Source organism: Camellia sinensis, chromosome 3 (assembly GCF_055761805.1).
Source record: "Camellia sinensis isolate YWXY chromosome 3, ASM5576180v1, whole genome shotgun sequence".
Lineage (NCBI taxonomy): Eukaryota > Viridiplantae > Streptophyta > Magnoliopsida > Ericales > Theaceae > Camellia > Camellia sinensis.
Genome location: NC_138963.1, coordinates 90,656,593 through 90,728,681, shown reverse-complemented (window position 1 = coordinate 90,728,681; position 72,089 = coordinate 90,656,593). Strand labels below are relative to the sequence as shown.

The 72,089-nt window shown below is 35.7% G+C and overlaps 2 protein-coding genes across 8 annotated transcripts; both read left to right on the top strand.

The window, feature by feature from the left end:
- The first annotated feature begins 13,676 nt into the window (after positions 1-13,676).
- LOC114284938 (B3 domain-containing protein Os03g0184500) lies at positions 13,677-18,088 on the top strand. 6 transcript variants are annotated; one of them, XM_082920348.1, is made up of 8 exons: positions 13,677-13,983; positions 14,085-14,174; positions 15,522-15,553; positions 15,689-15,851; positions 15,982-16,188; positions 16,886-16,976; positions 17,101-17,274; positions 17,526-18,088. In XM_082920348.1, the coding sequence occupies exons 1-8, from the start codon at positions 13,852-13,854 to the stop codon at positions 17,630-17,632; spliced, it is 996 nt and encodes a 331-aa protein (XP_082776474.1). In that variant the 5' UTR covers positions 13,677-13,851; the 3' UTR covers positions 17,633-18,088. The 6 variants fall into 6 exon arrangements, with proteins under 6 accessions (XP_082776474.1, XP_082776475.1, XP_082776479.1 ...); XM_082920349.1 differs by having other exon boundaries at positions 13,691-13,983; positions 15,695-15,851; XM_082920353.1 differs by having other exon boundaries at positions 13,709-13,969; positions 15,695-15,851.
- A 37,075-nt stretch (positions 18,089-55,163) lies between these two features.
- LOC114273182 (AP2/B3-like transcriptional factor family protein) lies at positions 55,164-67,078 on the top strand. Of its 2 annotated transcripts, none has more exons than XR_014364297.1 (7): positions 55,164-55,721; positions 55,818-55,919; positions 58,195-58,223; positions 58,317-58,494; positions 58,691-58,897; positions 59,714-60,009; positions 66,652-67,078. XR_014364297.1 is itself a non-coding variant. In XM_028214954.2 (7 exons), the coding sequence occupies exons 1-7, from the start codon at positions 55,587-55,589 to the stop codon at positions 66,660-66,662; spliced, it is 861 nt and encodes a 286-aa protein (XP_028070755.1). In that variant the 5' UTR covers positions 55,164-55,586; the 3' UTR covers positions 66,663-67,078. The 2 variants fall into 2 exon arrangements, 1 of the variants encoding a protein (XP_028070755.1); XM_028214954.2 differs by having other exon boundaries at positions 59,714-59,912.
- Positions 67,079-72,089: the final 5,011 nt, after the last annotated feature.

Below are 72,089 nucleotides of genomic sequence, written 5' to 3'. Positions count from 1 at the left end.
CCACTCTTCTTTTTATCCTCATCATTCTCATGTCCTTTCATAGTGATTTCATGAGTCATTAGAGAACCCATGAGCTCATCTAATCCAAGAGTCGAGAGGTTCTTTGCTTCAATAATGGTTGTGACTTTAGCCTCCCAATTCTTTGGTAAACACTTAAGAATTTTTCTTACCAACTCACTGTTAGTATAAGTTTTGCCAAAAGATTTCAAAGAATTTACAATTTCAGTAAATCTAGTAAACATACTTGAAATAGATTCATCAAATTTCATTTTAAACAATTCATAACTATGAGCAATCATATCAATACGAGATTCTTTAACTTGGTTGGTGCCTTCATAAGTTACTTCTAGTTTGTCCCAAATTTTTTTAGTTGTCACAACTAGATATTCGGTTATACTCCTCAGAATCTAAACCACATGCAAGGGTGAGTTTGGCATTGGCTTGCAATAGTCTATAATCCCTCTTATCACATTCATCTTCAATTTTAGGTACACTAATGTTGTTTACTAATTTGGTAGGGATTTTGGGACCTTTGGTGACTATAATCCACATAGCATAATCGGTGGCTTGAAGATATAGGGTCATCTTATCCTTCTTGTGGCTATAGTTATTTCCATCAAACAAGAGTGGCTTACTGGTGGCTTGACTTTCAACTGTGCTAGTGCTAGCTATGGTTGCCGTGGATCGAAAACTCTCAAATGGTTAAATCTATGCAAGTGCCCTAACTCTGATATTAATTGTTACCCAAAAATCAACCTAAGAGGGGGATGAATTAGGTTTCTACAAATTAAAATAATTACTACCCCATTGAAAAATACAACTCATATAGCAAAATATTATCAGATGATATGAAGTTAATTAATAGTTAATGATCAAGCTTAAGATGAACTTAACAATGAAGTATGGAAATCAACTAAAGCAAAATATGAATAAGATTATATGCTTAACAGATTCTGATATAGATAAATTAGCAAAGGATTTAACTAAATCAATTAAATAGATTAGCACTATGATAGAAAACAGTATATCAGATATAGCTATAGCAGTGAAGGAAATAAAAGAGATTAGGAAAGAGGAGGCAAACAAATTTATAGTAGTTCGGTTTCAACCAAGTCTACGTCCACTCCTCAAGTTTCACTTGAGATTTTTCACTGTCCACTAGCTTCACAGGGGTGCTAGCAACCTCTTCACAAATGGAGCAATCCTCCACAGATTTAACACAGACTATACTAAGTCTAAAAACCCTTGCAATCCTTAGATGATTCACAATCCCTCTCAAGGAATCAAGAAACCTAAGTGTACTACACTCTTACAAGATTGATATGAAGGTATTTTTACTTTCAAAGAAAGCTACAAGAATAATCTCGTAAGGATAGATGTACAATATTAAAGCTCAGAGTTTTCTGTAAACCTTACACGGGTAAGATAAGCTTAAAGCTAAGGCTCTATGTATGTTTTTCTGAATGAGAAGGAAATCTCAATTGAAGAACTATTCAGAGAATCAGAGAGATGAAGAATGTGTGTTTGATGAAGAATCAAAATGTGTATAGCACATTGTATGTCTCTATGTTTTAGTTGTTGTTATCTATTGCTTGTTTAGAGCTCTGTACATAACATAGTTGAATGCTCTGTTTACTCTGACAGTGCTCATTCTCTTCTTCCCGTTAAAGAGATGGGTTGGTGATGGCTAAGGATGATAAACAATTGATTGCTAAGATATTCCCTGATATCCATGTGTGTTTTGCCCGTTGAATGATGGGTCATCTAATGAAAAACCTTTGTTTTCTCTTCTCAGCATTTGTTACTGATATATGAATTCTCTACACAGTGGACGTCCGCTTGGATGTCCTAAGTGAAGTTTTGTGTCTGTGGGTCGTCCGCCTGGATGTCCCATGAAGTCCCGATCTTCAAGGTTATCATCTGTGGTCACCAAGCTTATTGTCATCTGACATCCAGAGCAAAACAGAATTGAACTAGAACAAAACTGGGCTGAAATGCCTTAGCTGGTTGTCCTCCTAGACGTCCTCCCAATCGTCTAAGCCTGTATAGAGCTGTAAAAGAATTTTTCCAAAATCTGCCTTGGCAGGTCGTCTAGCCAGTTGATCGCCCGATCGACCTCCGTGTGTTGCCTTGGCCTCCTATGTTCTGTTACTCTGGTGCACTGGTTTGGTACCTGTCTAAGCCTCATTTTGAACCTCCAAATGGTACAATTAGTATATTAACAGGGATCAAAAATATCATGGAATAAATTATAAAAATTCAATCTATTTTGCTCTTTCAAATAAATCAAAACCGAATTAAAACAAAATAGAAAACAATCATCAAAATATAATATGTCTAATAGTAAATACCATCAATTTAGGAAAATCCTCATGTCGACATACATATGCCCATGTGATTGTCAAACGTTATTATACTTATCACGAACGATTTAGTGGATAATCTCCAATTACAATATATCATAACATAAGATTTTTTTTCAATGATATAGAAAAGATAAATCTAGTCTTAACATAACATATTCAAATATGAATATCACAAAAATAACATTTTATTTTGCACATTAATTTATTCTGATTAAACCAAAAATAAATAAATCAGCCAACAAATAAACCATATGGAGAACAAAAATAAAAATCGAATTTGATATCAAATACACATTAAAACTACATCCATTTGAAAAACCCAAAAGAGACATGGTGATCATCAACACATAACCAGAAAAATAATGATATCCAATGACCAAAAGTAGAATTCATACAAACATATTGCATTAATACCTTTATTAACTGATGATGTACCAATAATTATACACCCACTTTACCCATAAGTCAATGCTTTCACAAAATAAAACTTGAAAAGTTGCAACTTTTCATAAAAATGACATCACTGAAAAAGAAATAATGTCAAACAACTTGTAAAACATAACACTTCTCATAATAAATCGGCAATGATATATACAAATATGAGATCTATATAAGACTACAACAATGTTAGAGGGCCACAATTTTTGTGGTCACAATGGCTCAAAACTGTCAAAACGACGTCGTTTTGGCATGTTTTGCACTCAAAACGACGTCGTTTTGACAGTTTTGAGCCATTGTGACCACAAAAATTGTAACACATTTTTCATAAGACTAATAAAAATCTGAAACAAAACCAAATTTTGTCTAAATTGGAACTCAAATTAAACTCATATTCTGAAATCACAAACTTGAAATCTGAAAATATCATAATACAAATTATGTTTCAAACAAATCAATTTTTGCTTGTATAATACATCAAAAATCTATATATTAGAACAATTTAAAATATTATCCAAATAAATTAGTACAATAGAAATTATATAATTCGGGTAAAAGATTTTTTTTAAATAACGTCACCGAGAAAGCAACCAAAGTTTACTAGTAAACGAAAAACCAAAAAAAAAAAACAAGTAAACCCAGCAAATAGAAAAGTTGAGTTCCACTGGAAGACTACCATGTTTAAAACAAAGATATAAGAATAGTATTAAATGTCCAAAGGAAGTTCAAAAAATTCCAAACGTATAACTAGTATAGAATTGTTTAAATAAAATTAAAACAGAGTCCCACAACAATACTGATACGGGTAAAAATCCCAAATCATGTCCAGGAAAAAAACAAAATACAAATATTGCAGGAAAAAACCAGAATAACCAAAATTTAACCGAAAAAGAGCTATACTCAAATACAAATTCGGGTAAAAGTTAGTAACCAAATGTGTAATAAAAAAATCAAAACAATATAAAACTAGAGTTCACGTTGTATATATTGAAAGACAAATTTGCTAAAATTATGTTCATTCGAAAACCAACACTCATAAAACAGTATATGAAATTCTGTTTTAAAATTGTTGGAGATAATTTCGGTAAATAATTAATTTAACCAAATAATAAATAATAAAAAATAACAAAATTAAACTTATAGTACTTCTGAAGATTGTTTATAAACAAGTTTGTGATTGAGGCCAATATTTGAACACTGTGTCTTTAAGACAGAATTTCGTCTTCTCCAATGGTACTTGAGAACAATGAAAGTCATGTCTTCATGATACAACAATTACCACTGTAAATCAACAGTATAACGCAGCGGAATAAAAATTATGGTCATACCTTTCCTGCAGAGTCTGAATAAAAAAGATCTCGTGGGTAAATCACGTGCTTCCTGAATCTGATCAGTCAACCCAGCAGTGGGGTGATATTACAACAGTGAATATCACCCACACAAATTACAATGCAAACGGCTTTGATCGTTGATTTTGGGAGAGAGTCAGAATATGGAAAATTTCTGAGTGTTTTAGACTTGATAGGAGGGTTTCAATTTATACATGTATAGGGGAGAGAGGAAAAGCCTCTAGCCTTTATGGCTGGTCATTAATGCACCATTAACCTCTGCAATAATGGCAGGAGTTACAAACCCCATTAATGCAGGAGTTACAAACCCCATTAATGCAGGAGTTACAGTTATAAATTCAAAGCATTGAAATGGTCATGCCACATGGGCGCTCATTTCTAACATCTCCCACTCGCACATGAGTTGGCATGACACTGCCACATCTCTATCTCAATCTCCCCAAAAAATGAACAGTCTCATACTAGCCAATGCACCATGCGACCACTGAGAACACCTGCATGTGGGAGCTCTATACTAGAAACTCAAAATGAACCAGCATAGAGACATCAACCCAAAAAGAACAGAAATAGTGCCTCATATACCCCAGACCCATCTAATTACACCGGTCCACAAAAAAAAAAACATCTCTTATCCCTCAAAAAAGAGCATGTTTGACCTTCTCAATTCTTGCAATATATTCACACTCAATCCGCCTCTCATACAGAGCGATGTGAGTTGCCGGCAATGAGTATACAACAGTGGTGTAATACTAGATGATCTTCCCTTTGCCCTCATGTCATTTAGTTTAGGATTGACCGCTTTCCCAGTGATGTCCCTTAAGGCCGAATCATACATGACCGCAGGCAACATACCAAAGTAGCAGAACATCAACCCTTTATCTTATGACATAGTCAAAAGTCACAAAAAGGTACATAAATGAAAGTCATATCAATAATGACACGTAAGACTCACACGGTGAGGAAGCAAGGATCCATTCTCTCACCTCATTACTCGGTCGCCAAGCACATATAGTATGAATACATGCTACGGTGGAGTAACTCTTCCATAAAGAGTGACGTCATACTCGATACACCGTACAGATATTAGTCTAGTCGCTTTCTAGCGCCTAACCCGAATTCTCTATTTGCTCGCCTTCTACGCGCCAAATGAGATCTCGCATCTGACTAATCATAACAGGCACAACATGGAAAGTGGGTACTAACATCCATGTTTGGTCCTTAACTTGACATCATCTTGGTTATAACCAAGGCGACATACATAGTGGATGATTTAAGCCTCTCTTGGCTCCAAATTAAAAAAATCACTAGTCTCATCCTTGCTCGCTCCCAAGCACCAAGGGCGATTGCTCGTGTGAGTGAGCCAATCTTGCCTGCTGACATCATAATCTGTTAATCATTATGACACAAACCATAATAGTGTCAACATCCCATCATCTCAAAATAAGTGATCGATTTAAAAAAAACAAAGCTTGCGCAATTATAGATTCCAAACATAAGCCTTATCAGCACCTCTTACGATAAGTATATACAACAGAATCCACCATGTGCGCCTCATATGAAGTAATTTAAGATCACTACCTCTTGCGCAATAACCTCTCTAAAGATATTTTGGTGACCAATTTGCGTTCATTCTTAATGCGCCCAACTAGCACAGATGTGCCCAACTAGCGCATTGAATCTTACAAGAAGCAAATTAATATACTACTAGTAAAGCATTTTATCCACAGTCTAATGAGCAAGGTCAATGTCTAAACAACTCAGTTGACCATTTACCAAAGACAACACTTATCATGCCGAATACGCCCACATAGCATACTTTAGGCTCCCACAACAAAGAAAAGATCAAGGAATATAGGTCGTCTGTTTCTCCCAAAGACAATCCGAGGATTCACTCAATAGCTAAGGCTCTGGTTTTTACCGATAGATAAGTCAATGGGTTTGCAATTTTGCATCTAGAATCGTTCTAGGATATTCCTTATGTAAGTCATCGAAGACAAACCGAGAATTTTCCTAAAACAATCCCTAAGGATCGTACATCCGAGCATATAAATTACATCACCCATGTCCATCATATCTAAAATAGAGGACTGCCCACCCTAGGTGGCGACAACCTTATAAATTCCTGGCTCATAATGACTAAGTAAGGAAAAAACTTCTTTTGGACGATTGATCATGCCTCAGTGGTCTTCATCGATCATCATTGGCCTATCATGGCTTGACGAAATCTAAGAACCACTGTTTGGATAACTGCTTTAGGCTGTAAAAGATTTATTGGAACTAGCAACCTTTTTGCGCTCCTAACTTTTCACCATAAAAGCAGAAGGTAAATCCCTACGGATCTACTTATCCAATTCTCTAACGAGAAATCGGGTTACAATGTCCACAAATCAATGTTCTGAACTTATGTCAATCATAGCCTAAGTCGAAATAACCTCACTCTCCAGGAGGAAGTCTTTTCACGGTCTACACTTTTCTCAATGGTGCGACTTTTCGGTATCTAGCGAGCCTTATGCCTCAACAATGACTATCCAAATTACGCATAAATTTAGAACAGTTTTGCGTCACAATGGAAAGTCAACCAAATTATAGAAATGGTTAATCCTCAAAGACTTTGTCTTAAACTATGCAACATTGATCCACTTTCTAAAAACAGGGGACTAGAGCCTTTGGCATTATCCTAGGCTCTTTATCATCTTGCGGAGCAATCATGAATGTTTCCCTCTCAATCACCCAGTGATGACGTGGAAAATTTTCACATTTGCTACCACGCAACTAAGAATGTAGAGTATTCTTCTCTAATGGAGTAATCCATTAGTAGGCACATCGTTCCCACTGTCCCTAGGATATTGGAAATTTCTTTCCATTCTCAACTAGGCTACATAGAGCGTTATGCTTAGAATTCTCTATCTTATAGAGTTTCAAAAACTCTATTCATGTCACCTTTACTAATAAAACTTTATGTGACTTAGTTACACTACCACAAAGCTGCTTACCTATATGCACATGACCCGGAGGGTTTGCATGACCGCATACAATAATGCGCCACACGACCCTTTGTGTTTACAAGACAGCATACGATAATGCGCTATAGAACCCTAGGTCTTAACTTCACAGTCTTATGAGAAGTAAATTAAAGATAAGTTGCTTAATGGTTACAGATCACCCATAGATGGCTCTCCGCTAACCTATTACTCAAAATTAGAGTGTAAAATCTGATATGGAAGGCTCTTAGTTAGGGATATAGGCAACAAACTAGTGCAATTTCCAATTGGGAAACATCTTGCGCCATTATCCACCTAACATTAACAATATTTAATTCCTTATCTCTATTACACCATTGTGTTGTTGAGTACTATGAATAATCAATTTTCTAAGCATCCATCTCTCTTTACAGAGTTTTCTAAAAATTACTCAAATAGATACTCGCCACCTTGGTCAAAACTAAAAGCACGAAAGCTGTTATCTAATTGATCTCAACCTCATATGTGCAATGTCAAAAATCATCTCAAAACTTTTGACTTATGGGAGATCAAATAGTCTTGACTCGGATGTGTATCGTAATCTATAAATGTGTCGAGATGGAGGCGTAGCTATCATACCCTTATACATATCTAGTCACAAATATCGTAGTGGACTAAATGCACCAAAACAAATGACCTTCTACGCCTTTCCTACTTACTTGTGCGCACCCATTGCGAACAAAGTTACACATTCACATGAGAGCAGGATGTCATGTCATAAGCGAGTGGGCCCAAGAAGGCCTACTCAAACCATCGTGTCATCATCTCATTAATGTGATTAAGTATAATAAGCCACTGGTTCATGACCAATGTCATAAACTAATTCTAATCATCTTAATGTGTGAGTTCTCGAAGACAAGTTTTAAAGGTTTAGGCCCAACTAGGTAATGACTCACGACTATTCATATTCACTAGATCATAAAAGGATGTCATGGAGATATCAAGTGCGCCTAAGTCACAAATTTAACTAGTAAGTGCTAATCCCCTGCACCTTCAAGTCAATTTTATTCTCTATACACTTTACTGCATCTAGTTGAAACATGACGATACTCCTCTTGCCATATCTATTTCTCGCTTCATAGTTGCTTGCAATTAATTCTACTATCCACAAGAAAGAGAGAATAAGCTATCAAATATGATAGCTCCAAAGTAACTTAAGCGCAAATTAGGCTAAAGAGTCTAATTCAACACAATGCTCTCACAAGCGATGCGTCAAATTCTTAGAGTCATAACAACCTTGTCGGCCTTGACCTTTTCATCACTATGCCGCAACGTTTGCGCTTAGTGCTAAACGTTATTCAAAAAAAACGTTAGCCTAGCTAAGGAATCATACAAAGAAGCCCCTCCTCATATCTCACACTCAAGTGTGGAAACAGTAAGTGTCCAGACTTAGACAAGTTGGCAATGCTAATAGATTTTGCAGCTTCTAAGGGCTAATCTTTTCACGTAGTATTAATAGATTTTGCAGCCACTAAGCGCTAATCTTTTCACTTAGTGTTAATAGATTTTGCAGCTTCTAAGCGCTAATGTTTTAACTTCACATGATATTTCAACGCACACTATTATAGTGCATGAAATTTTGCTCCATCCACTCCCAATAATTGGGTAGAGAGCAAAACACTACTCATACTGCCTACTCGTCTTACACTTAATGGCTAATTTATTTAAGCTCGCATTCTTGGATGACGTGACTCTTGAATGTTACTTCATCTAATGATGTAACATTATTTACAAGTCAAATTACAAAGTCAATCCGCGCAGCTCAATAGTCAAGATCATATACAGATCTATTGAGGACTTACTAATTTCATAACTCCAAAACTCGCCAACCAAAAACTACATAGCGTGCCGCTAACCATAGCGCACACATTAGTTTTTATTATGCCGAACAAGGTAACAAAACCACGGCGACTTTGAGTCATGTTTCCTTACTTTGGCTCAATTAAGACTTGACCTAAAGTCTCCAAGACTTTTGCTCATCTAAAGAATGAGATTACATTGTTCACATTTGAACATCTTTACTAAGTCTAGGTCAACCAATTAACTTCCATAAGCTAAGTCAATTTAGAGAGAAATTCGCATTGGGATTAATTTGATTAGCATAATATAATGTTGCCGCAAAAATCTAAATTAAATAGTGACAATATTACACAAGTCGCAAGATCGAAAATCTGCTATGCTCGTAATCATCTCTTGCGCTACAGGTGACAATTATCCAAAATTCAATTTAATTTATGCGCAAAATATTAGTTTTCGGGAGTAAATCTACAAAAATTTCTCTCAACCGAACAACCTCCCACTGACTATGGCATGTCAAAAAGCATGATAAATTCAATACAATAGCATCTTCATGTAAATTTACAAACAATTCATGCTATATAATGTGTACATATATATACATGATTAAGAAAACACGAAAATACCCAACTAGGCTCTGATACCAATGTAAATCAGCAGTATAATGCAGCGGAATAAAAATTATGGTCATACCTTTCCTGCATAGTCTGAATAGAAAAGATCTCGTGGGTAAATCACGTGCTTCCTGAATCTGATCAGTCAACCCAGCAGTGGGGTGATATTACAACAGTGAATATCACCCACATAAATCACAGTGCAAACGGCTTTGATCGTTGTTTTTGGGAGAGAGTCAGAATATGGGAAATTTCTGAGTGTTTTAGACTTGACAGGAGGGTCTCAATTTATACATGTATAGGGGGAGAGGAAAAGCCTCCAGCCTTTATGGCTGGTCATTAATGCACCATTAACCTCTGCAATAAAGGCAGGAGTTACAAACCCCATTAATGCAGGAGTTACAAACCGCATTAATGCAGGAGTTACAGTTATAAATTCAAAGCATTGAAATGGTCATGCCACATGGGCGTCCATTTCTAACAACCACAAACGAAGAGAGCACACTCTTTGATTGTACAGTGAACCAAAATAATATTTTGCACTCATAAAATTCAGATTCACATGGATAAAGAATACAAGAAAAGAATGCTTAAGGAATTTGGAATGAATAAAACTGAAATGGGAGCTGCCTTTATATAGACTTGTTGGCACCTGTTCAGTTTAAACTGAAAAGGCATGAAGATGGAACATGACCCTTGGTTCATACCATGAAGAGACACATCCTTGGGTCACACCCTTTATAATGAAGAGGTACCATGAAGGGTTGCATCCTTTCATTCGAATAAAGTCTATTTCCATTCACTTGTAAATTTTTCCCAACAATTTATCTAAACTTGTGATGTGTTTTTTATGAGGCTAGGTATTAGGAAGTATCCGATGAGTGTTGTATCGTGTTGGTGTAACACAACGCCTTAACTTCTTGAAAGTGTTTGTGCTTTTTATAGGAGGCAAGATTCAAATCTGGTGTGATATATTGTTGATTGTTCTCCAATTAGATATGAACTGAATAATATATGTAACACCTAAAGATATATAAGATCTATGATTAGAGTATGAGATTAATTATATATTGTGAGCAATTCAATTTATAGAAATAGACTCCAAAATGAGCCTGGCAAGCCGCACAACAACCTCTCCAATTCCCATTATATGTTACTATTTTTTTTTTCTTGTTTTTTAAACTAATGTTACTACTTATTTTTTGATGCGAATCATGCAATTTACTTTTAGTTTTCTCAATGTATAGTTTGGTCTTCATTCTTAAAATAGGTGAACTATGTTTCACGATTTGATTCGTGATTTTATGGGAATAGAGCTGCAGTAGACCTATTATGAAGGCTCATTGGAGTTTATCCCGGGTCTATTTTGATGATCCAAACTATTCATATTATAGAGTTCGTCGAATATATCATCCTTGCAAAAAATTAAGTTAATCGGATATTTGTAACCTATGATCAAGACCTAATTGCTTTTAAAAAAATTATTAAAACCGTATTAACCGTTAATTTTTTAAAAACCAAATGTGCTTTTGTTATAGGGCTACTTATATCCAATTAAACTCCCACGAGCCCTCACTTTGGGCACAGCAGCATCCATTTGTTTTGATTTATAGTCATGGTTTCGATTTAGAATCAAATTGAACCGTTTAGACATATACATATTACTATTTATAGTAGACACTTGACAAACCTTGTCTCATTTATATTCATAAGTTGTTGACACTATGTTATTGTTAGTGTCCGCTATATAATAATTGAAATTGTTCTAAACAATTTTGTATGTAAAATGGTGACATATTACTCAATATTTGAGTAAATTTTAATTATGTTGAGAATAATAACAAGGTTTATAAAAATTGTAATTCAAAATCAAACACAATTTGCATTTTCTTAGTTCCATTTAAATTTGATTTCAATTTTTTTATTTGATTTTAAAATACTTCAAATTTTGATAAAATCAAGCCAAATTGAACCAAACATCAATAAAAACATAACATAAATACAAAACAACGCTCAAATTTAAAAAATGTTAAGAACCCCAAATGTTTTATCAAATGTTCTATCAAATGTCTTAGAGCATCTCCAACGGTTTGCCATTGGAGCTGCCATTGCTGTAATATAACAGTTGTGTTGAAAAATAATGCTCCAATGGTTTCCCTCCTTCCCTCCTTCCCTTAAACCTAGCAACTGTTTCACCAATTTTATTTTATTTTTTTATCAAAATTCACCCAAAAAAAAAATTCAATAATTTCAACAATTTCATTCTAGCTCAACAAGCAATTTCATAACTTCAAATCTCAGAATATGAACAAAATTGAAAATAATAAATACCTAGTTCTGGTAGTTCAAAGTAGATTTGGTGGTGAGTCACAGCGTCGAAGGAAGCGGTGAACATATCGCTAGCGGTGCGAGCAGATCTGGTGGTCCTTGGTTCAGAATCAGCGATCGTCTTTTCGATCTTGTCCAATGTCGCCAATCTATTCTAGGAGAGAAAAAGAGAGAGAAAGAGAGAGGTGAGGGTAGACGACAGCGATTGACAGTGCTAGAGAGTAGAGAGAGAAGTGAGAGGGAGATCGAGATAGAGTGAGAGAGAGAAGTGAGATGGAAGGGAGACAGAGTGAGAGAGAGGGAGAGGGATAGAGTGAGAGGGAGAGAGAGAGGAAAGGTTGGCCTTCGGTGATTGAGGGTACATACTGTCGCTAATCGAAGAGAGAGAGAAGAGAGTAAGAGTTAGAGGGATAGAGTGAGAGTGTGAGTGAAAGGGAGAGTGAGGAAAGGTTGGTCTTCGGCGATTAGGGGTAGACACCGTCGCCGATCGAAGAGAGATAGAGGGAGACTAAGAGGAAAAGGGAGGAGGAAATGGAGAGAGAGAGGGAGAGAGAGAGAGGAGAGTCAAGATGATTTTGGATCATTTATCTCAACCGTTGGAAATGGTTAAGATAGACGGTGGTGATCTATCTTGGAAAGGCAAAAGAGTAGTTGTGCTCTTTTTGCTTGAAAAAAAATATGTTTAAAATTAGTAACAAACAACAGCTATAAATGTATCAATTTTTCAATTTTTTTTTCATTTTTCATATTTGTCTAGTCTGGAATAATGTAAATATATAAAAAAATTTAGAAACAATTAAAAAAAAATCATTAAAAAACTTATATCCAAACAACACCTACAAACTTGAAAGAAAAGTTAGTTGAGATTTTTCAAAATAACATGTGATCATTGAAGCACAATTGCTATAATTTGGCAAAATAATACTATTCATTGCTAAATTATAACAAAGGCAATGCTATTTTAGCAAACACTATTGGAGATGCTCTCATAATTGTGGGACTCACATTATGTGGGTCTCATGTGAATCTCACGCCCATGTAAAATATTTAATAAAATATTTGATAAACCATTTAGGCAGTGTCCGGTAACGTTTACGTTTTTTTTGTTTATGTTTACAAAATTTTTATAAATTGATTTTTTGCTTATTTTTAGAATAACATAAATTAAAAATGTGTTTGGTTTGAAAAAAAATGTTTGAAAATTTTTAAAAACATAAACTAAAAAATATATTTGTTCACACCTAAAATATTTATATTTATTTTTTATTATTTATGACAATGGGATCATACATATTATAATTGAAAAAAAAAATTAATTGGGAAAAAAAATTATTTGAAAAAAAAAATTAGTCAAATTTTTAAACTTCTGTTTAAAACCCAATATAAACTTATTTTTTGAGTTTATATTTTTTTTTAAAATTTATAAACTAAGACAACTATTTTTAAATTAAAAAAATTATCAAATAAATTTTTATAATATCTTTTAAAAATTTTATAAATATAAACTGGAAACTAGAAACGAAATAATTTTTAAAATTGAACCGTTTGGATCTCTAACATAGCATGTCAAATTTAGGCTTGATTTGGGGTACACTAAATAATACAAAAAGTCAAAAAGTCATTATCCTATTTAAGTCACATCATCTTATTTAAATCACATCACCTCTCTAACACACCACATCAAACCCAACCCAAACCCAATCTATATAAGTCAATAAGTCAAAAAGTACACTTTTTTACAACATCCCAAACCAACCATAAGTTGTTTAAATTATGACGGCAGCCCGGGTTGGCTTGTCCTCTGCCTAGGTTGGCTTGGCTACTACTACTCTTTCGTGTTTTTGTCGTGTATGATTGTACGCGTATATGATTGTATCTATACACATACAAATACGCCGCAAGTTTAAACTGAGAGAGAGAGAGAGAGAGTCAGGTACCCATGGAAGCCGAGCAGGTGAAGGTGAAATTCAAGCGACAAGAGGAGACCCAACTTTGTGTTGACGACGAAGAAGAAGATGATCAAGAAGAGTTCATCGCTCGTCCTCGCTATTTTCTCTGTATTTCAAACCCGGTTGATTGATCTCCCATCGTTTCTCTTTCTTTCCATATGCATACATATATGGGTATGTCTCTGTCTTTGTTCTGATCATTCAGAATCTGCTATTTTTTCAGTGGCAGATTAAGCAGAGGAGGTCATCACTCAAGACCGTGAAAAAACCGGCCCCATCAACCCCTTCGAGTCTCCAATCTAAGGCCAAACAAGTGAGAATTGTTCTTCTCTTTTATCTACTGATCCATTTGGGAAAATTAGGATTGTAGTTTTTAATCTGAGATTATTGATTTGTTTTTAATCAAAGTCCCTTTCTCAATCAATATCTTTGCTCTCTGTTCTATCTTTTTCCTCTTCTCAAAGCAGACAGAAGCTTGCACATGCCCCTTTTTTCCTTCATTTTTGGGTTTTTTGTTTTTTAATCTTTTAATTTCTGCCTTTTTGCTTTATATTCCCATGGTTGTTTTGTGTTTATATGTGTACATATATGATGTGCAATTTTATGGAAACCCTAAAAGTTGAAACCTTGGTATTTTTGTGCATATATAATGTGTACATATAAATCTTGTTGTGTTCGTTCTTGATTCGTTTCAATCTAGTTTAGTTATCCGATCAGATCTTGGCAAAGGTCAATTTAGTTATGTTGTCATCTCTTACATGTTTATTGAGGGGTACCCCATGGATATTGAGGCCTCGTTTGGGAACAGGCTAATTTAGTAACTTTTTGGCTATTTGGCTAAAAAGGTAGGTAAAAAAAACTTGTATGTTTGGGATGACTTTTTGGCTAATTACGAAAAGATGTGCAAAAAGTAGAGAGAAAAGAGAATCTTTGACTTTTTGGTATGGGTTGTTAGCTTTTTGGCTAATTTAGTAACTTTTTGACTAATTGACTAAAATAGCCTCTTGCCAAACGAGGCCTGAATAGCTATATAGGTTAATAAATTGTTGTAGTTGATATATAATCCGTTGCCATGCATTGAGCAGTACGCTGCTCCGGTAAGTTCTGGTTTGGTTATTGATCTGACTATTGGTTAATTAATCCTTTGAAAAGATGATCTTTGTGTGAGATTGGTGTAAGAATATTCCTTAAGTACATAGAAATACAACAACATGAATGCATACATAGGTGCAAACAATATGCACGTGTCTGCTTGCCTCTACACACACAAAGTGAGAGAGAGAGAAGGGAGTTGGGAAGGTGATTACATTTAAATGTGGGACAATCTTGAATTATGAGTTGATTTGAGTGGTGATAGAAGCCTTGTTGAATGGAGAGGGACATTGCCACCTCCAAACAAAAAACACAAAAAAGAAAAAAACTCAATAAAGCACCTTACTGGGAAGAGGATCCATAGAGTCAGAGGACAAACACAGAATATTTTACATATTAAGTGGAAGAGACTATACTTTTCTGTTGGATGCTGCTGTTTCATGTTATCTATAAAATGTGATTGGACGGCTCTACATCGTTCATACTTTCAAGCATGACTAAAATGATTTAGGTGGTGCAAGCAAAGAACTAATGGACTAACAGAAAAATGTTTTGCATTGTTGAACAGGCAATTTCTGATGGTTGCAGAAAATATGCAAGGTAAGTCATTTTATTTGAATGGCTGTTCAGTTCTTTTGTCCTTGTATTTATAATTTTTAGGCAAAAGCAATCCCGTATTTTGGATTATCTTGTTAGTTGTAACAACATTGCTTTGCCTCTATGATCCACTTAAAGCTGTAGAAAGAAGAGGACGAGGATTGAAGACTTGTATAATAATGACGAAGCTAAGTTTTCTGTTATGGAGCGCGCTGAAGAGGTTCTGGCAAATGTAGCAGATGGATTCCCGAGCTTTGTTAAGTGTATGCTTCCCTCAAATGTTACCCATGGATTTTGGCTGGTAAGCCCGAATTATTTTTTATTTTATTTATTATTTATTTTTTTTTTTGTATTTCTACTTTTTTCTGCTCTAAAGATAGATGTTATTTGGAGTGTGAGACAGAGTATTCTGCTAACTTCTTTCACGGCAGATTCTTCCTAAAAAATTCTGCAATTTGCATTTGCCAATGCATGATACCACAGTCATTTTGGCGGATGAATGTGGGAAAGAGTATGAAGCAAATTATTTAGTGGAAAGGCACGGACTCAGCGCTGGATGGAGAGCTTTCTCCCTAGCGCATAGACTACTTAAAGGTGATCGTTTGGTCTTCCATTTGATCAAACCATGTACATTAAAGGTAATTGTTTGTAGTTTCATTGAATTGAAGTTTTTATGATGGACGGTAGTGTTAAGTAATATCCACTTGAGTTAATCTTGAAAGCTATGGTTTGTTTTGGAGACAAAATTTGTAGCAGTTGTCATGGAAAGTTTAGAAATAAAAATGCCGGTGAAACAACTAGTTCAACAGATCCTTATTTTAGATTAAAAATTTGTTAAGGGAAATTTTCAGACTTAAAATGACATGATAATTATAAACCATTGATTTTGGATTTTGGATTTTGATGATGTGTTGCAACCTTATCAACTGAAATGGAGAGAATCAGAATCAAAATGAAAAACCATCATTCTTCAAAAAACAAAAATAGTGGCCAAAAAGGGTCGGTGATCATTTAATTAGAATATTTTTCTTGGCAAGGATTCCGGCAATGATATATTGAGCAGTGGTATACAAACAGAAAAATATACAGAGTTATTATACAAAATTATGTGGCAGATTGTGGTCTTAAAAACACAATGCCCACCATTTTGAGTATATTTTACAAGTATGCTATTGTTACATCGTGTCATTAGTAAATTCTGTTGGTTTAGCATTTTCCTTGTTGAAATGCCATTACACTTTTCTCCATTTGCAGGGAAAGTCGGGTATTATTTCCTGCTAGCTTACTGCATGAAGTTGTTCTAATTGTCTGCCTGTTATTTTCCCCTCCCCCTAGGTGAACATAGTAAGAGTATATGGTTTAGATGAAGTAGATGCAGCTCTTTGCATCATGAATTTAGTTTCTCATGCAACAAGAACATACTCTGGTAATTTTTTCTTTTTCTTTTTTCATTATCTTTGTTCTTTTCTTGTAAAAGATCCCCTTGAAATTTATTTTTTTCTATTCTCATTATTTTTCTTAAATTTGGAACTTGGAAAAACATGATGCAGATAAGAATATCAGGACTCAGAAAAAGGCAAAGAAGTGTGTGAAGTCTCATCTGCTAGATATTCCTCAAAAGAATATTAAAAAAAATGGTTTTGCTGTACTACATTCTAACCAAGGGCTTGTAGCAGATAAATCCAAAACTTACAGCAACAGTTTTGGCTCTGAATTTTTGGAAGGTATATGATTTTACAGTTTTGCCAGGGAACAAGAATTCAGACACATTAATAGACCAAGAAGATTCAACTCTTGTATGGTTGGGGCTACACTTTGAATGAATTTGGACCATATGCTATTTTTCTTGGTCTTTTTGTGTGTCTAAATTCATGGTCTTTAGCATTGCTGAAGATTTTAGGATCTGTTACTTTTTTAAAGAAAAAGTGAAAATTAAGAATTTACTGTATCTCTATGAACGGTTTGATCTATGTAGGCTCTGAAATTTCCAGCCATCAAGCCAACAAGTACTCAAGCTGCAGTCAAAATCCAATTCTGCATGACCATCCTCTCAAGGGCATCAATTGTAGGTTCACAGCCTGAAAATTTTCATAGTTTGTTGAAAGTTGATGCCATTGGAGCTTGCAAGCCTATAAATTTCTCTTATCTTGAAGTTGAAGACATGACTTGAAATTTTTTGAGAAGATGAGAATTCTTAATGGGAAGTATTACACAGCAATTTGAGCAATGAAAGGTAAACACCAATGGTGCATGATCATAGGTTTTTTTGAACTGGCCATACCGTGTGGAGTAAGTACAGTAATATTGTGGGAATATAGTGTCATTGAACTAAAATGTATTAAAAAGTTGTACTACAGTACTATAATTTTTTTTATCCGTCTGTGTCTGCAATAGTGTAGTAATTCTTGAACAAATTGACATGGTAGTTAGTGGAAGAAAAAATCTCTAGAGCTGCACTACCTTTTCTATCCAAATTTTAGATTTGTTTGTTTTAGATTAGTGATTGTTGAAATGAAATGAAGATACTATTTTGCTGAAGAGGATTTGTACTACAGTACTCTAGTAACGTTGTCAAATCTACCGTTCAAAATAAAAAATTTATGTAATTGTTGCAGTTACATTATGTGCACACGCAATATGGCACTAATTCTAGTATATGTGTGTGTGTGTGTGCACGCATGCGCGTGTGCATATATTCAATTAAGATTATCAAGCATGATGATTTTGCGAACCTGAGTGAATTTTGGTTGAAAGAGCAGTGTGGAATTGTTCTCCTCAAATTTTCGCAGTGAGCTGTCCCCTCTCTATGAAATCATTCAATCACCTTCCATATAATTCTATCATTTTTTGCGCACACAGTATTAACTTCTTCTATTTTGAATGAATATGAATTTGCTTTCATCAAAATTGATATGAAATTTGGTTTTAGTTGGACGTGATTTGACTCAGAAATCAAATGCCAAATAGGGGATGATTTGGTGCAGGTTTCTGAAATAATTTGGGGAAACAATTTCATGCTGTTGCAATGTCAATTCGGGGGTTGTTTGGCATCTTCTATTTTAGTATATTTTTTTATTTTATTTGAGTTACATCATCTCTTATTTGAGTCATATTATCTCTTTATCACATTTTATATATTTTTATAAAAAATTAAAAAGTATATATCATCCCAAATAACCCTTTAACTTTTGCTAATTTGCCAGTTTTTTATCTCTTCTTTCTTGGATACTACATTATGGGTTGGTTTGGGAAGTGGGTGGGCTTTTTGACTTTTTGGCGTTTTTGACTATTTTAGCCTGGGTTAAAAAGCTTGGTTTGGGAAGGATTTTTTGACTTTTTTGACTTTTTTTGTGAGAGAAGAATATAATGATTATGAGTTGGATGTGATGTTTTGTTTGTTATGGCTAAAATAGCTTATTTTGTTTTTTGTGACTAAAATAATCAAAAAAAGGCCACAAAATTCCTTCCCAAACGGTGCCTATGTTCTTTTTTTATTCATTGAGTTGGGTGAATATTAAAATTGGCCCGTTAAGATTGCAACAACCAGAGTGCAGTGTTCTCTCTCTCTCTCCCAATTTTTCTTCATTTCTGCCAACTCTTCTTGTTACCATCTTCAAAAATCTTGTTGATAGTCAGCCTCTAGAAGCTTTGCAAGTTGGCTCGACAATCAATCATTTGGGATGTTTAGTTTACCATTAATGATTTCATAGTGTAAATTTGTTTGGGAGTTACAATTGTAAAAGATTATAGATTTTTTTTTTATTTTATTAAAACAATAAAATTAATGTCCCAAATTCTATTTTTATAAATAATTTGACATGTTTAAATTTTTTTTTGTATATTTGTGATTGAAAATATATAAAAATAATATCCTATGTAAAAGTTTATTTTTGATAGGCTATGAAAACTAAATTTTTTACAATAAAGCCATTAATAATGACTTGTCAAATGAGCTTCCGGATGATACTCCTGATTATGCTATTGTGAACTAGGGTTGGTATACTAAAGTCAAAGGAAATAGGGCACTATCTTCATCAAAACCAGTGCAAAAAAGCAATGTCCTGTACGTGCATTTTAAGACAATTTTATCAAAGCCAAGTGGGCAACACGTAAGAGTGTAAGCCTCCGTTTGGGAAGTGGGTTGGCTTTTTAGTTTTTTGACTTTTTTGATTATTTTAGTCTGAGTTAAAAAGTTTGGTTTGGGAAGGGCTTTTTGACTTTTTAATTTTTTTAACTTTTTTTGTGAGAGAATAATGTAATGATTATGGGTTAGATGTGATGTTTTGTTTTTTGTGGCTAAAATAGCCTATTTTGTCTTTTGTGGCTAAAATAGCCAAAAAAGCCCACTTTAGTTCTTTCCAAACGGACCCTAAAAATAGTTTGTAGTCCTTAGGCAGTTCGAAGTTTACCTGTAATTTGAGATGGGTCGGGTCAGTTTAGGCTTGTTTGGGCTCGAGTCTTTAGGCTTGGGCCATCATTTTAAAGTCTGATCCATCGATCTGCTTATGGCCCATTCAAAGTCTGGTCCGCCTAAGGCCTACTATCTTTTTTAATGAAAAATAATAAAATTTTGGTAAAACAAATTAAAAAAATAAAAAAATAATAATCAGGCCCGCGCCAAGGCTCAAATACCCTTGGGCCTAGGATTGGGACTAGGCTTATTTTTTTGACCCATGGATCGGACCGACCCTGAATTTTGGCGAGAGCCCGCGAGACCCGACATAGGTCACGCCCGGCCAAAACTCGTGTGGGCCGGGCCAAGCCAGATTTACACCTCTTCCAACATGCATTCAAATATCCATGCTTGAAATAAAACTAAGCATTGGTAAAGGCAAATTTGGTATTTTCAAATATGCAAAAGCTGACATAAGCAAAATCATCTCTACATATATTTGAAATTATTATAAGTTACTGTATTACCTTATTTAAGCCAAAATAATCTTACAAAAATAACAATTTTACCCCTAAATTCAGTTTTATTTAAAACCAAACTCTTTGGTCTCACTTAGAAGAGAGCAGGGTAGCCCTGAGTTTTCGGAGGCCTAAGGCGAAATAATTTTTCGGGGCCTTTTTAGATATTTAAAAAAATCACTATGTTTAGTTTAGAGTTTTTAAAAATAATTGTTTCAGTTTGCAATTCATATTTTTTTTTTATATCTTTTTGTATTTGGTAACTTTTTTAAAAAAAAAAAACACAAATATTATAGTTTTTAAGCGTTTCTAAATTAGATGTATTTACAAAATAAATAAATAAAAATTGTGCGAAATATTTTTTCAAAAAATACTAAAAAACACATAATTGGGCCATAAAGAGAAAAAAAAATAGGCCATACAAAATTAGGCTAACAACTAATACATATACATATTTTTTTTATTTTTTTAATTGGACTAACAACTAATACTTATAAATATTTTTTAATTGGGCCTTTTATCAATTGGGCCAAATAGATTTTTTGAAGCCCCTTTAAAATGGCCTAAATTAATTAAATAAAATTGAGTCATTTAAATTTTTAATATACTACAAGAGTAATAAATTTATGGCCTTTTTTAAGCCTAATTTTTGGGGCCCTAGACACAAGCCTCACCAGCCTTAGCCCAGGGCCGGCCCTGGAAGAGAGGAAGGGAAGAAGGTCTAGTTGAACCTAGCAATATTTTTAAAAGCATTGACCTATTTTACTTAGAAATATCGATTAAGAGTTAATCGGGCTTACTTAGGCAACAAGTAGGCCCAAAAGTATGGAAACTTGCACCTCTGCATGCATTGGCATGTGTCCCTAAGCTGGGCATGTGCGCCCCCGTACATGCCTTGTGTGCTCGCACAAACCTAGTGTGCCCTTACAATGCCCTGACAGTCTAAAGTTGTATTTCGCTGTGGACTGTAGCTACATTTGGATGGGAGGCATAAGAAGAAAGCGATGGGGCACCCCTAGCAGCTCCGTGCTTGGCCCCTAATAAGCTCCTCTTTGCCTATAGATACCACTCGTCTCTCCCCCTTTGAAAGGACAAAGTCTTAGAACAATTCTTGAGTTTTTTAAGTGAGACAGAAGTGCAAACCTTGAACCACACCCCTCAAATCCAAAATTATCCAACGCTAACAGTAGCTTTACAATTGAAAGTAGATTTAAGGTTTAATGCAAAGTTGATCAAAACTCTTGCTAAAACCTAAGAGAAGCTTGAAAGCTAGTTTTCTCATCTTTTTGATTGTGCTCTTCGGTTTGTTTCAAACCAACAACTAAGTTTCTATTTTTCTTTGATTTCATAATGTTTTAATCATGTTTTCATTGTTTGATAACAATTAGGGTGTTGTTTTAGCATAAATCATAATGTAGGTTGGTTTAATCATCATGTAAGCATGCATTAACACTGTGTTTGGAAACTTAGGAGAGAAAAAAAAAGAAATGATTACTTAAGTTATAAGAGAAAAGAAAAGAAATGATTGTGATTTCTCTCCTTTTTGTTTGGATAAGGAATAAATAAAAGAAAAGAAATGATTGTAATTTCTCTCATTCTTGTTTGGTTAGATTTCATTAAGAGAAAAGAAAAGAAAAGAAATTATTTTATGTTATATTACTAAAATAACCTTTTTATATTTTCAATCATTTTATTTCTTTTATTTTTATAGGGACAAAATTGGTATTATGAAAATAGTAGTTTCTTTTCTCTCACAATCTCTCCACTTTTGGGAAGATTGAAAATGAGGCTCATAAGAGAAATGAGTTTCTCTCTATTTCTCTCTATTTCTTCCCATTTCTCTCCACTTAAGTTATCCAAACAAGTATGAGAAATACATATCTCTCCATTTCTTTTTCTTTTCTCTCCAAATCACTCAATCCAAACATAGCATAAGTCCGGTTTAATCATCATGCAATGTTTAGCATGTTTAGATTTGTTTTGTGTTAGTTGTTTTGTTTGCGTTAAATCATGGTTAGTAGTCTTAAACTGACTTAGCTTTGCATTGTTGTATGTTCAATTGCATGTTTGGGATCATATGTATTATTTAATTCAAATTTCGCATCTTGTTGCTTTGCGTGGAATCCGGGTAAGTTTCCTTATTCTTTATAACATGTTGCTTGTTGGGTGAATTGTTCTTTAAATAATGCAAGTTAGGTGTTTTTGGTAATCAATTGTGTCTTTTGAATATGTTTTTATGAATATTTCTTAGTTTGGGTTATGTTTAAGACTATAAATTAAAAATTGACTTCTTGACGGAAAATCATATAGTTTTTGTGGAAGATATATAGTTATATTCGTTTAATCTAAGTTAAGTGATATTTATTCATTCCATCACCTAGTTGTTAGGTTAGTGAAGGATTAAGGTTAATAATCAAGTTCATAGAATTATTTTATCATGTAATCTCATAACATAAAAGGTTAGTAGAGGCCAATCACTTGACTGGGCGAGACAGGGTGCATCAATTAATGACCTTCGCCTCTTGAACCAAAATTCTCGAATTAAGAGTTTGGTTGTGACGGATTAGTGTTTGTACTTAGTTTTCAAAGTTAAGGTTTCTTAGTTTCACATAAAAATTAAGTAACAACTCTTTCGATGTGGGATAATGAGTTCGTACAACATAGTGCGAAAACACACCTGATACCCTGTAAGTACCTCATTTTGATTAACCCTAAGACTCCAGGCGCTTATAGGCATCCTTGATAATGAAATGGTAATATCTCCACCATTGGGATGTTGGAAATTGCTTAAAAGTTGCTGGCACACCCTATTTCAGCCAAAAAATGACTTTTTGCAAAAATGACCAAAATATTTTTGAACCCGTTTTTCAGCCAAAAACCAATTTCTCGACCCGAGAGATAAGGAAATCTTTATTGCACTTAGATTGATGATATTTTCCAAAATTATTGATCAGTTTTATCAAAAATATTGATCTAAAAATAATTTGAGCTTACTTGGGCCATAAGTAAGTAAAAGTCATGCAAAGCCGCACCCAGCCATGAAAATTCATACTTAACCTGCAAAGTTGACACTTGGACCCTTGGCCGCATGTGCGGCCACACTTCGTATGCGCGGCCGCATTTCCCCCGACAAACAGGAATGAAAATCCGTCGTTAAAGGGAGGCACTAGGGAGAAAGCGATGCTCAACTCTAGTAGTCTCTTTTGGCTTCCTTTCCATGCTAGGACTACTTATAAAAGCACCCATTTCCCCTCTTTTGCAAGGGGTTAGAAAATTGTAAACCTTTGAGAGCATTTGAGAATTTATGAAAGAGAAACCTCCCCACTTACCCGTTATTTCCAAAATGCCCACTCTAGCAACAACTAAAAGCAATCAAAATACCTAAGGACTTGGAGACTTCGACTAAATTCATAAACCTAAGCTTGGGGGAGGCCTACAAGTAAGGAAACATAGTTTCTTGCCTTGTTCTTCGCGTGTGTAGACACCCCATTTTGACCGGCCCTAAAACTTGGGTGCTTTCTTTTGATTACCCGATAATAAAAACAAGAATGTGTTTCTCACAAAATTCTCAGTAAGAAAGATGGAATTTATGCTTCATTTCCAAACCTAAGCTTGTTTTGGCCAAATGTTAGAATCCGTTCAAAACTCTCTTTCAAAACTTTCTTTTCGCGCTTTGTCCCAAGTATTTTCGTAGTGTTTTAAGGCTCACTTTTAAACTTCAAAATAAAACATTTTCTTAGGAAATTGAGCAAAGAACAGTGTGAAAATAGGAGGAAAGGACGAGAATTCTGTTGAAAAATTCTGTTTCGAGCAAAATAGTCAGCCACGGCCAACTTTTTAGCCAATTATGCCAAGGTTTTTGGCCGACCAGCCAATAAATTGGCCAGCCGGCTAATTTGCCCAGGAGCAGGACAGTTTCGACAGAAATCTTGTTGAATGCGTGTGGTTCATGCCCATTCCAGCTATTTCTTGATAGATTCATGCAATATATACACATCCACTTCCTCCATTATCCTCCATTAGCCCCCATTGTCAAAAAGGAGATTGTCATCTTCCTAAAAGGTGGCCTCCATTTTCAACCACCCTTGTCATCCCATCATCCATGTCTCTCACCTTGTCTCCCACCTCCTTGACGTAGTAGCCTTCCCTGATTGCTTATAGAGATAGAGAGGATCAGAATGGAAGAAGAATGGAATTGAATTGAGAGAGTAAATTGAGAGTTAGAGAGAAAAATAGAGAAGTTATCAATATTGAGCCAAAACTTCCACACATACTAATATTTCATCTTTCAATATGTCAAACCAAGCTCATAAATTCTGTTATAGCCATATTCTTAAGCCTTGATCAAAAGAAAGTAAGGGTGTGTTTGTTTTAAAAGATTAGGGTGTGGGATTGGACTATTAGTCCTACCGAACTAATAGTCCATTGTTTGTTTCAAAAGTTTTGCTCCGGACTAATAGTTCCCCCGGACTATTAGTCCCATATTTGTCGGACTATCCTATCCCATTGGGGGGGATGGGATAGAAACCATGGGATAACTCATCCCATGGGATTAGACAATGAAATTACATTTTTGCCCTCTAATATTTAATTATGTATTATATTTAGTAAAATTTAAAAAAATTTAAATGTCTCAATTTAAAAATAAAATTATTTTATTTTATTTTATTTTTGTTTTATTTATTTTATTTTTTTAAATATTTTTTATAGATATTTTATTTTAAAATTTTGTTTATATTTTATTTGATTTCATTATTTAAATTTTAATAGATGTTTTATTTTATTTCATTATTTAATTATTATTATTATTTAAAATAAATTTATTTAAAATTTTAATTAAAAAAATAACATATATTTTTATTTATATTTAATTTATTTAATTTTTTAAAAATAAATTTATTTAATTGTGCAAAAAATAAAATAAAATAAATTTTTATTTAATCTAGTTAAAAATAATTAAAATATTAAAGCTATGTTTAATATTGCTATTACTTAGTAAATAATTGAAAAGGATAAAATAGTCATTTGAGTATTTATCTTTTTCCATAATATCCCAAACAAACATTAGATTCACTAAAAATAGTCCAATCTAGACATCTAATCTCATGACTAAATAAACATAGGATACAAATCCAGTCCAACCAAATAGTCTGGAGACAATGTATCCCAGGACTAATAGTCTAATGGATTACAATCCCCCCTTATCCAGTCCGTTCAAACAAACACACCCTAAGTGCTATTGAAGTTGAGAGAAAAACAAAGAGTCGTAACTCTCCCCCCACAAACACTGTTAAATAGCCCCAAAACACCATTTTAACTAGAATTTCGAATTTTCAAATTGAGAATTCAGAATACACTTCCTAAACTTGAGGGTGATTAAAAGGAAGTTTAGAAATCAAATCCTTCCTTGAAAGGTAAAGTTTGTACACTTTCCATTTTCTTTTATTTTCTTACTTTTTCTTTCTTCTATTGCTTTTCTTACTTTGATTTCATATTATAAACCTGTTGTAAGCTAATTAGAAGTGGTTAGTTGAGCCACTTGCATATTTTTCATTTGTTTTTCTAGTGTTTGAACAAAATAAAGTTTTCGGCTTGGCCTAATTGGCCAGCTGGCCAGCCCATTTTTTCCTAGACTGAACCCAGCAGCCTCAGGTGATAAACAAAATAGTCTCCAATGGTCTCCGAGGCCCCCTACAACTTTTGTTTTTGTTTATTTATTTTAGTTTTAGAGAGAGTTGTGAGGATTTAATCTTGTTGTAATATTTTTCCTCTCCCCCTTTATTCAGATTTATAATATTTCAAAGCAATGTAATAATTTCCCATCCCCGCTTCTTTCATTTGCTTTCGATATTCTGTAAATATGTAGTATCTCATGCTTGTCATCATATCCATGCTTTGCATTCATGTTTTATACCATAAGATCCGACTAAATTTTGCATTTGTGGGTTTAATCGTTTATTATGTAATTTTGTGCGCTACCTCATGTCTTCAGATGATTCACATATTATATATTAGAAACCAAATCTTTAGTTGCATTTCATAAGTGAATTGCATTAAGATCTTGTATATAGGATCGTGCATTTGTTTACTAACTTTATTTTTGCACCTATTTACGGGGACATTAGTAAATATGTAAGTTTTTGTGTTTTAGCATCCCGCTTGTGTGTGTTTTTCTATCATGTCGAGCATCCTACCATGTGACTAATTCCTTATTTGATATAACTCTATGCGTGCCAGTGGATAAAGGTTGTGTTATTTAATTTGGAATAAAATTGATTTTCATGATTGCACTATTCAAAACATTTTCAAGATAATGAAATCAAGCTGTTCCAAAATGGATAACACAGTCTATATTTGTTTGCTTCACATAGTAAATTTAGGATTTATTATTAATAATCAGAATATAAACATATAAAGTTAATAAAAATCATATTAGAATTTAGCAAAAGCCAATCTTTTGATGGGGTGAGTGGGGGTGCTCAATCAATGACCTTCCGCTTTCATACCTAAGGTTCTGAGCCAAGCATCCTTGGTTACGACGAACAATGGCCTTGGCACGAGTCACGAGTTTCCTAATTTTTCTAAAACATCAAGCAACGACTCTAAGATCTGATAACGCAATCCATTTCTGACAAATATTTTTTGCAATAAAAATGGATTTTCTATAAAGTTGTCAAATCTAAACTCTCATCTACGTTTCACATTGCACTCGTGAGACTAGATCAAATAAATCGAGGGTCCGAACTGTTTAACGTGCGCGGGTACCCCTCGGGCATGTTACAGCGTGCTCTTCAGTTCTTGAAAACTAGCGAGTAAATCCTTTTTCTTTGTTAATTTCAGTACCTATTTTCTATCTATTTTCAATAGGGTCTTAGCTCATCATCTCGTCAAGTAGTCTCTTTGTTTTTTTTTATTAAATTTCTCATCTCTTGTCGAATGTTTTATTTATTTTTCTTAGTACATCATGTTTAGGACCATGTAATGAGATAATATTCATGCATTAAGTCCGGTTTGAATCATGTAAATATTCTACTTATTTTCTCTTTTTATTTGTTAAATGTTGTTTTGTGCATAACCATCATTTATTAGCCTTGAACTAGACTTAAGATCATATCTTGCATGTATAGTTGTATATTAGGCCATGTTTAATTTAGTATTGAATGTAACACGCTGAAAGTAGGCACCAGATAAGTCTCTTTGTTCTGGTTGTGTTTTTTTGCATTGTCCTTTTGAATAATCCAAGTGTACATGTTTTTCTATGCAAAATTGGTTGTTTTGATTTGTTTTCATGATTATTGCTTGACTTAGTTTATGTATATAATCATATCCTTGAAAAGTTTATTTTGGTAATAAAATCTCTATTTTTGGAAAGGATATGATTTTTGTTACCTAAAAGACAACCTAAGAGGGGGGTGAATTAGGTTTCTATAAACAAAATGCTAATAAATGCCTAATAAAAATTAATCAACAAGAACAACAAATATAGTAAGTATATCAGATAGTTAGAGGAGGTAGATTATGACAGTGAGTATATTTGATAAATTAAGGCAAGATGATTAACACACACACACACAAAAATCAAATAGTTTGAAAGGTGAAGGACTAGAGATGAACTTCAATCAACAAATAACAGTATCAACTGTAGCAGTAAATGAAATGTAAAGGGATAAGGGAAGAGGAGACAAACAAATTTATAGCGGTTCAGTTTTAACCAAGCCTACATCCACTCCTCAAGTTTCACTTGAGATTTTTCACTATATCTCTAGCTTCACAAGGGCGCTAGCAACCTCTTCACAGATGAAACAATCCTCCACAAATTTTACATAGGCTTTACAGGCCTTCAGAACCTTGAAATCCTTAGATGATTCTTAATCACTTTCAAGGTTTCAAGAGCACTGTGTTTTACTCTACAAATTGAAATGGTGTTTTTGCTTTCAAGGAAAGCTGTAATGGAACTCTTTCAAGAAATATTACAAAGATTAAAGTTCTGAGTTATATCAGTAAAAGGACTTCGCACATGTGTGTATGCTTAAAGCTATAGCTCACAGTAATTTCTGAAGTAGAGATGAAAATCAAATAAAGAATGCTTCAGAGTATAGAGGAAAATGTGCGTGATGAAGGATGAAAAAATGTGTATAGCACTTTGTCTCAGTTGCTCTGTATCAGTGTGTATTTCCTGCTTGTTTAGAGCTCTGTATATAATACAGAGTTGAGTGCTCTATTCTTCAGTTCTTCGGACAATACCATTCTCTTCTTCCCGTTGAAGAGATGGGATGGTGATGGCTGAGGATGATATACAATTTATTATACAGAGAATCTCTGTTGCCCATGTGTATTTTGCTTGTTCAATGATGGTTATATAATACATAATGACTACTTTTCTGCTCTCAGTATCTTTCTGATATATTGAACTTCTCTACTCAGTGGACGTCCACCCGGATATCCCAAGTGAAGTTTTGTGCCTGTGGGTCGTTCGCCTGGATATCTGTCTGAATGTCCACTTGGATGTCCTGTGAAGTCCCGGTCGTCAAGGTTATCATCCGTGGTCGTCGAGCATACTGTCGTCTAACGTTCGAACCGAAACAGACTTGAACAGAAGTGAAGCTAGGCAAAAATACCATTGCCGGTCGTCTGACCCCTTCAAGGCTTGGTTGCTGGTTTTGCTTTTCTGTTGTTCTGCTTGTTGTTATATGTTTCATTCCTTATCTGTTGAAGCTCAAATTCAATCTTAAAACCAATAAAATTATATTAATGACATAGATTAATTTTAATGAATGAATCATCTTACACAGGCTTAACAAAAATCAATTAGAACAAAAAAGATTCAAATTATCCAATTAGTGAACATTTTTAACTTCAAACACATGATTAATATGAGGAATGAAATGAGATAGTTAAGTCCAGTAGTCATGTATTCAAAAGCATTTTAAGATAAATCAAAACATTTAAATAAACATCATAAAAATATATAATATCTAATAATTTTATTCATAGAATCTAAGATAGGTGATATTCATTTTTCAAGTCATTTAGTTTTTAGGGTTAGTAAAGGTTTTTAGGTCTAAAAATGAAATTTGTGAATAATTAACTACTAAAATCATAAAATAGGAAGTTAGTAGAGGTCAATCTTCGAATTGGACAAAAATGAGTGCTATCATTCAATGACCTTCTCCCTTTATACCTAACCTCCCAAACCTACAATTTTCTCGTTATGACAGATCAGGTCACAAGCTTAGTTTTCATTGATAAGGTTTCTTAATTCCCCATAAAAATTAAGTAGCGAATTTTTATTCGGTAAAGCAAGTTGGCACAATATTTGGGTGGAAACGTGCCTAATACCTAAAAAAGGCACGACATCCACATATTCAAAAAGGGCCAACATCTACACAAGGGGGTCTCTATAATGTGACTATAAACCCTAAGGAAAGAGATGCAAGTTCTAGAACCACATGGATACTAATGTATTAGCATGAAACCTTAGGGGGTGTCATTGTAATTTACCCTTAGTAAAAAGAAACTATCAAAGTAGGAAAGAAGTCTTAATAAATATACAAAAAATAAGAACCTTGGGTCATGATTGTTTACTGGCTTTAGTGGTCAGCTTGGATTGTTTGGTACTGAAATAGGAGGCCGGATTGATAGTCCAAAAGGGTTAGTATCCCCTTCAGTAGAGGGATTAGCTTGGCTGGGTAGAGGGTGAGATTAGGAAAATAGTGAGCAAATTAGGCATGTTTTATTTATTTATTTATTTATTACCAAGTGCGCCTATTTGTTTTAATATTTATTTTAGATTTTTTTAGTATTGAAATTATTTATTTATTTATTTTATATAAAAATAATTTAACAATCACATCACTAACCATCTCTCACATTTTCATCAAAATAAACACACTTTTACTTAATCCCCTCACTAATAATCCCTAACAATCTTTCGCCAACTATTATGTCAATAACAATCCCATCCAAACTAACCTGCCAAACAAACGTGGCCTTAGGAAATCTAGGCAAACGGGTTAGCTCTGTTGATTGCTCTTAATAACTTTTTAAATTATGTCGTTTTTTAGATTATTGGTTTAATATATAATTTTTTTTGTGCATCAGTTGTAAAATTATTTGTTGCAATTTTTTGTTAAGTTATAAAAAAACAAAAAAAAAAAATTGAACTATTTCTTAGGTATGGTATACATTTTTTGTTTATAAAAAATATTAAATATATTTATGTTTATTTTCAAGAAAAGTAAAAATAAAAAACATGTTTCGTATTTAAAACCAAACATGTTTTGAAAATAAGTACAAAGGGTGGGGGTAATAGTTGAAGGTGGTGGTTGATAGTCATGGATGGTGGTTGGCAGTAGGTGTCGATAACTGTCGGTGGCTTTCAGTTGGCTAAAGATGGTGTCAATCAAAATCATTTGCCCATTTTTGTTAAGTAAAAGTGATGAAAAAATAAATATTTTAGTCATTAAACTTATGAAAAAGATTATTTTAGACATTTTACGTATACATACATTGAGTTTAATGATTAAAATATTTTTTTTTATTGGTTTTACTTAACAACAATAGGCGAATGATTTAGATTGAAAACAAATAAAAAAATTGAATTTGAATTGACAAAATTAAAAATTTAGGCTTATTTTGTTACAATACCCAAATTCTGGAGGTTTTTTTTTTTTTTTTTTTTGTAAGGGTAAATAATAGTTTGACCCCTGGTTTATAGTTTCATTTGTAACACTTAAATCCCCTAGACTTTATAGCATGTTGTAATTTCTGACGGACATAACGGAATGCACAAAACGACGTCATTTTGTGCAAGGCTTGATCCAAAAAAAAAAGAAAAAAGAAAAAAGAAAAAAAAGGAAAGGAGAGAGAGAGAGAGAGAGAGATTGCAACCAGACAGAGAAGGAGAAACATATATATGAACATGTATAGATATATATATTGTACGAGCACGAAATAATCTTCTTGTATAATCCTGTTAATCAAGTTTGCGCTCCTCCAAATATCATCACTTTACTCCCTGAAAACACAAACGTGAGCTAGCCGGCGGGTGTGTGCCAGATACCACTTTGATGCCTAAGTCAGCAAATAGGCAATAGAAAAAAGCTCTGTGTATTTGAGAGTCAAAATTATGATACCTGTACATAGGTCCTGTTACGAGCTTTTATAGATTCCGTGTGGCACAATCCTAGCAGGACTCCTATCCTCCAATGTAAAGTCCTCCTAGGAATCACATTTCTAAAAGATAATGCTTATCCTTTAACACCCTCCTCTCTATCTATCAAAATGACATAACGGCAACTCTTACTTCGGTTGGCACAAAGCATAACCGTGCTCACACAGCTCGGTGCTGAACTAGCTAACCTCAGCCAACTGGTCTCAGGAGTTGCTCTGCCGAGCTATCTTTAGCTTGGTTTAACTCAAGTAAGCACCTTAGCCGCGACCGCTAGACCAGACTCTGAAAGCCAAGCCCGGACTGAACTATCATGACCAAAGCTTCCGAAATAATCACTTTAGTCTATGGTTTGGCCCCTAAATACACCTATCTCGGCTCAGTCTCACGGGCTTACTTATCTTGGCCCAATTTGTGCACAAATTACCCTTTCAATTGCCCCTTAATTTCATCTGCAACGCATGATTTGGGATTACACGTTATCAGTCGAGCTAAATGTCCAAGCCTCCAACCGAGCTCATTTTTTACCGGGCTACCGATTTGCCCGATTCAGAAACGTCTTGTCAATTGCTCTACACGCCGTTTCACCTCTCAAGCACGTCTGAATCGTTATCTATTCCCCTGGACACATGGCTTGCTCCCACTGGTCAAGTACAACTGTCACAGCCGTCTTGGTACTTTAAAAATTTTGAACAGTCCCACCCATTTTTGTGCTTTATACAAAAACCCTTCTTTTTTAACCAAGCACTCCACTGTTCATCTTCTTCCACTTGCCTTCTGAGTATTCATATTCATGACTATAGTACTTGCAAAGCTCTTGTTCTAGCTGGCATCCTCACTGTCCTGATCTCCGTCATTTCATCTCAAAACTGTAAGTGGCTCAATCCCTTTCTTTTTCCGTTTATTTTGTGAGTACGTATAGTATAGAAATATATATACATATGTTTTTCAAAACGCACTGTAGACGTCCCCCGAACGCCCCGGGGAGGAACGAGGTCCCCCGTTCCGTTCGATATTGGGCTCACTACAGTTCAGGACTCTAAAATTGTCACGGTTCTAAGTCTGAACCAAAGAGTCCAAATCCAACAAATCGTTTTGAGAAAACAGATTTTTGAAAGAAGTGCCAAACATGGACTGCTTTGCCAGATACAGAGTCGCCACCTAAATATTTTATTTTGGGGAAATTTAGGAAACCCTGACTCGTTTGCCTAAGGCCACGTGTCCGTCATTACCAAAGTTGCCTCGGCTCGGGAACTTGGGTACGATTGGGGAAGGTCACTTCGTGAGCACCCCCGCTCGCCCGATCAAAGATCGCCCTCTACTAACCATGATATCTATTTTTGAAAACATTATGTGTTCTTATTCCGGTTATATGCCTAGATTTACTATGTGATGCGCACAGCATACAAGTATAGACTGGATCGCCTGAATTGGAACAAAACATTTCATGTTTGTTTGTTTGAAAATGGTTTGATAGTGCTACTCGCAAGTAGGCTAAGACGTGGATTTGCTACCCTCGGGTGGGCTTAGAAAATATGATTTTGCCACTATCTAGTGGGCTTAAAACACACATTTGATGAATTGTTCTAATCCAAATAACCCAACCTTCACCCACAGGCATTCAGGCAGTTATATCATATAAGCACATAGCCTCATGGTAAGCATGCTATTCCTGGCAGTCACTCACACGCATGCAAGGATGCTAAAGCATAAAAACTTGCCGGGTACTCCAAGCTAAAACAGAAGCTAAGTTAGAAATCCATGCATGATCCTAACTATACAGAAATGCCTAATGCAACACATGCAAAAATGCAACTATAGCAGGCTCGGCTATTCTAAACATGGCATATGAAATGCTACAGCTAACATGTATTCAACTTGGAATTGAAAATACAATGCAATTAGTATGATGCGCCGAGCCCGGTGCATGCAAAACAGATGAATGAATGCAAACATGCTATCATACTGTATGCTAATTAAAACATGCCCTAATCTAACCATCATAAGCTGGTAAATAAAAGGGAGAAAGATGTGGGGTTGGAAGACATACATCACACACACGCACACTTATTATAGTTGTGCCCTCGCTCGGAGGGTCCGAATAAAATAATATACAGTCCTAAATAAATAGTACAGTCCAAATAAATAATACAGTCCAAATATGTACAAAAATCCTAATTAATTACCAAATTAACTAAGAAAACAATAAACTGGCATGCAAGCCAGGGACTGCCTTGACTCTTCTTCAGATGATGAATAATGCATTTCCGGATTGCCTTTGCACGGAAATCCACTGTGATGCCCCAATTAGCCTCTGTTTTGCAATAATTTTTTAGAAAGCGCGCCAAGCCCCAGAAGACTGCTGATTCTTGATTTGCTGCAACAGAGAGCAGGAAAGGGGCATGGCAATGTATTTTCACAAATGTATGCATGCCTCGATCCTCGTGCCACCAATCACGCATCTCGATGCATGATGGGCGAGGAGTCGAATTGTGCCACTCAATATAGAATGAATGCACATATAAGCACAACAAAACCTAAACTTCATCATGGATAATCCGGAGTGTCGGTGATTGGGAATTGAGACACGTTCCGTCACTCGGAGTACGGAACGTCCCTCGTTTCCCGTGCTCGGGCTAACTCCTATCCCAAGCACGATGCAATATGCATGATATGCATGAAATGCAACTAAGATACAACCTAACATACACAATGCTATGAAATGGCGTACACGATGCACGAGATAACATGGCATACACAATGTGCTAACATACAACCTAGCATACACAATGCTATAAAATGAAATGGCATACACAATGCAATATGGGCTTACACCAACATGAGTGGACCTCAGCCACACTCACATAAGAGGCCATGAGATGAAAAATGAGACACTCGAAATGCGTGCACACATGCACGCAAACCGAGAACCGAACCTAAGGCACAAATGCCACTCTAACAAGGCATGGCAAGACATGAAACATGGTATGCAAACATGCAAATTTCAGTGCTGAAATATGATGCAAAACAGCCCCGAAACATGGAAACATGGCACCGATGCATGGAAAATACAAAACTAGGCATATGCATTGGCCTATAGCTATACAAAACATGCGTTATTTGAACATGAAGCGTGAAGACAGATTCAAGGCAGTCCCAAAACAAGCATATTTACAGTTTTAAGCAAGGCCAAACAATGAACACAAATAGGACTAAGCTAGCATGCAAAAATGGCCCCGTAAGAGAGGTAATGAAGCAAGTAATAGCTGCTGGCCCTAAATGGCCAAGATTCCTTCAACAAAGTTGAAGAGGGGCTCAAAATGAAGCACTTTACAGTTTACAACAAGCCACGGATCTAAACACAAACAGGCCTAAAACAATGTGCAAGAAATGAGCCAAAAGGGAGACAAAGAAGCAAGTGTTGGTTTCTGGCCTCAAACATAGGAGGGCCCTTCAACAAAGTTGAAGAGGGGCCCAAAACATGGTATTTTACAGTTTATGATCAAACCCAAAACAGTGCACATGCAAGCTTAAAATACTATGCAAAATAAGGCCTAAAAAGAGGTTTAAACACAAAGAGCCAAAAGGGAGCTTCAAACAGCAAAGGTCCCTTGATCAAACATGAAGAGGGGGTCAAAATATGGCTATTTACAGTTTGGACCGGAGCCCAAAAATACAAGCAAGTATGGCTTAGAAAGCATGCAAAAGAAGCTCAAAAAGAGGGAAAGTGTGGCTCACCCTTGTAGACCAAACTTCAATAGCCTCTTGGCTTGAGAAAAGGTGCTCCTTGCCTCTGGAAAACCAGCTCCAAGTGTTGGAAAGGATGGTGGTGGTGTGGTGCTATGTGGTAGTGTAGAAATGGTGTAGGGTTTAGAAGATTTTGAGGGTTGGAGTGCAGGGAGAGAGAGATACAATATAGGAGGCTTAGAGCAATTTTTGTAACCCCTCAGTGGGTGCTGGAGGTGCTGTTATATAGGCAAAAGAGGGGGAAAAGAGGGGGAAAAAATGGGGGAAAATGAATTCAAGGTTCCCCCCAAAAGTGCAGCCCCCCGGATACACAATCTGGGGGAAACAAAATACATATCTGTAATGCACCTGGAGAGAGGATCAAGGCCGGCTGGTTTGCTAGGGTTTAGGTGGCCGGCCGGCTCTCCCCATGGCCGGCCGGCCAAGGGTCAAAAGGCTCAATGAAGATTAATGGCGGCCATACCAAAAAGAGAGCCTCTCATGTGTGCACAACACAACCAAGTGGTCAAAAACTGGAGAGAATGAACCAGGAGAGAGAAAAGGCCACTTTTAGGAGGGGTTCAAAAGGGTCACACAGAATTACTGGCCGGCCATGTGATATTGGTGGCCTCCCAGGTGTGTACAACACAAATATATGGTTTAGGGCTGGAAAAAGTGGCCTTAGGGTGGTCAACATTGGCTTTCAAGTGAGAAAAACGGGCGACGGAGGGCGATGGAGGAATAAAACTGGTTGTCAGAACAATTACTGGCCTCCCACCCTTCTACAACCTTCTTAACAATGAAACAGAGGTCCCTGCCAAAAAATGAACCCAAACCGATGCAAAATGAAGGTTCGGGGGCCGAAACGCGCAGCCCGAGGCCCCGAAAACTGACTGTTAGGCACCGAAAGTGGTGTTCGACCATGAAGTTGGTCTCTCGAGCCACAGTGTCCCTTAAAAGGGAGCAAATAAGATGTATGCCAAAAACCGGAGCAAACGGAGGTGGTTAAGCGGTCCCGAACCGAGGCACACGGCCAATGGCTCCGAAAAATCGGAAACCGAACTCCAAACGGACAAAATGGCCTACGACCACGAAACGTAGCCTACAGCCACTGAGAGATGATCTACGAGACCTCTCCCTCCCTTTGGGAAGAGAAAACAGAGCCTGGTTCGCAAACCGAGACAAAGAATGAAAGAGTCCGGAAGTCCGGAGGCAAGGCTCGCCGCCGAGACTCTGAAACCTCTGAACGAGCACGATATGCAACATCACCGCGCGCTCAATCAGTGACGTCTGAGTCTTAAGGTCGGTCAAAAATGGGGTGTCTACACGCACTCGTATAGTTCTCTCATAAATGGGTAAGGACCACTTAATCCCAAAAAACCACATGATCAAACCTCACTCACACTTTAACTAGATTCTCAATCAATTCTGGAATGCGATGCTTTTGATCCAAAATAACACCACGACCAAGTTAGGAACCTGTTTATGATAGGTGCGTATTTAACCGAACTAGAAAACACCACCCATTGATTGAGCTAAAACCTTGAGCCACTCCATGTGTTACGACCGACCTAAGAACCTTCCTGCTTAATAACCGAGCTAAAAACTTGGGCTACAACCGAACTAAGAACGGGTTGCAATCCATTTAACCGAACTAGGGTTATATTTATTTTTCCTTCTTTCTTAGCCCGGTCCAATGATCTGGGTATAACACTTTTTATCTCCACTTTGCAGACTTGACTAGGTTGGCTAGGCACACTTTTGCACTACCGATCAACTGAGACATTCAAAGTCATCTCAACACCGAGCTAGGCTACCGTGCTAATTTTTACACAATTTAAGTTATATGGGTAAATATCGGTTCCTGGTGGACTCACCTGGGGCTATTGCCGAATTCCGTAAGGACTATAATATTCCTGATGATGTTCATCTATCTTTAGCCAAACTAGATACCATGCTTTGGGGAAAACCGGGCTTATTCTTTTTACCGTAATATCAATTGTAGATGCCGATCTCCGATTCCCTGTACAGCCGCTAATATGCGAGTTCCTCAGGCAGACGAGATTATGCCCAACTCAACTCAGCAGCAATATTTACAGAATAATAAACGACATCGCCGAGCTAAACTGTCGGCTCGGTCTCAACCTCGGATTGGTCGAGCTTTTTCACCAATATTCACTCAGCCAAAATGACGACGGTTGGGTGTACTACTTAAGAGTACGAAGAGGCCGACAAAAAATCATAAAAAATACACCGGACAAAGACTTAAATGACGATGATTTTTTTTGGATTTCGGGCAATTTTGAAGACCAAGAAGCCCAAATACCGGGATATAACATAAATTGGAATAAGGGGACTGCTGGTAAGAATACCTCAGTCCAACTTTCTTTTTGCTTCGCTATTTCCATGCTATAATTCCACACCGTGCTGACACAGTATTTTGTCTTTCTCTTGTGCAGACTTAAACCAACTAAAATCATTGTACCCATACTCCAACCAAGACGCCCTTCGCGCCGCGCTACGATACCATCATCGCTGTTGGGCCGAGCTGCTAAACTTTGAACCGACCTACCGATATAGCGAAAGGAGGAAGACCAGGGTGACAGACTTTCTCCTTGAACCATCACCTGAGCCAGATCCCACACTTCCCCAAATCAACTTGATCCCTCTGACAGAAGAACAAGAAATTGCAAAAAAGAGAGCCGTGCGAGCGCTTATCACCGAGCAGACCACTAGTGAAACGCAAACTGGGCTAGACCCATCTGGCCAACCCCGCGATACCGTGGTTGCCCTTCTAACTACGAGGGCCTCCATTTCTCGGCCGAGCAAGCGTGCACGAACTGCTGCAAACAGAGCCGCAACGCCTACTTGATGAGGACACCTTGCTTTCTGACACCACGATGTCGAGCCCTGAGCTCGTGCATTCTGACCGAGCAAGCCCTTCGGAATGGGTACCAAGAATGACTTATAAGAACCGCGCTATCTCGAACACAGACTCAGTAGTTGCAGACAAGGACCACAAGCTTGCCTTCAACCTTGCCAAAAACGTGTGTCTGCCAGCTGACATGAAGCACCACGACCACCTAACTAAGCTCAAAGCCATACACTCAGCCACTAAGTCAATGGTGCTTGTAAGTGCTCCCTTTGTTTGTTTTCCAGTTTACACATCTGTTTGCTCGGTTTTAGTTATAATCGCTCTCTCTCCTTCTGTAGGCCATGCAGAAGAACCATGTTGCTCATAAACGCGTGCTGGAGCTACACAAGACAGCATAGCTGGCCGTGGCAGACGCCAACACTAAGACGGCCGAGCTAAACGAGGCCAAGCAAAAAATGACCGAGCACTAATCTGAAATCGCCAGACTAACCGATCTGGTTAACTCGGCGGAAGCGGACAAGCAGAAGGCTTTCACGGAAAGAAAAGACCGTTATCTACGTGAGCTAGCCAAGCTCGAAAAGAAAAAAGATGCCGAGATCGCCGAGCTAAACAAGAAAATGGAAGACGCTGAAGATAGGGGCTATAAGGAATGAGAGGCCACCTACATCTTGCAATGTGAAGCTGCGAAGGATATTTTTTCAAATGTGGATGGAAGACAGCTGTCACGAAGCTAGGTCTAGGGCAAGATGCCGAGATCTTTCTAAACCCTCTCCCTCACTTCATTCCAAGCTACATGGCGAACTACACTAACGCCATACAACATAAGTTTCTCCAAAAGGGGGAGGAGGAAGAAGGATCCCCAGATCCAGACAATACCTCACCTATCCCTAGTGATCGTGGTTTTCAGACTAGTCAGACAGCTCGGGTGGAGCCACCGGTGCCAAACGGTTGATGATGCGCCTCTGACTGACCTACCTGCTGGAACCTGGCTACCAAGTGGTGAAGCTCGGGTTGACCTGGATGCAAACTTGGACGATCTATTTGTTTGATCTTGTTTTTCTTCTTTTGATGCGAACTTTTGAAAGAATTTGTAACCAGGCTTAAGCCCCTCCTTTTGTAATGCACATTTTTCAAATAGGGAATGAAACTTGCAATTTTCCAATCTTTTTGTTCGATTCATGCCCTGCTTGTAATTGTCTTTCAACTTTAATTGCATTAGTCTTGAATTCTTTGCTCGGTTGCGATGTCTTATTATTTTCTGGCCAAGATAGCCATCTTGGTCCAAAAGCCTTGTAATCTGTTTACTATGTGTTGGTCATACCTACCAACTTTCTTCAACCTAGATCCTTATCTCGGCTGAAGAGAACTAAATGTTGGTTATACCAGCTAACTTTCTTCAGCCTAGATCCTTATCTTGGCAGAAGAGAGCTAAATGTTGGTTATACCTGCCAAACTTTCTTCAGCCTAGATCCTTATCTAGGCTGAAAAGAGCTAAATATTGGTCATACCTGCCAACTTTCTTCAGCCTAGATCCTTATCTCGGTTGAAGAGAACTAATTGTTGGTCATACCTGCCAACCTTCTTCAGCCTGGATCCTTATCTCGGCTGAAGAGAGCTAAATGTTGGTCATACCTGCCAAACTTTTTTCAGCCTAGAGACTTATCTCGGCTAAAGAGAGCTAAATATTGGTCATACCTGCCAAACTTTCTTCAGCCTAGATCCTTATCTCGGCTGAAGAGAGCTAAATGTTGGTCATACCTGTCAACCTTCTTCAGCCTAGATCCTGATCTTGGCTGAAGTAAAGAACTAACTGTTTGGCCAATCCTGCCAGACTTCTTAGTTGCCTCTTGTTGGCTGAGAACAACTTTTACAGTAGAAAGAATTCTGCTGAAAAAACTACTTGTTTTATTTGAGAAAGGAAAAAATTATAAGTATTTTAAGGAAAAGTTAAAAATAAAATAATTTGAGATTAGCGGTGTTCCATGGCCTGGGAATAGCTTTGCTGTCTCCATCTTCCAAGTGATATACCCATTTTCCTGCTAAACCGACCACTTTGTATGGTCCTTCCCAGTTAGGTCCTAACTTGCCATCTCCAGGTACCAAAGTGTTTCCCATTACTTTGCGCAGTACCCAATCTCCAATCTTGAATTGCCTCGGATGCACTGTTTTGTTATGTTTTCTGGATAACTCCTGTTGGTATGAGACAATGTGAACTAGTGCCCTTTCTCTTCTTTCTTCTGCGAGGTCGAGTTCCAAGGTTATGGCTTCTTCATTCAAGTTTGGGTCAAAAATTTTACTTCTAATGGTGGGGAGGCCTACTTCCAGTGGGATTACTGCCTCCATGCCATAAGCCAAGGAAAATGGCGTTTCTCCAGTTGATTGCCGAGGTGTGGTACGGTAAGCCCATAAAACATGAGGAAGCTCCTCAGCCTACTTGCCTTTTGCTCTCTCTAACCTTTTCTCCAAACCATCTAAGACGACTTTGTTTGATGCTTCTGCCTGGCCATTCGCTTGAGGGTATGCTGGTGTAGAGTTGTAGAATTCTATCTTGTATTTCTTGCAAAAGCCCCTGAAAATTTTGCCATTGAACTGAGTGCCATTGTCAAATATTAGAGCCTTGGGTATACCGAATCGAGTTATGATGTTCTGTTAGACGAACTTCTTAACATCTTTCTCTTTTATTGATTCGAGTACTTCAGCCTCCACCCACTTTGTGAAGTAGTCTGTTGTTGCGAGAAAGAACTTTTTGTTACCGGGTGCAGTTGGAAGTGGTCCCACTATGTCTAGGCCCCACATTGCGAAGGGCCATGGGCTAGTTAATGGTAAAAGTTCTGTGGCTGGTTAATATATTTGGTGTGCGAACTTTTGACATTTCTTGCACCTCTTAACATATTTCTTTGAATCTGCTTGTATGTATGGCCACCAATATCCTTGTGAAATTGCCTTGTAAGCCAATGATCTTCCCTCTTGGTGGCTTCCGCATACGCCTTCATATATCTCGAACAAAAATGCCTCGACCTTGCTGGGATGGTCACATTTTAGGTAAGGCCCTGTGAAGGATTTTTTGTACAATGCTAATGATGGAGAGAGCCAAAATCGCTGTGATTTTTCTCTAATTCTGTTGGCCTCTTTCTTTTCTTTAGGCAAAATGCCATCTTTTAAAAATACTACGATGGGATCCATCCAGGATGGGCCTAGTTCGGCACAATACACCTTAGCTACTTCAAGTTCTTCAATGCTTAGTCTGGGTAGGAAGTCGACCAGTAATGGGTGTGGGATAGATGTATCTGCCATTGAAACAAAGCCTGCCAGCTCGTTTGCTCTACTGTTTTCTTCTCGGCCGATTTGCTTTATCCGTACTACTTCAAACTTCATGATCTCCTTTCTGACTAACTCTTGGTACTTAGCCATCCTCTCATCTTTTGCCTCGTAGTCGCCTGAAATCTGGTTTACTACTAGCTGGGAGTCATTGTAAACCATTAGTTCGGTGGTCTTCATGAAAAGTGCTGATTTTAAGCCTGCTAACAGTGCTTCATACTCCGCCTCATTGTTGGATACTGGGAATTCGAGGTTTACTACCTGTTCAATTGTTAGGCCATCTAGTGAGATGAGGACTATGCCCAGTCCTGCACCGTGCCTATTGGATGCTCCATCCATGAACAGTTTCCACATCTCTCCGACGAATAGCTTCCAGCAAGTAGAGGGATCGGATGATGTCTTGGGATCATGAGTGTTGCTAATGTTTTCTTCCAAGTTCATGCCTACTGTTGGGGTTTGATCTTCACTGTCTGACTGCCTCAAGTCTTTACTTTTTGATGAATCCTCGCTAGAAATAGCATGATTTGCTCCTTCCTTCCTGTCCTCAATCTTGTATGGCTTGCAATGTGGCCGGGCATCCTGCGTTAGGGGTTGTGCAGTTCCCGTGCTACTTTCCACCCTTACTTTGGTTGCGTCAATCAGATCCACTGGGCAGATGTGATGACTTCCTGGTGTGAACTCAACCACAAAGTCTACTAAAGCTTGGGCTTTTATTACTATTATGGGTTGAAACTAGATATCGAATTGCCCCAACTCTACCGCCCATTTCAAGATTCGTCCAGAAAAATCTGCCCTCTCAAACAAGGCCTTTAATGGAAAAGCTGTTAGGACGATCACGGTGTGGGCATGGAAATAGTGTGACAACTTTCTTAAGGCCATCATCAAAGCTAATGCCAGCTTTTCCAATGGTAGGTACCTTGTTTCAGTGCCCAACAAGGTTTTGCTAACATAAAAGATAGGCAGGTGTTGGATTCCTTCCGCTTTGATTAACACTACGCTGACTATATGCCGTGAAACCACTAAGTACAAAAAGAGCTCTTCTCCTAGCACCGGGGTTACTAACAATGGAGGAGAGGTCATGTAGTCTTTCAAGCTCTCTAGGGCGTGATTGCATTCCTCATCCCACTTAAATTTGGCCTTCAATGCTTGGAAGAATGGTCGACATTTGTCTGACGACCGACTTATGAACCGGTTGAGCGCGCCTGCTAGGCTAATGAGATGTTGTACCTCTTTGACTGTGTTGGGCCTCTCAAGATCTTGGATTGCTTTGATCTGAGAGGGATCAGCTTCTTGACCCCGGTTGGTTACTAGAAAGCCTGGGAATTTGCCTGATCCTACGTCGAATGCACACTTAGATGCGTTTAGACGCAACTTGTGAGACTTCAAAATTTGGAACATTTCATCTAGGTCCCTGAGATGGTCCTTCTCATCCTTGCTTTTGACCACCATGTCATCTATGTAAGCCTCCATTGTTCTGCCTAACAATGGTTCAAACATTTTGGTGACCACCCGTTGGAATGTAGCCCTTGCGTTTTTTAGGTCAAAGGGCATGACCTTGTAACAGTACAACCCTCTTGGCGTTGTAAATGATGTGACCTCCTGGTCTGGTTCATACATAGCGATCTGATGGTAACCTCGATACGCATCAAGGAAGCTAAGTCGGTTATGTCCTGCTGTCAGGTCCATCTGTTGGTCTATCCGTGGTAGGGGAAAACTGTTCTTTGGGCATGCCTTGTTGACTGTTTTGTAGTCTGCGCAAACACGCCATTTTCCATTCTTCTTTGGCACTACTACAATATTATAGATCCACTTGGGATAGTGTACTTCTCTGATGGCACCTGCCTCCACCAAGTTTCCCACTTCCTCCGCCACTATCTCCGCCTGATGGAGTACTGATCTGCGAGTGCGCTGTATAATTGGTTTGGCAGTTGGGTGGACATTAAGTTGATGGCAGATGAATTTTGGGTCAATGTCAGGCATGTCGTATGGTGTCCAAGCAAACACTTCGTTGTTAGAGGTTAAGAATTTCATAACCTCTATTCTCTCAGTGCTGGACAAAGACGAGCCGAGCAAAAAGAACCTTTCTAGGTTCTTTTCATCTATCCTTACCTCAACCAAGTCTTCCACTGCCTTCTACTCTGCAGCTTTGCTGACATCTACAAACAATTCATTACTTTCTGGCTCCTCCACCATCTGAACGAACCCTTTTGCAGCACGGCTGTCGTTTACTATGACGAAACACTGCTTCGACATGATTTGGTCTCCTAAGACTTCTTCAATCAGGCCGGTTTCGTTAGAGAATCGTAATGCCTACTGGTAGGTTGACACCACCGAGTGCATGGCATGCAGCCATGCTCTTTCCAAGATTATGTTGTAAGTGAAAGGAACCTTCAATACCCAGAATTCCACCTGTTTTGTCATGGTTCCTGCTTTGACTGGGAGGATTATCTTGCCCACTGGCCACTCTGGTATTGAGTTGAAACTGACAAAAGGAGATATCGCAGGTGCCAAGTCTTTGTCCTCCAATTTCAGTTGTTTGAAGGTCTCGTAGTACATTATCTCGCATGAGCTTTCTTGGTCAATCAAGATCCGCTTAATGTCGAAGTTCTTGACGTGCAAAGTGACCACCAGTGCGTCATTGTAAGGGCAATGTGGCCTTGCTAGGTCCCTGTCTGAAAAGGATACGACGTTCGTGGCCTCTGTTCTGCCCTTTTTGATGGGGAGTTATGCACTTAATACCTCTCTCAAGTGCTCAGCCTTTTTGATCATCCCCCTGAGCTCACATACCCGCTCAGGTTCGACGATCCCATGTATAACGTTGATTACGCCTTGGGGTGGACCATCGACCGGCATCCCGTTTGGTCTATTGAGGCCCTGTAGGGCTGGCTATGTTCCCCCTTCTATGTACTGGAGTCCAGGTGTCCAGCAGCCACTAACTCCTCCAGATGTTGCCTCAATGGTGTGCAATTTTCAGTGCGGTGCCCTTTCTCATCATGGAAGGTGCAACGGGACCTCTCATCATAGCATTTTTGGGCTTCTTCCAACTTGGCTGGCTGCCGAACGAAGGGTTGATCCCGTATCTCGCTAAGAATCCAGTAAATAGGTTTGTTGAATACTGTGGTAATGGCAGTGCGGACTCTTAACTTCCTCGTTTCTAGGTCCTCTCTGTTGGCTCATTTGCCTTGCCTATTCCTGCTTGGTTGTTCTACCGTGTTGATTTTTGCTGAAGTCTTTTTGTCTGGCATCGCTGTTGTGCCAGATTTTGCTTTAGCACGGGCACTATCTTCCTCTACCCGGATATGTTGATGCACCCTCTCCATTAGGGCCTCCATCGTGAGGGGTGACATCATTGTCATTGAGTCCCTCAATTTGTTACTGACCGGTAAACCCCGTTTGTATTGTGCGATGGCGAGATTTGTAGGGCAATCCCTAATCTGGTTGAAAGTCTCCCAATAGCGACTGTTGTAAGACCTCAATGTCTCATTTTTGCCCATGTCAATGGAGTGTAGTTGTTCAATCTCCACTGGTGTCTTGGTATTCGTTCTAAATCTAGTCACGAACGTTTCTGCCAACTGTGCCCATGAGGCTATGCTGCCTTCTGGTAGTCTTTCGAACCAGGTTAGACCTAGGTTGCCAAGGCTAGAAGGAAACAGGATACATATTGGGGCCTCGTTTCGCCGGTATACTGCCATAACCTAGTGAAAGTGGCTTAAGTGCATGTAGGGGTCTGATTTTCCTTCATAAGTAGTGAATTTGGGTTGGTGGAAGCCTGAGGGTAGTGGTGCGTTCTTAATTGCCAGAACGAACGATGAGCTTTGTAACCTTGCTAATACTTTATCCGTTGGTTCGTAAGCGAGGCGTGATATTGGCATCCCTACCTCGACATTCTAATGTGTCCTAGGGGCTAATCGCTGCAGGGTTGAAACTCTGCAAGGGTCGCGAGCCCTGGTGTCCTCCTTCCATCGGGCTTTCTCCTCGAGCACTGTTCGTAGATCAGTTGACCTAGGCAACTCCGTGTGCCTAGATGTCGTTTGGTGCGTGTGCGTGTGCGAGGGCCGATAGCCGCTTCCCTCTATATACGACCATTCAGTCCTCGTTCTCTCAAGCCTGGAGTAACGAGTCCTGGAAGTCCGTGATTGAGTGTCGCATGTTCTAAGGCTTCTACTTCCTGTTTGTGATGGTGTGACATGTCTGTCACGATCTTCTGACTAGTAAGGGGGCGTATGGCCTTTGTGCCCCTTTTCTGTCGCCACTCATTTTTCCTTGATTTGGCACTTCATTGTCTCCATGTCTGCCGCCATCCTCCTTATTAACTCGTCTTGCTCCCTCACGCGATTTTCCAGAACTTGAGGATCCAACCTCCACCTCTGTCTTTCAGGACTTTGAGAGCAACGGGGACTAGTGCCCCGTCTCTCCTGTGTGTCCCTCCGGGAGTTCCGTCGCTGGGGTTCTAATTTTGCCATGGGTGGGATAGATGGTAAAGCTTCGCGCCTGCCACCCCCCTCCAGGGTTTGCCCATCAATAGCAGATTGCGGCAATTCCTCATTCTGCGCCATTGATTTCAACTAGAGAAGAAGACTAAATCAAAAGGTTTTGTTCTTTGTGCAATTCCCATAGATGGCGCCAATTGCACGAGCACGAAATAATCTTCTCGTATAATCCTATTGATCAAGTTTGCGCTCCTCCAAATGTCGTCGCTTTACTCCCTGAAAACACAAACGTGAGTTAGTCGGCGGGTGTGTGCCGGATACCTCTCTGATGCCTAAGTCAGCAAATAGGCAATAGACAAAAGCGCTGTGTATTTGAGAGTCAAAATTATGATACCTGTACATAGGTCCTGTTACGAGCTTTTATAGATTTCGTGTGGCACAATCCTAGTAGGACTCCTATCCTCCAATGTAGAGTCCTCCTACGAATCACATTTCTAAAAGATAATGCTTATCCTTTAACACCTTCCTCTCTGTCTATCAAAATGAGATAACAGCAACTCCTACTTCGGTTGGCACAAAGCATAGCTGTGCTTACACAGCTCGGTGCTGAACTAGCTAACCTCAGCCAACTGGTCTCAGGAGTTGCTTTGCCAAGCTATCTTTAGCTCGGTTTAACTCAAGTAAGCACCTTAGCCGCGACCTCTAGACCGGACTCTGAAAGCGAAGCCCGGACCGAACTATCATGACCAAAGATTCCGAAATAATCACTTTAGTCCATGGTTTGGCCCCTGAATACACCTATCTCGGCTCAGTCTCACGGGGCTTACTTATCTCGGCCCAATTTGTGCACAAATTACCCTCTCATATATATATATATATATATATATATACAGAAAGAAGAAGCCTATGATTTCATTTTCTTCTATATCTAATAATCAAGAACTCTTTGGGTGGAGAAGTTATTTGGTGTTCTTGGATTTGGATTTGGGTGTGTATTTGTGTTGAGTAATGTTGGTGTGTGTTTTCTGATCTCTAATCATTCTATATATATATAGTATATACATACTCTCATTTCATATTATTTTAACTCTAGACTAGTTGTATGTATACATATAGTTGTATGAACATATATATACATATAGTTATATATATGTTTCTCCCTCTCTCTCTGTGGTTGCAATCTCTCTGTAACTTTCACTCATTTTCTCTCTTTTTCTTTCTCTCTCCTTTCCCCCCCTTTTTTTTTGGATCAAGCACTGCACAAAATGATATCATTTTGTGTCCTTCTATCATATCCGTCACAAATTACTGTTGGAAAAATGGTTTAATATAGACATATTTTTGAGCCCAAATTAGAGTGGGCCCCCAAACGTTGTTTGGGGTGGGTCCGAAGAGGTGAAGACAGAACGTCAAAACCATTTATGAGTGAATGGGAAGTTGACATCGTTTTTTTGAGTCTAACAGTAATTTTTTAGATAAAATTCATTTGAATTTTTTCAATAAAAAATTATTGTGGGAATTTAATTTAATTATATTCTAAATTCAAATTTTGGATTCCTAAGTGGTTTCCTAAAATTTGTAATTATGGGAATTTAATTTAATTCTAAATTCAAATTTTAATTATCTAAAATTTGTACCTTCTCCTTTATTAATTAAACTATTCAAATAGTTTAAAACAGTTAGTAAACATTGTTCTCTAATTGGGTTGGTTAATAAAACTATTTAAATAGTTTTATAATTATATATTTCCAATTGTTTGAAATCTGTTCCATCCAACGGAACTTTGTTCAAATTTTTTGAAATAAAGCAACGGACAGGATTGTTTGAATATTTGGTCTTGCAACGGTCAAAACAGTGCTTTTTCATATTGTACCTGTTCGGGGCTAATGTCTTTGCCTATATATATTGCATGATTCCAGCAGTCTTGGATCCGTAATTTTAGAGTCTGAAATTTCTCTCTTTGCTGTCCAGATTTCTTTAGTGCATTAATCTTCATTTATAATTTAGGAATAAATTTCAGAGAGTTAGAACATAGGTTTGGTTCGCCGAACAAATTGTTTGGAGTACTACTACAATTTGTGAAGATCATTGTATCCTGGGAGATAGACGCCACTCAACCGTAAGTACCGTAGCGGGGCGAATCTGTCTTAAGGACAGAGTGTCACACACTTGACTTGGTCTTGTAATTTTTATTTGGTTCGACGAAATAAATTCGGTATATTATTTAATTATTTGTTTGTATTATTTCAATTCATTTTTTGTTTTACACAGAAGATTGTTCCAACAATCTTAAGACAGATTCGAATTATTCTGTTTACAGAATTTTTCGTTTGTTTTCCTTTTTCATTCTTCATAAATAATTTCGGAAGAAAATTATTTTCTGTGGATTTACAAAATAATATTCTGGTTGGAAAAACAAATAGTGATTATATGCTATTTGACAGATAGTAGTAATATACTGTCTCTTTTCTTTGACAATAACTAGTAGTACGATACTGGTGTCATTAACAATTCAGAATATATTTTTGTGAAATTTTTTCAGAAATTAATTTTGGGTTTTAGAAATTATTTTTTGAGTTTTCATTAATTAAAATTCTGTTTCAGTATTTTAATTATTGAAGTGTTACCAAAATTTAATTTCTTGTGTGGAATTAATTTGGTTAAATAAAATTTTATTTTATTTCCAAATTAATTGAAAAATAAAAGTTATAGTTTTTATTTCTTTTATTTTATTTCCAAATTAATTGAAAAATAAAAGTTATAATTTTTATTTCTTTTATTTTACAAAATTTAATTTCTTGTGTGGAATTAATTTGGTTAAATAAAATTTTATTTTATTTCCAAATTAATTGAAAAATAAAAGTTATAGTTTTTATTTCTTTTATTTTACAGAATTTAGTTTCTTGTGTGGAATTAATTTGGTTAAATAAAGTTTAATTTTATTTCCAAATTAATTGAAAAATAAAAGTTATAGTTTTTATTTCTTTTATTTTACAGAATTTAATTTTCTGTGTAGAATTAATTTGTTTAAATAAAATTTTATTTTATTTTCAAATTAATTGAAAAATAAAAGTTACATTCTTGTTTCTTTTATTTTTACAGAATTTAATTCTGTGAATTTGGTTTTATTTTCTGTGTAGTATTAAATTCTAATTATAATTGTGGTTTACAATTTAGAATTTATAGCTACTAAAACTAGTCAAACTAATGTTCAAACCAGTACTGGTATGGTGATTGCCATTGCGCCAATCTCTCCTTATGTTGGGACTATATCAGTGAATCATGGTAAACAGTCAGAGAAGTTCTTAAGAACTGATTTTTGCAAAGGCAAAAGCAAAAGAAGAACAAGCAAGAAGCCTGTTCAAACCCACATGACTGAAGTGGACAATATTTCCAATGGTATAGATGATATCAATCTTTCTGGAGTTGTTTCTGAGGCAAATCTTGTCGGAAATACTAAAGAATGGTGGGTGGACACTGGTGCTACTCGCCATATTTGTGCCAACAAAAAGATGTTCACATCTTATTCTATAGTGGACAATTGTGAACAACTCTTTATGGGCAACTCCTCAACTTCCAAAGTTGAAGGACAAGGAAAGATTGTACTCAAGATGACATCTGGAAAGGAACTCACTCTTAACAATGTGCTGCATGTACCGGACATTCGCAAGAATCTTGTGTTCCGGATCTTTGTTGAGTAAGAATGGGTTTAGGCTAGTTTTTGAAAGTGACAAGTTTATACTTATCAAAAACGGGATGTATGTAGGAAAAGGTTACATGTCTGATGGCCTTTTCAAGTTAAATGTAATAACCATTGTACCCTCAGTTATTAATAATACTACATCTTCTTCTTACTTGCTTGAGTCTTCAGATTTATGACATGGTAGACTAGGACATGTTAATTATGGATCTTTGCGTAGATTAATTAATATGGAATGTTTACCTAAATTTAACATTGTTTCAAATCATAAATGTGAAGTTTGCGTTGAGGCAAAATTATCTAAAACTCCTTTTCATTCAATTGAAAGAAGTACGGAACCACTTGAATTAATTCATAGTGACATTTGTGATTTTAAATCAATTCAAACTAGAGGTAGGAAAAAATATTTTATCACTTTTATAGATGACTATACTAGATATAGTTATGTTTATTTAATTCGAACCAAGGATGAAGCTTTGGAAACTTTCATTCAATATAAGAATGAAGTTGAAAATCAACTTGGTAAGAAAATCAAGAAACTTAGAAGTGATAGAGGTGGTGAATATGAATCACCTTTTGGTGAGTTTTGTAAAGAACATGGAATAATTCATCAAACCACCGCTCCTTACTCACCTCAACAAAATGGAATTGCTGAAAGGAAAAATAGGACTTTAAAAGAAATGATGAATGCCATGTTAATAAGTTTTGGATTACCTCAGAACTTGTGGGGGGAAGCAATACTTTCTGCTAATTATATACTTAATAAAGTACCCCGAAAGAAAGTGAATCAAACACCTTACGAATTGTGGCATGGAAGAGTACCATCCTACAAATACTTAAAAGTGTGGGGGTGTTTGGCTAAAGTGGCTATTCCTAGTCCTAAAAAGACTAAGATAGGTCCTAAGACCATTGATTGCATTTTCATTGGTTATGCTAAGAATAGTAGTGCATATCGGTTTTTGATTCATAAATCAGAACATACCGAAATGCATGTAAATACTATTATTGAGTCTCGGAATGCATCATTCTTTGAACATGTATTTCCAAAGAAGACTGGACAAGAGACTAGTACTAATAAAAGATCTTTTGATACTATTACTAGTCAGGATCAAGAACATGATCAAGAACAAGAGTTAGATCAAAATGAGGAAGAGGAACTTAGGCATAGTAAACGTGCTAGAATCTCAAAATCTTTTGGTCCAAATTTTCTAACATATTTGTTACAAATGAGCCTTTAACTTTTAAAGAGGCTATGTCCAGTCCTGAAGCTCCTTTATGGAAAGAAGCTGTCAACAGTGAAGTTGGATCCATCTTGCAAAATCACACTTGGGAATTAGTGGACTTGCCACCAGGTTGTAAACCTCTTGGGTACAAGTGGATTTTCAAAAAAAAATTGAAAGCGGATGGATCAATAGACAAATACAAGGCAAGACTTGTAGTTAAAGGTTTTAGACAAAAAAGAAGGTCTAGATTACTTTGACACATACTCACTGGTTACTAGAATAACATCTATAAGAATGCTAATTGCCATTGCATCTCTATACTCTCTTTCTTATTTTTCCTAAAACTAGAATGAAGAAATTCATCAAATGGATGTTAAAACCGCTTTCTTAAATGGTGAGTTAAATGAAGAAACTTACATGGAACAACCAGAAGGGTTTTCTGTTCCAGGGAAAGAAAAGAAAGTGTGTAAATTGGTTAAATCATTATATGGTTTAAAACAAGCGCCAAAGCAATGACATGAGAAATTTGACAAGGCAATGATGTCAAATGAATTTAAAATTAATGAGTGTGACAAATGTGTTTATATTAAAAACACAGATAGAGGTTATGTCATTGTATGTCTTTATGTAGATGATATGCTCATCATAGGTAGTAATAATGATATGATTAAAACTACCAAGAAAATGTTGAATAAACATTTTGACATGAAGAACATGGACATTGCTGATGTAATTCTTGGTATGAAAATTACCAAAACATCAGAAAGATATACTTTGTCACAATCTCATTACATTGAGAAAATACTTGACAAATTCAGCAAAGATGATGATCATCCTGCTAGAACTCCTGTAGATGTTAATTTGTATCTTTCTAAAAATGTACAGGAAAGTATTTCTCAATTAGAGTATGCCCAAATTATTGGGAGCTTAATGTACTTGATGAACTGCACCCGCCCAGATATAGCTTATGCAGTAAGTAAATTAAGTAGATATACGAGTAATCCGGGAGTAGAACACTGGAAAGCAATTATAAGGGTTCTTAGATATTTCTGATTTACTCGTAACATTGGGCTTAATTATACTAGATATCCAACAGTACTTGAAGGATACTGTGATGCAAATTGGATATCAGATACAAGAGACTCAAAGTCCACTAGTGGGTATGTCTTTACTCTTGGTGGGGCGGCTGTATCTTGAAAATCTTCTAAACAAACTTGTATTGCTAGGTCTACTATGGAATCTGAATTCATAGCTTTAGACAAAGCAGAGGAAGAAGCAGAATGGCTTCGCCACTTCCTTGAAGATATTCCAGTATGGCCAAAATCGGTGTCTGCTATATGCATACATTGCGATAGTCAATCTGCAATAGGTAGAGCACAAAGTCATATGTATAACGGTAAGTCACGACACATTCGTCGTCGACATAACACCGTAAGGCAACTACTCTCTAATGGAATTATTTCTATAGAATATGTTAAGTCTAAAGACAACATAGCGGATCCACTAACCAAAGGGTTGGCAAGAGAGTTAGTTGAGAATTCATCGAGGGGAATGAGACTAAAGCCTATTAAATAAGAGTTACCACAATGGCAACCCAACCTAGTTGACTGGAGATCCCAAGATCTAGGTTCAAAGGGACAACCGAGTTGTGATTGACTCAGAAGGATCACTGTGGAGTCCAACTCCTACCCATTTCTATGATGAAATAAGTGATGTCTGCAGCGATTTAGGTTAAGTAATACTTTTAATAATTCTTATATCTAGGTAAACCTAGTGGAGTATGGCAGGATACTTTTCATAAGAATCACCTATGTGAGTGTGAACTGGGCCGGTTCTATAAGATTTGTGAAGGGCTACGAGTCTTTAGAGCACTCATGAAAGACCAGGTTGTTCAGGGCCAAAATGAACACAATAGTGAGAACTAAACTGTGTTTGGAGATATACTGTGTGAGTTCTATTGTCTTGGTTTACACAAACGGCTGAACAGTTCAAGACATCATGTTCACTGATTGGCTAGTAAATCCAATAGTGTCTCACAAGGGAAGGTTCAAAGCCAAAAGCTACCTATCCTTTGCAGAATATTTCCAATTTCTGTACTCTCTGTATTTAGATCATGTTGTTGCATTTTCTCTCCGTCAAATTCCATTCATGTGGGGGATTGTTGGAAAAATGGTTTAATATAGACATATTTTTTAGCCCAAATTAGAGTGGGCCCCCAAACGTTGTTTGGGGTGGGTCCGAAGAGGTGAAGACAGAACGTCAAAACCATTTATGAGTGAATGGGAAGTTGACATCGTTTTTTCGAGTCTAACAGTAATTTTTTAGATAAAATTCATTTGAATTTTTTCAATAAAAAATTATTGTGGGAATTTAATTTAATTCTAAATTCAAATTTTAGATTCCTAAGTGGTTTCCTAAAGTTTGTAATTATGGGAATTTAATTTAATTCTAAATTCAAATTTTAATTATCTAAAATTTGTACCTTCTCCTTTATTAATTAAACTATTCAAATAGTTTAAAACAGTTAGTAAACATTGTTCTCTAATTGGGTTGGTTAATAAAACTATTTAAATAGTTTTATAATTATATATTTCCAATTGTTTGAAATCTGTTCCATCCAACGGAACTTTGTTCAAATTTTTTGAAATAAAGCAACGGACAGGATTGTTTGAATATTTGGTCTTGCAACGGTCAAAACAGTGCTTTTTCAGATTGTACTTGTTCGGGGCTAATGTCTTTGCCTATATATATTGCCTGATTCCAGCAGTCTTGGATCCGTAATTTTGGAGTCTGAAATTTCTCTCTTTGCTGTCCAGATTTCTTTAGTGCATTAATCTTCATTTATAATTTAGGAATAAATTTCAGAGAGTTAGAACATAGGTTTGGTTCGCCGAACAAATTGTTTGGAGTACTACTACAATTTGTGAAGATCATTGTATCTTGGGAGATAGACGCCACTCAACCGTAAGTACCGTAGCGGGGCGAATCTGTCTTAAGGACAGAGTGTCACACACTTGACTTGGTCTTGTAATTTTTATTTGGTTCGACGAAATAAATTTGGTATGTTATTTAATTATTTGTTTGTATTATTTCAATTCATTTTTTGTTTTACATAGAAGATTGTTCCAACAATTACAACATGCTATAAAACCTTGAGAATTTAAGGCTCCGTTTGGTAGAGCTTTGTAACTATGATTTGAGAATATGAGTTGTATTTTGAGTTTGTGTATTTTAGAATTATGATTTGAGTGTAGAAAATTTGTTTGGTTATGGTTTTTGAATAAAGTGTTGAATTGAGTTTTGAATTGAGTGTAGAATTGAGTTTTGAAAGTTTGATTTGACATGTGAAGTAAGAAAATTTGTTTGGTTATGAGTTTTGAAAAGAGTTTTCAAAACTTAATTCAAATTGCTATAACTCATAACAAAACACATTACTTTCACATTATTGAAAATTTTGATCAACACTCATAACCAAACTCTTTTTTAATTCAATTAAAAAAATTTATTATTAACAAAAAATAACATTAATCAATTTTTTAATTGAAAATACTACAAAGGAAATAATTTTTTTTTTCAAAATACATATTCAAAAAATTTAAATCATAAATATTTAAATAATTTAAATAATCTAAAAAATTTAATAATTAAAAAATTAAAATAAATATTCAAAAATTTTAAATCGTAAAAATTTATATAATTTAAATATTCAAAAAATTAAAATAATTTAAAATTTTAATATTTTAAATTTAAAAACAACTCTACACTCAAATCGTAACCAAACACATAAAACAAAACTCAATTAAAAAATTATTTTTAAAACTCATAACCAAACACATAACTCGAAACTCCATGCTACTTTCACAACTCTACACTCAAATCGTAACCAAATACATAACAAAAAAATTAAAATATTTAAAAATATTTTTATAAAATAGAGTTTGAATTTATTTTTATAAAATATTTTAAAATTTAAAAAATTAAAATCGTAATATTTAAAAATTAAAATATTTAAAAATATTCAAAAAATTAAAAAAATCGTAACATATTTAAATATTAAAATATTTAAAATCTTAACAAAATTAAAATATTTTTAAAATATTGATTTGAATGGAGTTTTGAAAAGAGTTTTGAATTATGTGTTTGGTTATGAGTTTTGAAAAGTAATGATTATGTTTTGAATTGAATTTTGAGAAATGAGTGTAAAATTATGATTTGAATACCCTAAACAAACACCATACTCAAAAATAAGTGTGGAACTAGATTTTGAAAACTCCATCAAACGGAACCTAAATGTTTCAAATGAAACTACAAAAAGCTTGGTGTTTTCTTTCTTTCTTTTTTTTTTTTTTTTTTTTTTTTTTTTTTTTTTGTGAGTAAACAGGGATCAGACAGTTATTTACCCATTTTATAATTACCCCTAATTTTATTTAAACTCTATTACTGTAGACCAAACACTGCCTAATCATCTCCTCCAGACAATTGCCTAGAAAAAGACGAACACTTTTTTTGAATTCAAAAGTTCAAACCCTCTAAAGTGGCGCTCATTTTCTCCACCACCTCCCAGTGACTCTCTGTGAGGGTTTAGATAGAGAGAGATTCTGAAAGAGGGTTTAACGGTCTTCTCTGCATTTTTCTTCTCCTTCTCTGTAAATCCTACACAGAGTGAGAGAGATTGGAAGAAAAATGGTGGTGTCAAAGGTAGCATATGAGGAAAGCCGTCGGAAGAGGCTGGAGGAGAACAAGAAAAGAATGGAAGAACTCAATCTCAATAAACTTGCTCAATCGCTCAAAACCAGTGCTACCCCCAAGCCCTCTCCAGTCTGTTCTATTCTAACCACCCCCCTCTCTCTCTCTCTATTGATTATATGTATATATATATGTATGTATTTTGTTTGTGTTGTTTTTGCTCAACAGATGAAGCGGGTGAAGCCGCAGATGCCTCGCCAGCCGGTGGACCTCTCTGCTGTGAGGAGGTCCCGTCGTGTTGCAGACAAGCCTCCACCCAGTTACAGGGAAGTGAGCTCCCTCTCTCTCTCTCCCTCTCAAACTTCGGCACAGATTCTGCTTACTCTCTCCCTTTTTTTTTTTTGAAATTTGGATTTCTGGTACAGCCTGTTTGGATTGCTTGATTTGGGAAGAAAATAAAATAAATGTATTTCTCTTGGTTCATATCATCTCTTTGAATTAGTAGAAGGGAGAGAAATGAGGAGAAACACATTTATATTAAAATTCTCATTTTGAATCTCTCCATTTATTTATTTATTTTTGTGACTTTATGAGAGAAAAGAAATCAACAAATTACTATTTTTCATAATATCAAAATTGTCCCTTTATATATAAAAGAAAAAAAAAAAAAAGAACTAAGACCTATAAAATGTTATTTTGTTAATTCAAGATATCTCCGGCCCTTGCTCAAAATTTGAGTAAACGATTTATTTTATATGAACCATTTAAATGGATATACTCATATTTAAGCACAAGGCTTGGTTTGGGAACATCCTAAAAAAGCCAAAAGGATTCACTATTGACATTTTGGTAAATTTGAGACCCATAAAATAGACTTGAAAATTGTTGAGTGAACTTATGAGTCTCCCTTGATTTTGGTAAAAATTTGAGTAAAACTCAATTTGGAATTAAAGTTTGTTATGGTACATTCACGTGCACCATACATTCGTTTATGAGTCAAAGTGGTATTGGTTATGACATATATGGTGTTAGTGATGAGATATATGGTTATGGGATATGTGATAGTGGTTATGAAATATGTGTGGTTGGTTATGAGATATTTGGTAGTGGTTATGAGATGTATCACATATGGTGTTGATTATGCTCAAAGTTGTGTGTTTATAAGCTATGTGATGTTCATTATGAGATATGTTATGTGGTATTTGTTATGAGCCAAAGTGTTATTTGTTATGAGATGCGTGGTGTTAGTTATGCTCAAAATTGTGTGGTGTGAGTTATGAGATATGTGGTATTGAGCTATGACAAATGGTTGTGAGATATGTGGTTAATGATTATGAAATATGTAGTGTTGATCATAACTAAGTTATGAGGAGAATGGTAACAAGTATATGAGGAGAAGTGATGGTGGTTTATAACTAAGTTATGATCAAACTCGTTTCAGTTATAAACAAATCTGGTGGTGGCTCATAACTAAGTTATGATCAAACTGGTTTTAGGCATGAACAAATCTGGTGTTGACTCATAACCGTTAAAAAATAAAATGATGTGATGCAATCCTAGCCGTCCATTTGGTATGTAACCATACATGGTATGTACTATACAAAAATCAGTTTGAGTCAAGCAGTGGAGGGTATTTTGAGTATTTTTACCCAAATTTAAGTTTGATAGAGATTTGAGTCAATGATTGGAGATGTCCTAACATGAAAAATTTATTTTCTTTCTTTTGTGGTTTAACCAAACAAGTCATTCTCTAATCTCTGTGATTGTCTCCTTGTTATTCAAACAGTAGGAGAGCAAGCACAATCAGCTTGTTTGGTTTCAGGACTTAGGATTCACTTTTCAAAAAATTAAATTTTTTGATTTTCCATGTTTTTTTTGTTTTCATTGAATTTTTTTAATATTTTAAGCATTTTTTAAAACTTTTAGATACACCTAACATAATTACACTTCAAAAAAAAAAACCAAAATTCAGTACATTTTTTGTATTCTTGCATATTTATTGAATTTTTAAGACATTTTTTTACAAATATTTAATTTTAGATACATTTAAGTGAGGTGCATCTAAAAAAAAAAAAAAAAATTGTTTAAAATTTTAAAAATATTCACTAAAAACACAAAAAATAAAAATTTAATTTTCAGAAAATTGAAACCAAATACATTGAATCTTTTCTCTTCTCTCCTAACTTATGTATTCAATTTTCAAATATATATTTTTTTCAATAAATTAAACACAAAACTTTCATGTAAAATTTTGAGATATTGCAGAATTTTTTGGTATAATTTGTGATCTCTGTCTACAAAAATGGGAGTGTTTAATAATGTACTCTCTTGATTGTAGTACTTGTCATGTAAATTCTCGTGCTTCCCCCCCCCCCCCCCCCCGGGTTTCTAATTGTTGTTGACTTCAGAACAATATAATGCTTAATACTTTTTTTGTTGTATGATTTGAACCCGTTTCAAATAATTATCCAATTATTTTGTTTTTGAAATCATAATATTCACTGAAGAAAGGGTTCAACTTAAGTTCATATTTTGTTAATGTCATTGAATAGCTTTATTTCTTCACCAAATTTTGCTAAATTATGAATCTCTTGATGCTTGACAGGAGCCTATTGAACCTTTGGGGAGGCGAAGGTAGATATATAACTCAGCTTATTCAGTGAAAATTGTTACTGCAATAGTAGTTATTAGATTAATTGCTTATGATTTACGCTTTGTGATGCTTAGTTATCATAGGACTTATAATTATAAGCCAAGGGATTTGTCAAACCGAGTATATGCCTCACATGAAGACAGAGTGTATGCTATAGAGAGAGCAGAAAAACTGCAGTCAGGTTTAGACCCTGATATTCCAAGCTTTGTAAAGCCAATGCTCCAATCGCATGTGACTGGAGGGTTTTGGCTGGTAAGTTCTTCACTCTGTGTGGTCATTTATAGCAAATTTTCTAAAAAAACACTAAAAAAAATAAAAATAAAAAAATGAAGAGACATTTCAGCTTTTGATGAGTCGGACATACTTTCTTGTTGCTGAAGATGATGTGTTCACCTTTCAACAGTAAGTTTGTCATGGTTGTGATTCTTGTATACCAATATTTCTTTAGGGACTTCCTGTCTATTTCTGCAATAGCCACCTTCCAACCCATGATGAATTCATCACTTTGTTGGATGAGGATGATAATGAAAGCTCAACAAAGTACCTTGCTGAGAAAACAGGACTTAGTGCTGGGTGGAGAGGTTTTGCTATTGATCATGAATTAGTTGACGGGGATGCTTTGGTTTTCCAACTAATCCAACCTACAAAATTTAAGGTGATCTTCAAATCCTAATGCTTGACTGATACATATTTATGTGCTCTTGAGGCATTTTTACTTGTGAATTAAAATCTCGTAGTGATATTGCACAATTCACATCTCCAATCTGAAAGCTGCAAGGCATTTTCTAGTTCATGTCGTATTTGTGATCTCTCATTGAATCTTGCTATCATTTTGGAAGATACCCAACATAGTTCTAAACCATATGTTATCATAAATATATAATCAAAATTATCTTACCATGAGTTGCAAGTATGTTGTAACTAACTATAGGGAATTAGTTTGTTATTTTTCATAAAGGATACACCATTTTAGACCACCTTGAAACATTTTGTGGTATAGTTTTACTTGCTTTGTGATAAATCTTATAACTAATTATCAATTTATATGAATTATTTTCCTTTGAATCAACTACATGGTTTGCTGTAAGAATTGGTCATGCTTGGATGTGAACGATGTGTTGAAGCATGTTATAACTTCTTGTCTGACTACGGTTTATTTTTTATTATTTTTTCCAGTGTGCATAGATTGCTTTGTTTTCATGATGTTTTCACATTTCAAGTGTTTATCAAAAACCACAAATAATTGGGATTATACAATAGTAGATAACTTCACCTTTTATTCTTCTGGTGTTACGGTTTAACACTGGAATTTTTTTCCACCTTAATATATAGCCACTTATCTGTCGTTTCATCGAAATTTAATTATGGTTTACCAAGTAGTGAAGGAATGCCATCTCCATGGCGAAAACCTCTTATATTGAGATATTTAGTTATGTGTAATGTTTTTTGCTCACCTCACTTCATTTTTCAGGTTTACATTATAAGGGTGAATCAAGTTGAAGATAGTGATGAGACTCCAAATCAAGTTGAAGATAGTGGCGACATTCAGAATGTTACAAATGTTGACATTGGTACGAGAAGAACCAGAGCAAGCATTCTTCACACTTCAAGCTCTAGTGAGGCTCCAAATGTTACAGACATTGGCATTGGTACAAGAAGAACGAGATCAAGTATACTCCACACTTCAATCTCTATATTAATATGAAATGTTTGTCCTTGCATCAGTTGCATGAGGAATAACTCAAATAGTTTTTTGATCCCTACTTGGTAAGAATTTCCATTTGTGTCAAATTAAAAAAAGAAAGGTAAATTATAAATACACCCTTGAGGTTTACTTAAAATATGAATTGCCCCTTATAGTTTGAAAAACTACAAATACCATTTTGTCAAAAAATTTTGTCTAACAGAATTAACTGAAAAAATAAAATCCATAATTGCTATCTTGTACGATGATAAAATTACCTGATTTATTAATTAAAATAAATTTATGAGATTATTAAATTTTTTTAATTGACTTGATTTATTAATAAAATGGGTTATTTGTTACGAAATTAGAAACTTAAAGGGGTGGGATGTAATTTTCAGAATCACAGGGGGCGAATTGTATTTTAAGCAAATCTCAAGGATTATATTTGTAATTTACCCAATTGACATATTTACGAATTCAAAATTTTATGAAATGATGAAACCATATGGATTGCTAGATATCTATACACAACTTTATGTAAAATGAAGATATGAGGCATAACTTTATAGAGATGGACATTAGCTATTGTAAGTGGAAAGGCAAACATGGCTTAATGTCTTGTTTGCATGATATGACTAAGATCAAAATCACAATGTAAAAAAATTTAAATAAGGTTGCCAATGATACGAGTTGTGGATACATGGAATACACCTTGTTGAAATATACATTTTGAACTTTTGAGCTATCATCATAAACAACAAAGTGTTATGAAATCTTGTAATCTCTATCACAAGTAGGTTACTTTATACAATAAAATACTTAAAACAAAAACTATATTATCATCTCCATTATTTTTTTTTGCCTCCAGATCTTGATTATGACATGCACATCAACTTCTTTTGATGAGTGATGGGAGACTTAATGGCACGATTGAGTGGAAGTACTCTTGAATAGGTGCCAATTACAAGGCTCACTTGAGTGGAAGTCCTAGTTTTGAAGGAGTGATAGAGATTTATAAGGCTCATGTTAGTTATCTTATAGATTTACACACATTCACCAACAGCCAAATAATTCCAAATACACATTGCACACAAGAAGGAAAGCCAACATGAGTGAAACCAGTGTTTTTAAAGGCTCAAGGCGCACTAAGGCGCTAAAGGTCTCTTGGGGCCTAGGCGCAAGTCGCAAGGCGAGGCGCGGGCTTTACTGAAGTAAGGCACACAGTCTTAGTAAAAAATAGAAAATTAACATAGACTAATCAATAAATATAGAATCAGATGTCATTTTCTACAATCTACACAACAAATTTAATAAATAAATACAAAATTAGAGGCTCAAACCAGTAGCACCTAACAGAATTTATTTTTTCCCCTAACAGATAAATACAGAATTTAATAAATACAAAATTTATTTTTTTCCCCTAACAGATAAATACAGAATTTAATAAATACAAATAAATACAGAATTTTAATAAATACAGATAAATACAAAATTTATTAAATACAGATAACTACAGAATTTAATAAATACATAATTTATTTTTTTTCCCTAATAGATAAATACAGAATTTAATAAATACAGAATTTATTTTTTTCCCCTAACGGATAAAGGGGAAAAAAAGACCAGTAGCATTGTATTTATTTATTTATTATTTTGTATTTGTATTTATATTTATTTATTTATTTTGTATTTGTATTTATTTACTTATTTATTTTCCTAAATTTTCCTAACATAATTGGGAAAAAAAAAATAAAACAGAGTTGAATGGAAGCTATAAGAAGAAGAAGAAGAAGAAGGGGGGAGAGAGAGAAAGTGAGATCAGAAGAAGGCCAGAAGAGGTCGAAGCCAAAAAAAAAAAAAAAAACGAAGTCCAATCGAGGAGACCAGAAGAGGAGGAGAAGAAGAAGATGGCGAGGCGAAGCATACCTATGCGAAGTCGAATCGAGGTCCACAGTCGAAGTCGCTGCGAAGTCGAAGTCGAATTGAGGTCCATAGTCGAAGTCCAAGGTGAGGCAGAGAGGAAAAACGACATAGATTAGGGTTCATTTCAGTCGTATTTGGTCAAGCGCGCCTAGTCGTGCGCCTTGTGCTTCTGTCGCCTGGCTCAAGTTGCGGCTAAGGCATGAGCCTACCTGAAGTCGCCTCGCCTGGGACCTGTATAGGCACAAAGAGTATGCCTCGCCTCGCCTGGCGCCTAGGCGTGCGCCTAGGCGCGCTTTTCACAACACTGAGTGAAACACTTAATTAATGTGGGATACATCATATTTTTTTTTAATCTTATAAAAATTAACACACATTTACGTTATATGTTTCCATCACCCCTCCAAAAGTGAACCTCATATGTTCCATCACCCCTCCAAAAGTTAGGCCCTTTTCGTGTGCGGTGTGTGAATTTGGACTTATTAAGTCCTTGGTGGTTGCGTGTAATTTTATGAATAAAAAGGATTAATCCCACATTGACCAGGAGTTCACCTTACAAGTCAGTATCATCTCTTCAAAAGCTAGGCCATTTTGATGTTGAGTTTGGATTTGTTTGGCCTTTAATAGATGTATGTGTGGAAATTTCTAAACGATCCAATGAGAAAAATAAGAATTGATAAATTGACATCAACTAGGTGCCCCACTCAAGTAAGCCAAGTTAGGCTCTTTTGATGTGAGGTGGGTAGGTTTGGACGTATTTGGTTTTTGGTGAATGTGTATGTGTAAATTGTTATAAGATCAAAATAAATGATGTATCCAACATTGACTAGGGGTTCCAAAAGTTTTTGGGGTTTAGTCTGTGAGTTTGGACTTGTACGCCACTTGGTGGATGTTGTTATTTCTATAAATAAAATAGAAAAATTTAGGGTAAATTACATCAAACACCCCTGAGGTTTGTCTTTGCTACAGATTCCCTCTTGACATTTGAGAAATTACACTGCAGCCCCCACAATTTCAATTCTCATTACACTTTCCACCATTCTGTTAAGTGACCGACTAGTTCTAGATGATATCAACAAATAAAACCATCAAAATACTAATTTTGACCCTTAACACAAACCCAATTCAAATAACCCATCCCTTGTTTGTAAACTCTAATATCAAAACCAAAAAGGGGAGAGAGAGAGAGAGAGAGACTGGAGAAGAAACAAGAGAAATAGAAGTTGAGAGAAGAATGGTCAGAGGAGCTCACAGCCTTAATTAAGGGAAAACGAAAGCCACAACCAACATTTCTCTTCTTATCTACCATCAACTCCCTTTACGATCCACCTCTTTTAGTAAGCCACTGAGCACAAATTGTATTGTTGAAGAATGCAAAGCCTTCAACACATGTCGTGACACAAATCAGAAAGGCTTTGGTTTTGATCTACATTTAGAGTTTTGGGTTACATTGTGAGAGAAGAGTGAGGGAGGTAATGGTGAGGGGTGAGTCATTGGTAGAGGAGGTCGTCGATAGGGTAGAGCAAAAGATGATGGAGAGGAGGATGAGGTCAGTGGGTAGTTGCAGCACAAGCTCATCAATGGAGTTACATTGTCTAATTGAGGGTGGTAATGCAATCTAAACTGGTGGAGTTAAATATTGAAGACTTGGATGATTTGGTAATGTAATTAGTACATTAAATTAAAGTTTCTATGAATGCTTTGTTTAACGATGGGATACAATGACACTAAAGAAACCAATTACTAGTGGTTTTTTTTTAGGCTTCGTCTGAGAACAGGCTATTTTAACAATTTTTGACTTTTTATGAAAAGATGTGCAGAAAAGTAGAGAGAGTGATGTGATAACGATGGGATACAATGACACTAAAGAAACCAATTACTAGTGGTTTTTTTTTAGGCTTCGTCTGAGAACAGGCTATTTTAACAATTTTTGACTTTTTATGAAAAGATGTGCAGAAAAGTAGAGAGAGTGATGTGATAACGATGGGATACAATGACACTAAAGAAACCAATTACTAGTGGTTTTTTTTTAGGCTTCGTCTGAGAACAGGCTATTTTAACAATTTTTGACTTTTTATGAAAAGATGTGCAGAAAAGTAGACAGAGTGATGTGATAACGTATATTGACTTTTGGTTTTTTAGTTAAAACTTCAAGTTGCCAAATGAGGCCTTAGGTAATGGTGAAGGTAAAGTGTTTGATAATTTGCCTACAAGTATTGATGGCGGAGAGATGATAAATGTGATGGTAGGAGTTAGTAGCAAGTTTGTGATGGTTGAGGCAAGAGACGGTAGATCTTGGTAATGGGTCTGTGATGGCAGTGGGAGTGAGAGGTGGTGGTTCCGATGATGAGGTGGTGGACTGTGGCAGTGGATAATTGTTGGTCAGTTGATGCTGGGTAGTGAAATGTAGTAGCAATGGTTAACGAGTAGGGATAGGGACGGAAGAGGGTAATATGGTTCGCTGGCTTATTGGGATGGTAGCCTTCGGACTTTGCCTACCCTTTATAATAAAGAATTTTGGCTTGGCTCGGCTCGGGAAAGCGTTGGCAACAATGGAAAGGAAGGGGTCTATGTAGCTGATGGGGCAACAAGTTTGATATCTACTACAAAAGAGAGAATCCACTTTAGATATTTTAAGTCTATTGTCATCTAAGAAATATGGACACTTCTAAGAATGTGACGTATTCGAATCGGATACTGACACTCTTTGGACACTTTTAGGACAAATGCCCAACATTTTTCAAAACGTGTCCTATTTTTAATTTTTTTTAAAGACCCGAACACTCTTTAAACACTTAGAGGATACACGTGTCAATCGTTTAAACACACGTGTCTATCAATTAGACACATGTGAAACTAATTATAATTTTGAACAATACAACTTAAGATACAATGATAAAACAAAACCAATATAAATTTATAGGAATTAGTGTCGTATTGCATCTTTTATTATCTTTGAATGATATATATATATATATATATATATATATATATAACATATAATAAATATTTAAAATTATATATTTCATGTGTGCCCTTCACGTGTCGTGTCCTGTATTTTTTGAAAATTAACGTATCGGCGTGTCTGTATCGTATCCGTGTCCATGCTTGTTAGAAGGTCATTATCTATTTTCTGTTACTTCTATTAAGAGACATGGTCTGACAAGGGGTTCAATGTAATTTCTAGAATGTGAAGGAGGTGTCTGTTTTAAGAGCGAACCTCAAGGTGTGCAGGTGTACTTTACCCAAAAATCTATTGTTGCTATCAACGGTAATTACTACAAGATATATACAATTATACCTTGATTTTAATGCAAAGAAATTAATAAATTGTATTTATAAGAATTAAGTCAACCAATTTGTGTATGAGATCAAAATGCATATAAAATACTTATGCGATCAAAATAAAATGTCACTTAAGCATTTATTTGTGGTGGCACACATGCGGATACTTATTGCCAAAGGCCTAATGTCATTTTCCCTTTATACACACATACATGTATATATATTGTGTTAGGAGCCCATTGACCACCTTAGAAGAAACCCAACTCAATTATAGTTTAGTGCTCCATCCCACCTTATCTAATGCTCTTGTCAGGGCTTGAATCCCCAACCTCCTTTATGTGAGTGTTAATGACACATCATTTGACCATGAGACCAGTGGCAAGTCATGTTGCATTTGAATGAGTAGACAATGACAAGTCATGCCATTGGCAAGTTGTGTTGCATTTGAATGATTAAACAATGGCAAGTCTTGCCATTTTGCCACAAATATGGCATCACCTCCGCACTCCAATAGAAGAGTTTGGGGTTTCAAGCCTTGACACAACATGGGGTTGGGTGGGGGATGGTGCCTTGCCTATAGAGGTTGGGTTTCGTTTGAAGTGAGCCTAAGGACCATGGTTTAACCACATGGGTATTTATGGTGGGATATTGAATTAGGATCAACTTGACCTGTACTCTCTTTGAGATTTGTTTGGCTACTTGCAAATTGGTTTTATAAGGATTAAAGGAATAACTTATAATAAAGTATTTACAGTCCATTTGGTTTGGTTAAGCTTCTCATAAAACTAGATGTTGGATTTTACATTAAAAAAAGGAGTTGTGTACTGGCTATTTTAGTCATTTGGTAATCTTAAAAAGTTCAATTTTTGCAAGCTTTTGTAAAACAAGTTTTGTGGTAACATCAGCAGGCCTTTTTTTTTCGTAGTTTTACGCTATTATAAAGTATACTTAATTCAGTAGTTTCAAAACTCAAAGAAAATGTGATCTGATTTTGTTTTATATTTATTTTATGACAAAGGAGTCATGAACTAATCATATGCAAAAAGTAAAAGTTTTGACTCATGTAGTGGATGCACAATTTACAAAAATAAAAAAATTAGACCTCGGTACTGGGAGCATGCATAATATTTAAACTACAATTTGTCAAATGACATTCGGTTCAATTTCAATATATATATTTTTGAAATTATATTGAAAGGAAACAAATTAAAAGTAGTATAGCTCTTTCGTTTGTTTCAACTTTCAAATTAGATACATATTAAGACTTGAGAAAATGTGTGTTTTACCTCTCTATGAATTCAAACTACTTAACCAAATCTTTGGACGTAAGAATGAACTTCTGTTTTGTAAAGATCTTTCCCTTTAAGACCAATTTAAAATCACATCAATCTATTGAACACATATGTAGAAAGTATAATATTATAACATTTTTTTCCATGTTTCAAAATAATTAACATTTGGATGATTTTAATTACAATGTTATAATATTGTGATGTTTGACATATTTTTTTTGGCAGGCAAAAAGTAGAGCACCAAATGTTCAGCTTTTCAACTAGTTTGTTGGTACATCACCTTCGGCAAAGAAAGAGCTATGGTGTACAATTGTTTTCTTGTTTTCTTTCCTTGTATCTCTCTGTTTTGTTCCATATTTTGATCATAACCTTTAAGGTTATTTGTCATACACCATACTCAATATACTGCTCATTCTAGTCTGTACAAATTGTTGAAGTAGGCTATATCATGATATATGTGTGTGTGTGTGTGTGTGTGAGAGAGAGAGAGAGAGAGAGAGAGAGAGTAGTTAATGAATTAAACTGGGATTCTGCGAGACCCCCATCCATTCAAGTTGTGGGGTTGAATTTTGATGTCTAACAATGTGATAGTTGACCTTTGTTTTGATCAAGGTGACCTAAATATAACATTTACTGGGATGTTGAATTTTAACATGAATCATAGAGGGTATATTGCGCAATAAAATCAATAAAGGACAACTGTGAACACATGTTGGAATGCAAGTTAGTGTTGTTTTTCTCTTTCCATATATGGGTTTGTAGGTTTAGTTCTTAATTCCAATAGTTGGTGGTAATTTTTAGCATTCCAAGAGAAATATCAATTAAATTGCACTACGATTTGCGAATGAGTGGAAACATTACTTAGTTTGGTTTATATACAATGATAGACTCATGAATTTTGTGAAATTAGGGAACAAATTCAAAAGGGGATTCCCAATGATTGTATGCCTAGAAGGAACAAAATCAAAGTGAACCACTTGTAGAAGAGTATGTATTGTAGGTAGAGTGCTCTAATTATCATTGGGCAATGTATTGTAAGAGTCGAACCTTATCAAAGACAATTCTGGAAGCATGTGCCAATGCCATTAAGATTAAGATTACTGGTGTAGAATGGAACCTTAAACTAATTTAGTTGGGCTTTCCTCCACCCTTCACTAAAGAAACTAGGTTTGACTGGCTTTCTTCTAGGTTGATTCTTTAGATCTGACTCATCGCTTTCAATGATTCTAGCAAGGAAACATGCATTGTCATCACCTCTTGTTTACAAGTTCATGATGCTTATGGTTACAAGTGTGAGTAGATAAAATACAAAAATAGAAAAGAGACTCATTTTATCATATATAAGAGCAAAGTTACTAAAGTGTCATTAGTTTCCTTGTTACTCTTTAATATTATTGTCAACTTGGATGCTTTGGAAATAATGATTTAAAAAATAGTCAAAGAAAAAAATATTTGTCATGTACACTAATGTGACATACCATTCATTATATTATTTGTATGAAGATCATCAATACAACTCATCAAATACTCGACCTCAAGTCATTACACCTAGAAGAAATTATTCAATGTTTTATTATTTTTGCTTTAACATGAGCTATCAAATTTCTAGTTTAACCACGACAATTGTTAATAGGCATAAATGCTTCATGAATGAATTACTAGGTTGTTATTGTATATCTAATTTTATTTATTTATCGACAATCAAACAGAGGGCAAAGAGTTTTAAGTTTAAGGGAAATTTTAATTCAAGGGGTATTCTCAAAAATAATTACAAAACCAGTGGTAAACTTTATAACTATTGATAATTAAAATTATAATTTTTTTCATAATTATGTAATAATTTTATGAAATTACCACTGTTGTGTAATTTCCCTTAAGTTTACTACCTTGGCAGAAGGGATTTGGATTGCTATCAACTCGTTTTGATTCCCCTCCTTAAACTTCTAGATCCGTGCATTGGTTTCCTTTATCCAAATGAAGAAGAGTTCAACATTCCATAATTTTTTAAAAAAAATTTATTCATCAAATTGATGATCAACCAACTACAAAGAATTAAAATTCCCCACCACTCAAATACATGTATTGAGCAACCAATGAAGGCTTCATCTCCTACCACAATTAGGGTTTAGCAACAAGCCTTGTTACATTATCCCACCCAATTAGAAAGGAAAAAATAATACATCAATATGTACCCAAAAAAAGAAAAAGAAAAAGAAGAGAATACATCAATAAAAAACCAAAGATGAAGTGAATGAGTCAAGCCACATTGCATCCCTAATCCATTAGAAGTCCGCTCCTCTCTGTTTTGAAAAATCCCTCTTGTTGCTGTTGCTACTTCTTAACTACACCATGCAAAAGATAGCTCCAAATCAAGATCTTCCCATTAAGAGGCAGTATGCAATATCATATCAGCTTGTGAATGCTAAAACTTTTGAATCGGGCTATTTGCAAAGAGACAATGTGTTTTTGCAAGTAAAAATATAAATGTGAAGTTACTAGTACAATAACATATCAGATTGTGAATGCTGCAACTTTGTTCTTCCTTCTGCAGTCCCAATATTCTAAATTTTCTTTCTTGATCTATTGCATTTGTCTAAATTCATACCCAAAGAGTAAACCAATAAGATGCAAATAGAGTTGCAAGTGTAAGATGCATATTTACTACCTAGTGTGGAACAAGTTGCACTTTCTAGTACCTAAGGATAGGGACCATCATCTTGTTTCAGCATCATCACCTATCAAGGCCTAGGAAAAAAAAAGGTCAAGAAAGGGCAAATGAGCATAAGGTTTCAAGTTGGCCATCCCAAAATCTCTAATTCACCATGTACTGGTAACATTGAGATTGAATTTCTTGGAAAAAGGAAAACCAGACTTGGATGGTTAAAGTGAGCAATCCATTGGTGATATCAAATAATGTATGTAATTACTAAAGAGTTGTTTGGATGTTAACCCATTTTACCTTATATAGCATCTGAACTTCATCCAATTCATTTGTTATATTATAATCGACAATAAATATATGGATCACTATTTATAGTTTAAGAAATATGATTTACAACATGCATTCACTTTGACATTTTAATTCGTAGAAAAAGGGATTTATTTGTCCATGTAGCCTGTATGACTCCTAAATATGGCATAGCCAACAAAGAAAATGATTATTGAAAAAGTCGGGCTAATTCACCATTTTCACATACTAAATAAAGAAAAAAAAAGAGAAGACTTTTTCTAAGCACAGATTCACTACTTCCACCATGTTTCCATAGACTTTGGATGTATAGTACAATTTGACATTATGTGAAACATGCAAACATGTGAAACTAAAACCATGTTAGGTGAGAACAAATTAAAAAATATTAATCAAATACCAAATTGTTAGAAATGGTTTTGGAAAATACGATTTTTTCTTAACTTTGGTCTATTTTTTAGGTAGGACTCATACGCCAAAGTTGGCGGGTCTAAGTGGTAACGTGTTCTATGCCGTGTTGTGATTCACGTGGTATATTTGGTTGTTCAAAACCATTATCGGGTGAATGAAAAATTGAAGGCAAAGTAAGCTCCATGGAAATGGAGTTTTTGATGGAAATTCCTTAAGGTTTGAATAAAGGCTTGTCCCACATTGATTTGGTGGGAAGAATTTTGTGAGTTTATAAGGCATGAGTTTGTAACTTGGAGAAGGGCCTAAGGGACGTCCCAAGTTTGTAGAAGGGAGAGGTTATGGGAAAATTGGGCTAGGCCCATTGGACCCAAAAATAAACACACGCGCGTGCCGCCATCTGTCCGATCGGGTGAGCTGGGCGCGGGTGCAGGGTTGGGTTGGGCTTGTCCGACGCAATACTTATCTTTTTGGGCCAAAAACATTTGTATTTATTCTTCTAAAAATTTTAATTTTTTGGAATTTGAATTTCGGAAATTAAATTCAAAAATCTATTATGGGCAAAATTGGGCTAGACCCATTGGACCCAAAAATAAACACGCGCGCGCCGCTGTCGCCATTCGTCCGGTCGGTCAGGCGAGCTAGGCTTAGGCGTGAGTGCGGGGTGTGAGGTTGGGTTAGGCTTGTCCAGCCCAATACTTATCTTTTTAGGCCAAAAACATTTGAATTTTATTCTTCTAAAATTAAATTCAAAAATCTGTCCAGTTTTGGTTTCAAAATTCAGTTGGAATTCTGTACAGGTTTATATCTATCCGAATTCAATTTTGAACCCAAACAGTTCCAATTCAAACACAACAGGTTCAGTACCTGTTCAAACAGATATGCTACCTGTTTAATTCAAACTGAAAGGGTACCACTGCATCTATAAATAGGTAGGTCTCTCATTTGATTCTGACATACTAAATTTTTCGTCCCTAATTCTGCTAATACTCTCTGCATTTTGCTGCATACATTTTTTTGTGAGAAAGAGTGCAAACACAAAGTGTGTTCGTTGTGCAAACAATTTGTAGTGCTGTTGTTGTTTGCTGTTGATCATTTTATCTTGAGAGATAGACGTCCACAATCTGAAAGCACCGTAGAGAGGACGTATCTGTCTTAAGGACACAATATTAAACACTAGACTTGATCAGAAAATTTGTTCAAGAAATTAATTTGGTAAGTAATTAATTTACTTTTCTGTTTTATTATTATTTTTGTTTCAGATTCAGATTTTGTTTCTGTAACAAAATAAAAATCTGTTTTATTTATTTTATTTTATTTTATGGTTTGATTTTTGTAATTAAACAAACTCTCTCATTTTCTTTATTTCTTCTATATTCTGTTTGTTATTAAGTACACAAACAAAATTTATTTTTTAATACAGTGAAGATTGTCTAACACAAATTAACATCAAAAGATGACCTTCGATTAAAATCATAAAAACGAAAGGCATATTCAAAAAATGAGCAACTGTAGATAGTTATTAATATAATAAGGGACAAATTATACCAGTACTCCTTATGCTTTGCCTCTTGTGTCATTTTAATCCATACACTTTCAATTGATTCAATTTTGACACACAATTTTAGATTTTCTATCAATTTGGTCGAATTGATAACATCGTTAGCATTTTTGACAGAAAATGATCACTGAGTTTGTTGAGATTAACTCACTAAATTAATTAAGTTTGTAATTTTATCTCTAAAATTATGACACACGCCGCTTATGTGTGTATTTTTTATATAAAAAAAAATACTTATAATTGTAATTAATCGGACCAAATTGAGACAAAGTAAAAAAATTAAAAAATCGAACCAATTGAAATTACATGGATAAAAATTACATAACAACTAAAGTATAAGAACTATCTGCGTGCCCTATTATAAGATTTAAAAACTAAATCAACATTTCTTATTGAAATTTAAAAGTGAAAAATATTAAAATCCCCGAGATATTGATTTGTAATTATGTATCAATTTTAAATAGTAAATAACAATCCCAATCAAACTATCAAAGACAAATCGACACAATGATTTAACGTGAAAAAACCACAATTGGAGCGCCTTCAATTGTGATAAAAAACCACGGGCAAAAGCCTCAAACAATCTACTAAGAAGACAAAAAGGAATTACACGAGTGTATCCTTAATTACCTAACGAATCTACACCCAAATTGAACCGACCCCTATGTGCCTCTTCCACCACTGTCTTCACCTCGGAATTGTTTTACCCAACGTTGAATCCATAAC

Coding starts and splice junctions, on each gene's coding strand:
- LOC114284938 (XM_082920348.1), top strand. CDS start 13,852: ATGGAAGCCGAGCAGGTGAAGGTGAAATTCAAGCGACAAGAGGAGACC. Junction 14,175..15,521: donor TCCAATCTAAGGCCAAACAA/GTGAGAATTGTT, acceptor ATTGTTGAACAG/GCAATTTCTGATGGTTGCAG. Junction 16,189..16,885: donor TCAAACCATGTACATTAAAG/GTAATTGTTTGT, acceptor CCCTCCCCCTAG/GTGAACATAGTAAGAGTATA.
- LOC114273182 (XM_028214954.2), top strand. CDS start 55,587: ATGGTGGTGTCAAAGGTAGCATATGAGGAAAGCCGTCGGAAGAGGCTG. Junction 55,722..55,817: donor CTACCCCCAAGCCCTCTCCA/GTCTGTTCTATT, acceptor TTTGCTCAACAG/ATGAAGCGGGTGAAGCCGCA. Junction 58,495..58,690: donor TGACTGGAGGGTTTTGGCTG/GTAAGTTCTTCA, acceptor ATATTTCTTTAG/GGACTTCCTGTCTATTTCTG.